The 60948-nt window shown below is 37.8% G+C and overlaps 1 protein-coding gene and 3 non-coding genes across 4 annotated transcripts; 2 read left to right on the plus strand and 2 right to left on the minus strand.

Annotated features, from left to right (window-relative positions):
* Nucleotides 1-8796: 8796 nt before the first annotated feature.
* On the plus strand, nucleotides 8797-8904 carry LOC148553830 (small nucleolar RNA R71). The gene has a single exon (XR_015893437.1). It is a non-coding gene; the product is annotated as a small nucleolar RNA R71 (small nucleolar RNA).
* Nucleotides 8905-13582: 4678 nt separating this feature from the next.
* Nucleotides 13583-18162, plus strand: LOC107609816 (uncharacterized). Its single transcript, XM_088494893.1, has 8 exons — nucleotides 13583-13872; nucleotides 16127-16298; nucleotides 16650-16735; nucleotides 17007-17090; nucleotides 17302-17434; nucleotides 17518-17612; nucleotides 17747-17824; nucleotides 17901-18162. Exons 1-8 carry the CDS (start codon nucleotides 13583-13585, stop codon nucleotides 18160-18162), a joined length of 1200 nt encoding a protein of 399 aa, XP_088351019.1.
* A 21719-nt stretch (nucleotides 18163-39881) lies between these two features.
* On the minus strand, nucleotides 39882-39989 carry LOC148553831 (small nucleolar RNA R71). The gene has a single exon (XR_015893650.1). It is a non-coding gene; the product is annotated as a small nucleolar RNA R71 (small nucleolar RNA).
* Nucleotides 39990-49198: 9209 nt separating this feature from the next.
* Nucleotides 49199-49306, minus strand: LOC148553832 (small nucleolar RNA R71). The gene has a single exon (XR_015893928.1). It is a non-coding gene; the product is annotated as a small nucleolar RNA R71 (small nucleolar RNA).
* Nucleotides 49307-60948: the final 11642 nt, after the last annotated feature.

Here is a 60948-nt window from a genome sequence, read left to right on the forward strand (position 1 = left end):
TAGGCAATACTTAAATACAGAACTAATGCTGTTATCTCTAATATTGGTGAACTATAATGGTTAATGATTTTGTTGGGAGGATCAAATAATCAACAATCCAATTTCATTGGAAGTCGTATTCATCTTTGATGAATATTAATCATGAAAGTAGCGGTTAATCCTAAAATAAATTAGCAGTTTTTTAATGAAGCATAGGCAACAGAACCAATTGCTTGCCAAATGATAAAACAAAATTGATCCATCTAGGTGCTAGGCGAGATGCTTAAGCAAATGACGAAAGTACTCAGCTTGCAAAGAGTTAGAATTGTAAAAAAAAAAAAAAAAAAAAAACTAAACTAACTAATGTACCCCAAAAGATATGCCACAACAAAGTATAGCAATGAAAGTCTAAACTAACTATAAAATAAAAATCAACTAATGTGAGAATGACTATGGTAATATTAACAGAACATGTTCTACCTACAAAAAAAATATAGAATAAAATACAATAAAAGCATGTAAAACACTATAAACAATAAAACTATTTAAAAATTTGACTAATATGTTATAATTTATAATTTTATTTATTATCTAGAATATTTATTTTATAATTAATTTTACATGAAAGTTGTAATTAAAAAATAATGAGAGAACTAAATAAACATGAAGATAAAATAATTTTGATAAAAAAAAAGAAATACATTATATCATTGTTTGGATATGAAAGTTAGTTAATGGTAAAATATAAAAGATTAAAAAATAAATGTTATAAAATAAAAAAAAGGATAATTAGTGAAAATTCTAATGTGAAAATAAAAACATGATGCGTTGTAGAAAATTAAAATGAATAATAAGAATATATTCTATTTTATGTTTAATGTTTTGGAATTTGGAAATGAATAAATTGATTTATTCTTATAAATGAGTCAACTATAACAATATTAAGAATTGAATCAGTGACTTGATTTAAAACTTATTTTGATGCATTGTAATATTGAATTTGTAAGCAATTGACTTTAAGCTTTAAATGTTCATACTTAAATATAGGTATGGTTTTAACTCGGAGCCTTGATTTTAACTTTGAATAAATCTAAAATTACATCATGGAAAAGTACTCAAAATGCATCACTAATCCTTAGTTTCTACAACAATAATTCAAAACTCACTAATAATATTTGGATTTAAATATAACATGAAAAATATTAAAATTCAATAAAATCTTTTTCCTATGAATCACACACAAATCAAGCCAGAAAACTATAATTCAAGTGCATTAGTTAAAAAGGTGTTCAACTGCCCATCTATTATCTAATTCATTCATAGGAAAATAAATTGATGCATCCAAATCTGCTTCTGCATGTTTAATGTAATCATGTTTGTTGCTAATTGGATTCAAATAATCTTAAAAACACTCTAGTCCAGGCAATAAAGACGACGAATTAAATGTCTGCAGTAACTTTGTCAAAGGAGAAAAAGGAAAAAAATGTTAGAACTATCAATGATAAACAAAGCTAAACAATAAAAAAAAAACTTCTTTAAGAATTCATATTTTAAGAAAATAAGAATAATAATTATAAACAATAAAAATAAATGTAGAGGTAATTACAGAACATATCTTTAAAACTGAAAAAAAAGTGCAGCATAAAGTTGAAAGAAAGTACCATAAAATAATCAATCAGAAAATTTGATATAATATCACTATAGAAGCATTCAAATTGCAATAAAACTGAAAAAGATAAGAAAGAAGAAAACAAAACAGATCAAATCTAGAAAGTAAATAGATGAAGGTATATATATATATATATATATATATATATAGCATAGCAGATTCAGAACAGATAAAAAAATAACAAAGCAAATTTAAGAATAACAAAATGTACATTTCTAACTATGACAATAAACTTAGAAACATTGAAACAAAAAAAAACATATTGTAACAAAAATAAACATTTAATTATTTTATTTTGAGTGAAAATTTTTTCACAATATAATCACTAATTAACACCAAATGCTAATCGAAAATAAAACTACAACTATCACACTTTCAATACAAGGCTAAATTGATCGAGAGTTTGAGTAGATAGCAGAAAAGATGAACAACTAATATATTATAGAAAAATTGAAAGACATGCATAGGAAGCTATGATTCTAAGATATTACTCATGTGCCACATAACATTCATTGTTAAAATATCTTGAAATGACTACTTTGATATTCAGGATATCTTTGAGAAGTTGTTATCCTTTATCCAACAAATAGGAATCATGATATTGAAAATAATAATAAGAATACAAATTTAATACACATGTTAGCCATTTTCTTTTTTAATGCAGTGACTGTTGGTGCACAAAATTGTGATCATCAATAATGGTGCCAAAGACTTGGAGCTCTCAAACGTGAATCACACTTTGTCACAATTTCGCACAACTAACCAGCAAGTGCACTGGGTCGTCCAAGTAATACCTTACGTGAGTAAGGGTCGATCCCATGGAGACTGTCGGCTTGAAGCAAGCTATGGTCATCTTGTAAATCTCAGTCAGGCGGATTCAAATGGTTATGGAGGATTGATAATTAAAAGATGAATAAAACATAAAATAAAGATAGAGATAGAGATACTTATGTAATTCATTAGTAGGAATTTCAGATAAGCGTATGAAGATGCTTTGTTCCTCCTGAACCTCTGCTTTCCTATTGCCTTCTTCCAATCATTCATACTCCTTTCCATGGCAAGCTTTATGTTTGGCATCACCGTTGTCTATGGCTACTTCCCGTCCTCTCAGTGAAAATGTTCTACGCACGCTGTCACCGCACGGCTAATCATCTGTCGGTTCTCGATCATGTTCGAATAGGATCCATTGATCCTTTTGCGTCTGTCACACGCCCAACACTCGCGAGTTTGAAGCTCGTCACAGTCATCCCTTCCCAGATCCTACTCAGAATACCACAGACAAGGTTTAGACGTTCCGGATCTCAGGAATGGCCGCCAATAATTCTAGCCTATACCACGAAGGTTCTAATCTTAGATTAGAAACCCAAGAGATACACATTCAAGCTTGTTTGCATGTAGAACGGAAGTGGTTGTCAGACACGCATTCATAGGTGAGAATGGTGATGAGTGTCACATAATCATCACATTCATCATGTTCTTGTATGCGAATGAATATCTTAGAGAAGAAGTAGGCGTGAATTGAATAGAAAAACAGTAGTACTTTGCATTAATTCATGAAGAACAGCAGAGCTCCACACCTTAATCTATGGTGTGTAGAAACTCCACCGTTGAAAATACAAAAGTGATAATGGTGGTCATTGGCTTCGGCCCCAGAGAGGGAACCCGAAGAACCAAGATGAAAATACAATAGTAAAAGGTCCTATTTATAGAGAACTAGTAGCCTAGGGTTTACAGAAATAAGTAATTAATGCAGAAATCTTCTTCCGGGCCCACTTGGTGTGTGCTTGGGCTGAGCATTGAAGCTTTTACATGTAGAGACTTTTCTTGGAGTTAAACGCCAGCTTTTGTGCCAGTTTGGGCGTTTAACTCCAGCTTTTGTGCCAGTTCTGGCGTTTTGACGCCATAATTCTTAAGCTGACTTGGAACGCCGGTTTGGGCCATCAAATCTTGGGCAAAGTATGAACTATTATATATTGCTGGAAAGTCCAGGATGTCTACTTTCCAACGCAATTGAGAGCACTCCAATTAGGTTTTTGTAACTCCAGAAAATCCACTTCAAGTGCAGGGAGGTCAGAATCCAACAGCATTTGCAGTCCGTTTTCAGCCTCTGAATAAGATTTTTGCTCAGGTCCCTCAATTTTAGCCAGAAAATACCTAAAATCAAAGAAAAACACACAAACTCATAGTAAAGTCCAGAAATATGATTTTTAAATAAAAACTAATAAAAACATAATAAAAACTAACTAAAACATACTAAAAACATACTAAAAACAATGCCAAAAAGCGTATAAATTATCCGCTCATCACAACACCAAACTTAAATTGTTGCTTGTCCCCAAGCAACTGAAAATCATATAGGATAAAAAGAATAGAATGTACAATGAATTCCAAAAATATCTATGAAGATCAGTATTAATTAGATGAGCGGGGCTTTTAGCTTTTTGCTTCTGAACAGTTTTGGCATCTTACTTTATCCCTTGAAGTTCAGAATGATTGGCATCTATAGGAACTCAGAATCTAGATAGTGTTATTGATTCTCCTAGTTAAGTATATTGATTCTTGAACACAGCTACTTTATGAGTCTTGGCCGTGACCTTAAGCATTTTGTTTTCCAGTATTACCACCGGATACATAAATACCACAGACACATGACTGGGTGAACCTTTTCAGATTGTGACTCAGCTTTGCTAGAGTCCCCAATTAGAGGTGTCTAGAGCTCTTAAGAACACTCTTTTTGCTTTGGACCATGACTTTAACCGCTCAGTCTCAAGTTTTCACTTGACACCTTCACGCCACAAGCACATGGTTAGAGACAGCTTGGTTTAGCCGCTTAGGCCAGGATTTTATTCTTGTGAGCCCTCCTATCCACTGATGCTCAAAGCTTTGGATCCCTTTTTTATTTTACCCTTGCCTTTTGGTTTAAAGGGCTATTGGCTTTTTCCACTTGCTTTTTTTTCTTTCTTTCTCTCTTTTTTTTCGCATATATATATTTTTTTCTGCAAGCTTTTCACTGCTTTTTCTTGCTTCAAGAATCAATTTTATGATTTTTCAGATTATCAAATAACATTTCTCCTTTTCCATCATTCTTTCAAGAGCCAACAATTTTAACATTCATGAACAATCAAATTCAAAAATATGCACTGTTCAAGCATTCATTCAGATAACAAAAAGTATTGCCACCACATCAAAATAATTAATCTGTTATAAAATTTGAAATTCATGCACTTCTTTTTCTTTTTCAATTAAAAACATTTTCCATTTAAGAAAGGTGATGGATTCATTTTCATTACTTTAAGGCATAGATACTTAGACACTAGTGATCATGTAATAAAGACACAATCATAAATACACATAAAGCATAAAAATTCGAAAAACAGAAAATAAAGAACAAGGAGATTAAAGAATGGGTCCACCTTAGTAATGGCGGCTTGTTCTTCCTCTTGAAGATCTAATGGAGTGCTTGAGCTCCTCAATGTCTCTTCCTTGACTTTGTTGCTCCTCTCTCATGACTCTTTGGTCTTCTCTAATTTCATGGAGGAGGATGGAATGCTCTTGGTGCTCCACCCTTAGTTGTCCTATGTTGGAACTTAATTCTCCTAGGGAGGTGTTGATTTGCTCCCAATAGTTTTGTGGAGGAAAATGCATCCCTTGAGGCATTTCAGGGATTTCATGATGAGGAATTTCCTCATGTCCATGAGTGGGATCTCTTGTTTGCTCCATCCTTTTCTTAGTGATGGGCTTATCCTCATCAATGAGGATGCCTTCCTCTATGTCAATTCCAGCTGAATTGCAGAGGTGACAAATGAGATGAGGGAAGGCTAACCTTGCCAAAGTAGATGACTTGTCCGCCACCTTGTAGAGTTCTTGGGATATAACTTCATGAACTTCTACTTCCTCCCTAATCATGATGCTATGGATCATGATAGCCCGATCTATAGTAACTTCAGACCGGTTGCTAGTAGGAATGATTGAGCGTTGGATAAACTCCAACCATCCCCTAGCCACGGGCTTGAGGTCATGCCTTCTTAGTTGAACCGGCTTCCCTCTTGAATCTCTCTTCCATTGAGCGTCCTCTTCACAAATGTCTATGAGGACTTGGTCCAACCTTTGATCAAAGTTGACCCTTCTAGTGTAGGGGCGTGCATCTCCTTGCATCATGGGCAAGTTGAATGCCAATCTTATATTCTCCAGACTAAAATCTAAGCATTTCCCCCGAACCATTGTAAGCCAATTCTTTGGGTCCGGGTTAACACTTTGATCATGGTTCTTGGTGATCCATGCATTGGCATAGAACTCTTGAACCATTAAGATTCCGACTTGTTGAATGGGGTTGGTGAGAACTTCCCAACTTCTTCTTCGAATCTCATGTCGGATCTCCGGATATTTATTCTTTTTGAGCTTAAAAGGGACCTCGGGGATCAACTTCTTCTTGGCCACAACTTCATAGAAGTGGTCTTGATGCACCCTTGAGATAAATCTCTCCATCTTCCATGACTCGGAGGTGGAAGCTTTTGCCTTCCCTTTCCTCTTTCTAGAAGTTTCTCCGGCCTTAGGTGCCATAAATGGTTATGGAAAAATAAAAAGCAACACTTTTACCACACCAAACTTAGAAGGTTTGCTCGTCCTCGAGCAAAAGAAGAAAGAAGAGAGTAGAAGAAGAAGAAATAGAGGAGATGGAGGGGGCTTAGTGTTTCGGCCAAGGGGGAGAAGTAGTGTGTATTTTGTATGAAAATGAAGGAGTGAAGATGGGTTTATATAGGAGTGGAGAGGAGGGTATGGTTCGGCCATTATGGGTGGGTTTGGGTGGGAAAGTGGTTTGAATTTGAATGGTGAGGTAGGTGGGGTTTTATGAAGGATGGATGTGAGTGGTGAAGAGAATGGTGGGATTTGATAGGTGAGGGGTTTTTGGGGAAGAGGTATTGAGGTGATTGGGGAATGGGTGAAGAAGAGAGAGAGAGGTGGGGTAGGTAGGGATCCTGTGGGGTCCATAGATCCTGAGGTGTCAAGGATATCTCATCCCTGCACCAAGTGGCGTGCAAAAATGCCTCTTTCTGCCAATCCTGGCGTTAAACGCCAGGCTGCTGCCCATTTTTGGCATTTAACGCCAGCTTCTTGCCCATTCCTGGCGTTAAACGCCAGTCTGGTGCCTATTTCTGACGTTAAACGCCCAGAATGGTGCCAGACTGGGGGTTTAACGCCTATTCTGCTACCCTTACTGGCGTTTAAATGCCAGTAAGTTTCTCCTCCAGGGTGTTCTATTTTTAATACTGTTTTCTTTTTGTTTTTGCTTTTTTCAATTGTTTTTTTTTACTTCACATGATCATCAACCTACAGAAAACATAAAATAACAAAAGAAAATAGAAATTTAACATAGATAATTAAAGATTGGGTTGCCTCCCAACAAGCACTTCTTTAATGTCAATAGCTTGACAGTGGGCTCTCATGGAGCCTCACAGATGTTTAGAGCAATGTTGGAACCTCCCAACACCAAACTTTAGAGTTTGAATATGGGGGTTCAACACCAAACTTAAAGTTTGGTTGTGGCCTCCCAACACCAAACTTAGAGTTTGACTGTGGGGGCTCTGTTTGACTCTGTATTGAGAGAAGCTCTTCATGCTTCCTCTCCATGGTTACAGAGGGATATCCTTGAGCTTTAAACACAAGGGAGTCTTCATTCACTTGAATGATCAATTCTCCTCTGTCAACATCAATTACAGCTTTTGCTGTGGCTAGGAAGGGTCTGCCAAGGATGATGGATTCATCCATACACTTTCCAGTCTCTAGGATCATGAAATCAGCAAGGATGTAGTGGCTTTCAACCTTTACCAAGACATCCTCTACAAGTCCATAAGCCTGTTTTCTTGAATTGTCTGCCATCTCTAGTGAGATTCTTGTAGCTTGTACCTCAATGATCCCTAGCTTCTCCATTGCAGAGAGAGGCATGAGGTTTATGCTTGACCCTAGGTCACACAGAGCCTTCTCAAAGGTCATGGTGCCTATGGTACAAGGTATTGAGAACTTTCCAGGATCTTGTCTCTTCAGAGGTAATTTTTGCCTAGTCAAGTCATCCAGTTCTTTGGTGAGCAAGAGGGGTTCATCCTCCCAAGTCTCATTACCAAATAACTTGGCATTTAGTTTCATGATTGCTCCAAGGTATTTAGCAACTTGCTCTTCAGTAACATCTTCATCCTCTTCAGAGGAAGAATACTCATCAGAGCTCATGAATGGCAGAAGTAAATTTAATGGAATCTCTATGGTCTTAGTGTGAGCCTCAGATTCCCATGGTTCCTCATGAGGGAACTCCTTGGAGGCCAGTGGACGTCCAGTGAGGTTTTCCTCAGTGGAGATCACTGCCTCTTCCTCCTCTCCAAGTTCGGCCATGTGGGTTATGTTGATGGCCTTGCACTCTCCTTTTGGATTCTCTTCTGTATTGCTTGGAAGAGTACTAGGAGGGAGTTCAGTAACTTTCTTGCTTAGCTGACCTACTTGTGCCTCCAAATTTCTAATGGAGGACCTTGTTTCAATCATGAAACTTTGAGTGGTTTTAATTAGATCAGAGACTACAGTTGCTAAGTCAGAGTGGCTCTGCTTAGAATTCTCTGTCTATTGCTGAGAAGATGATGGAAAAGGCTTGCTATTGCTAAACCTGTTTCTTCCACCATTACTGTTGTTGAAACCTTGTTGATGTCTCTGTTGATCCTTCCATGAGAGATTTGGATGATTTCTCCATGAAGGATTATAGGTGTTTCTATAGGGTTCTCCCATGTAATTCACCTCTTCCATTGCTGGATTCTCAGGATCATAAGCTTCTTCTTCAAATGAAGCTTCTTTGGTACTGCCTGTTGCTGCTTGCATTCCAGACAGACTCTGAGAAATCATATTACTTGTTGAGTCAATATTTTATTCTGAGCCAGTATGGCATTCAGAGTATCAATCTCAAGAACTCCTTTCTTCTGATTTGTCTCATTATTCACAGAATTCCTTTCAGAGGTGTACATGAATTGGTTATTTACAACCATTTTAATGAGTTCCTGAGCTTCTGTAGGCGTCTTCTTCAGATGAAGAGATCCTCCAGCAGAGCTGTCCAATGACATTTTGGATAGTTCAGACAGACCATCATAGAAGATACCTATGATGCTCCATTCTGAAAGCATGTCAGAAGGACACCTTCTGATCAATTGCTTGTATCTTTTCCAAGCTTCATAGAGGGATTCACCTTCCTTCTGTCTGAAGGTTTAGACTTCCACTCTAAGCTTGCTCAATTTTTGAGGTGGAAAGAACTTTGCCAAGAAGGCATTAACTAGCTTTTCCCAAGAGTTCAGACTTTCTTTAGGTTGTGAGTCCAACCATCTCCTAGCTCTGTCTCTTACAGCAAAGGAAAAAAGCATAAGCTTGTAGACCTCGGGATCAACCCCATTAGTCTTGATAGTGTCACAGATTTGCAAGAATTCAGCTAAGAACTGATGAGGATCTTCCAATGGAAGTCCATAAAACTTACAATTCTGTTGCATTAGAGAAACTAATTGAGGCTTAAGCTCAAAATTGTTTGCTCCAATGGCAGGGATAGAGATGCTTCTCCCATAGAAGTCAGGAGTAGGTGCAGTAAAGTCACCAAGCACCTTCCTTGCATTGTTGGTGTTTTTGGCTGCCATGGCTTCTTCTTGTTTGAAAAGCTCTGTTAGATCCTCTACAGAGAGTTGTACTTTAGCTTCTCTTAGCTTTCTCTTCAAGGTCCTTTCGGGTTCAGGATTAGCCTCAACCAGAATGTCTTTGTCCTTACTCCTGCTCATATGAAAGAGAGAAGAAGAAAGTATGGAATCCTCTATGTCACAGTATAGAGATTCCTTGAGGTGTCAGAGGAAAAGAAGAATAGAAGGAGAAGGTAGATAGAAGAGAATTTGAACTTATCAAGAAGGATAGAGTTTGAATTGCACATTGAGGAGGACTGTTAGTCCCTTAAATAGAAGGATGTGAGAAGAGGGGAAGAATTTTCGAAATTAAATTAAAAGATTTTTAGAATAATAAAAAGAAATTTGAAAATTTGATTGAGATTTTCAAAAATTAAGATTGGGAAAGAAATTAAGTGATTTTTGAAAAAGATTTTGAAATTAGAAATAAAAAAGATATGATTGAAACTTAATTTTGAAAAAGATGTGATTGAAAAGATATGATTGAGAAGATATGATTGAAAATCAAATTAAAAAGAGAAAGTTTTAAAATTAAAGTTGATTACTTGACTAACAAGAAATTAGAAGATATGATTCTAGAATTAAAACTTTTGATCCTTTCTTAATAGGCAAGTAACAACTAGAAAATTTTGAATTAAATTATTAATTGTAGTAAGGATTTTTGAAAATAGTAATAAATAAAAAAATTGAAAAGAAATTGATTTTGAAAAGATATGATTGAAAAGATATGATTTGAAAAAGATTTGATTTTGAAGAATTATAAAAACTTGAAAAAAAATTTGAATTAAAAACAAAATCTTCCCTCTTATGTCATCCTGGCGTTAAACATCCAGAATGGCATCCATTCTGGTGTTTAACGCCCAAAATGCTAACTTTTTGGGCGTTAAACGCCCAGCCAGGTACCCTGACTGGCGTTTAAACGCCAGTTTTCCTTCTTCACTGGGCGTTTTGAATGCCTAGCTTTTTTTGTGTAATTCCTCTGCTGAATGTTCTGAATCTTCAATTTTCTGTGTTATTGACTTGAAAAGACATTATTTTGAAAATTTTTTTTTGAATTTTTAATGATGAGAAACAATAGAAATACAACTAAGATCAAATAAACAATGCATGCAAGACACCAAACTTAGAAGTTTGTATACTAAGGACTATAACAATTTGAAAATGCATGTAAGAAACAACAAAAGACAGAATAAGAGAAATTAAAGATCAGAGCACTGAAATCATCAAGAACAACTTGAAGATCAATGAAGGACATAATGCATATATTCAAAAAATGCAAGAAGAATAAAGACATGCAATTGACACCAAACTTAAAAATTGATATTAGACTCAAACAAGAAACATAAAATATTTTTTATTTTTATGGTTTTATAAATTTTTTGTGTTTTTTCGAAAATTGAGTGGTAAAGAAAATAAAGGGGTTCAAAATTTTTAATAAGAGTTCCAGGAATCATTGCAATGCTAGTCTAAGACTCCGGTCCAGGAATTAGACATGGCTTACTAGCCAGCCAAACTTTCAATGAAAGCTCCGGTCTAAAACACTAGACATGGCCAATGGCCAGCCAAGCTTTAGCAGATCATTGCTAACAACAGCAAAATTGATAGAAATCAACAAGCTCTTGTGATGATAAGTTGAAACCTCGGTCCAATAAGATTAGATATGGCTTCACAGCCAGCCAGACTTCAACAGATCATCATGAAACTCTAGAATTTATTCTTAAAAACTCTGAAGAACAAAATAGAAATTTTTTTTTGTATTAAAAAAATTTTCGAAAATAAAAAGTAAAATTACCTAATCTAAGCAACAAGATGAACCGTCAGTTGTCCAAACTCAAACAATCCCCGGCAACGGCGCCAAAAACTTGGTGCACGAAATTGTGATCATCAACAATGGCGCCAAAGACTTGGAGCTCTCAAACGTGAATCACACTTTGTCACAATTCCGCACAACTAACCAGCAAGTGCACTGGGTCGTCCAAGTAATACCTTACGTGAGTAAGGGTCGATCCTACGGAGACTATCGGCTTGAAGCAAGCTATGGTCATCTTGTAAATCTCAGTCATGCGGATTCAAATGGTTATGGAGGATTGATAATTAAAAGATGAATAAAACATAAAATAAAGATAGAGATAGAGATACTTATGTAATTCATTAGTAGGAATTTCAGATAAGCGTATGAAGATGCTTTGTTCCTCCTGAACCTCTGCTTTCCTATTGCCTTCTTCCAATCATTCATACTCCTTTCCATGGCAAGCTTTATGTTGGGCATCACCGTTGTCAATGGTTACTTCCTGTCCTCTCAGTGAAAATGTTCTATGCACGCTGTCACCGCACGGCTAATCATCTGTCGGTTCTCGATCATGTTGGAATAGGATCCATTGATCCTTTTGCGTCTGTCACACGCCCAACACTCGCGAGTTTGAAGCTCGTCACAGTCATCCCTTCCCAGATCCTACTCAGAATACCACAGACAAGGTTTAGACGTTCCAGATCTCAGGAATGGCCGCCAATAATTCTAGCCTATACCATGAAGGTTCTAATCTTAGATTAGAAACCCAAGAGATACACATTCAAGCTTGTTTGCATGTAGAATGGAAGTGGTTGTCAGACACGCGTTCATAGGTGAGAATGGTGATGAGTGTCACATAATCATCACATTCATCATGTTCTTGTGTGCGAATGAATATCTTAGAGAAGAAGTAGGCGTGAATTGAATAGAAAAACAGTAGTACTTTGCATTAATTCATGAAGAACAGCAGAGCTCCACACCTTAATCTATGGTGTGTAGAAACTCCACCGTTGAAAATACAAAAGTGATAATGGTGGTCATTGGCTTCGGCCCCAGAGAGGGAACCCGAAGAACCAAGATGAAAATACAATAGTAAAAGGTCCTATTTATAGAGAACTAGTAGCCTAGGGTTTACAGAAATAAGTAATTAATGCAGAAATCTTCTTCCGGGTCCACTTGGTGTGTGCTTGGGCTGAACATTGAAGCTTTCACATGTAGAGACTTTTCTTGGAGTTAAACGCCAGCTTTTGTGCCAGTTCTGGCGTTTTGACGCCAGAATTCTTAAGCTGACTTGGAACACCGGTTTGGGCCATCAAATCTTGGGCAAAGTATGGACTATTAAATATTGCTGGAAAGCCCAGGATGTCTACTTTCCAACTCAATTGAGAGCGCGCCAATTGGGCTTCTGTAGCTCCAAAAAATCCACTTCGAGTACAGGGAGGTCAGAATCCAACAGCATCTGCAGTCCTTTTTCAGCCTCTGAATCAGATTTTTGCTCAGGTCCCTCAATTTCAGCCAGAAAATACCTGAAATCACAGAAAAATACACAAACTCATAGTAAAGTCCAGAAATGTGATTTTGAAATAAAAACTAATAAAAACATAATAAAAACTAACTAAAACATACTAAAAACAATGCTAAAAAGCGTATAAATTATCCGCTCATCAACTGTCAAACTATTATCTCCAGTTAAAATTGTCAATGCAAATGCATGAATAGTCATAACCTTAGTTTTTAGCAAATGAAGGATCTGAAGAAGAGTGCCAGGAGCAGAAGTAGTGGCTATATTAGAGGACTGAATAAGCAAATTCTGCTAAACACTATAATCTTCATTTGACGGTTTAAATTTCTTCTATTTATGTGTATTACGTAGTTGTTTAAACTAAAAACTAAAAGATTATTTAATGAGAACAATGATCAAAGTTATCTAATTTAATAATGGTGAGCTCTAAACAGAAAAAATCAAAGTATAAAACTACTATCCATATATAAATGAGAGGGAATTATTATGAAATTTCTGGTATAAGTAAGATTTAATATTATAGATAAACTACTACTAATATAAATAACTATTCAAGATAAAAGCCGCTAATCTACCTAAAAAACAAAATTGAATCATAGAGATTATGCAAGGTATAAAACCATACCATTGAGTAAAGGTGGTATAAGTCAACTCACTTTAAAAGTAGGATACATAATGAAGGCATACTCTAATTACAATCCCTTTTATTGGACATAACGACAAAGCATAACACCTACACATAAACTTTAACGAAAAAACAGAAATAACTACTACACTACAAAAAAAAGAGTTTAAAATGGCATTGATATTACGGCGGTTTTAAAGAACCGCCGTAATGTCCGGATATTATGGCATTTTTTGTTGCTGCCATAATTGATTTTGTATTTTGTGGCGGTTCTGATGATTAGGGCGGTTTTGAACCGCCGTTATCACAAATGTATAAAATCAAAACTTACCATCCCCTTCTTCACTCACTGCCGCTCTCTGATGCACGATACACGATTGATGAAGGCTCGTTCTCTGATCTCCCTCGCTCGTCTCGTCCTCCGCTAGCTACTGCTGCTTTCGACCTCCACCACCGCTTCCTCAGATCTCAGAACACCACAGCCAACTGCTCCTTCACGTTGCCGATCTCGATGTCACCGTCGACTGCTCCTTCTCGCCGCTGCTACGCAGATCCTCTCCTCCCACAGCATTACCATTGCCTCCACCTCCTCCATTCCATGTATTAGGTTTTTAAATTAGGGATTAATTTGTTCAATAATTAAGCACTTGAGGTTGAAATTTCATTAAATACTTAATTCTTTTTCAGATTGTTTGGCCTTGGCTGTTGGATGCGGCAATAATGCACGAGAAATTTCTAACGTTTTCTGCTACATGTTCACGATCTTTGCTGCAGTGTTGAATTTTGAGCCATCGTTTTATTCTCTGGGTAAATTTCCTTCTCTTTTTTTCCCTTGCAACTCTATAACTGACTCAGTCGGCTATTAGGAATTAATTAAAGTGGTTACAGTTAGCCCTAAACCCCTTTATATTGCAACCTTTATATATATTCGAGCGTGATATGAGTGTTTGGTCCATTGGATGGGACTTAAGGCTTCTTGCTTGTGTTTATTCTGTGAGTAATATATTAGACTTATTATCTTGGTTTAATTTAATTATTATTATTAGTATGGCGATTTAATTTATAAATAATTTAATGCTCTTCAACCAGGGAGTGGTGTGTTTTGGAATCGCATATTATGTACAAGGAGTTGTGACCAGGGAACGTGGACCAGTTTTTGTGACTTCTTTCAGTCCTCTAATTATGATTATCACTGCTGTATTGGGTACCATTGTCTTGGCTGAGCAAATTCATCTTGGAAGGTCAGTTCCATATGAAAGTCTATAGTAGGGTTTCATTAATTATGTTTAGTTCTTGCTGAGACACTAGTCAGTTAATAAATATACTAACTTGTTAATTTACAACGTAATTGGAGCTATTGTAATTGTTTGTGGGCTATACACTGTGGTATGGGGAAAAAGCAAAGACAATGTGAATAATACAGAAGCAGTGAAAGTTGAGGGCCAAGAATTGCCAATAAGAGATAGCATAAAATCAGGATCAAACATTTTTGAAAACATTGATGTTAATTTGTTAGGTGCTTGGTTGGTGATGTAAGGAGTTAAGAGTGTGCTGTTGCAAGTTAACTAGATGATGGTGTTGGCATAGCTTTTCCTCACTTAAATATGAACTTTTGGCATCCATTTTTACTTAAATGATCTTTCAGTTCTGATTTTCCTATACTATATTAAATTGAATTTTGTATAGTTAGTAGTTACTCTGAAATACAAGGATGTATATTTATCATATTCTGAAGTGACTATAGTATCTATCTTTGGGTTCTGTGTGTTTTCATAAACTATATATGAAATTAATTTCATTCTTTATGATATTTTTGGGTTCTATGTGTTTTCTTCTTCTGGCTTCTATATTCAACTGCTTCACAAACGCAGGTACTCTTAATTTTAGTTTCTCAAGAAAGCAGAAACCAGCTTCTCTATTTCCATGGCTCCACCCAGGTACTCTTCTCTCAACTCTTCTTTATCTTCTTTCTTAATTGATCCTTTCATATGCGCTTTCTTAACTCTGTTAAAATTCATGCTTTAAGAAAGGATTTCTCTAACTCTTAGTCAAGTCAACTCTTAACTGTGCACATTTCTTTTAGCTTTTTATGGAATTTATAGTTTTTCTGGTGCCAGATGACAACATATTTAGTCAAAGCAAACTCTGTCATTTTGTAGCATATTTTTCTTGTATCATCAGAAATTCTGAGTTATATATCCTTTACATATATATATTTGAGTACAAATTCAACACGGAATTACTAGTCTATTGAGTTGTTAAACGATTTAGAAGCTAAGCAATAAGCATGATGAGCTTTTTCCTTGGTCCGAATGCACCTACTATTTCATTCACATGTTATTAGTTATTACTGTATAATGCTTAGCTTAATTAATGGAAATTTGAACAAGTTTTTATATGAACATAGCTAGTGATATAGTTGTTAGTAATTGACCAAATTATAATTATATGCTACGTACACTACTTTGCCGCCAAGCATATATAGATCACTATAATGCTAGCTAGATAACCACGTTCACATTATAGATTAATTAGCTTATAAGAAAAAATTAAAGAACTAGTAGAATTTATTATTTTTTGTTAACATTTTAAGTCATTAATTCAATTATTTTAATTTAGTAATTTAATAATATTTATTCTATTTTTTCATTTATTCTGTTTTTCAAAAGAACTAGCAAGGCTTCTCTCAATGACTAATGGTGATCCTCATAATCAATCTAGCACAACTGTGTTAAAGGGAACTATTGGATATGCTCCTCCAGGTATAATCTGTTTCATCCAATCTTATAAGGACTTTTTAGTTTAAATTTTTATTCTTTCTTTCCATTTTCAACGATTTGGCTTCGATATGAAGATTTGTCGCCGCTCATCTCATCGCCATCATTCATCTCTGCACCATCGCAAGCAACACCGTTGTCGTTGCCTTCTATGATCTGATTTTCAATCTGGCTCACCTCCTCACCTCGGCAAGCAATGCCGTTGTTGCTGCCTTCAGCAAGCTTCTACAATTTGGTTTCACCATCTCAGTCACTTCTAATAGCTAATCTACTTAATCTTCTTCTTTGATTTTTTCCTTCCTCTTCATCCTTTTAGATCTAGTTCATGCTCTAGTAGGAAGAAACAAAGAATGCTGGTTCTTTTGTGTATTTTAATTTTCATTGATCTTTTGTGATGTTGCTGTTGTATTATATAGATGATGATTGAGCATATATGTGAATGCTTTTTTGGATCTATATAGTCTTTTTGTAATTATATACTACTTTGAGAAGGTTCTTTCTCTTTATTGCTTAGGTTTCTGGTGGTCTCATTCATAGTTGACCTTGAATTGTTCATTATGGTAAATTATTAGGTGCTTATGCATTGTCATTTGCTTGCAGGAAAAGGAAGCGTCCTTGATTTTGAGTATAGATGCCTTTTGTAAATTAGTAAAGCAGCATGCTAATGTAGCTCAGTTAGGTACCATGTAAAGACACTATTTCTCCTTATCTTCATTCCATACTTATTCATGGATGCCTTACCTTATATGCAACATTTTTGGTGTGATTAAGCATTAGGGCAAATGTTTTGTACTCCAGTAATCGCATTCCTTGTTTTGTAAATATAATTGTCTGTTGGAAATTGCAACATATTTCTTTATTTTATTTACTATCCGGTTTGTGTGGTGCAGTAAATGCTTTTCTTATATGCTTGACTGTTCTTTTCCAAGTGCTTTGTATTGATAAGGATTGCTAAAGGCTAAAATGCCAATACTTAAATTTGCAGGTAAATGACCCCAAGGTCCGCAACCTGTTGCTGGGGGGCCAGAGAATTATATGGAGGTTTGTCGATCTCATGAAGCTATTTCTTGATTGAATCTGTCAGTCAGAATTTTGGGGGTCCAATTCTGTTAGCGCTCAGATATTGTTAGCTTGATACATCAAAGTTACTTTGAATTCTTGTCTCAACCTTCTCTAGCCTCATTTTTAACATCTACAACACACTCTTTCTTAGCATTATATTCCTACTTAATAGCATCCTAAAATGTTGTAGGTTCCCATCATCCATAAAAGCATCAAAATTAGCGAAGTACGAGTTCACTCCAACTAAAGGATCTCTGACATCTGGAAAACAAAATAGTCATAAAATTGATACTCCTGCTCAGCCCCAAACTCAAGTTGACATGGTATATAATGGGTTTTCTTTACGGTCCTTTTTGTTCAATTTTCTAATCTGTCTTGAATTGTCTTTGATAGAATTTTATTTCAGAATCTTTCAGCAAAGTTATACTCAGTACTGCAGTTGCTGCGGGCAACTATTCTTGGTGAATCTGGAGACAATGTCTTGGCTCACCACGTATTCTGGTTAGTTACACAAGTTCTCTGTATAGAGCTCATTTAATCTTGTGCAGTAATGGATTATGAATAGTTTAATTCAATTGAAATTTTGTCTTTAAATGCTAAGCATCTGATGAGCTGCTGTTTCTGTTATAATATAGTAATTCTCTGTTGCAGCTGATGAGCAAGAAAGTACTAAGAACAAAGGAAGAACTCCTTGAACTCAATGGCATGAGCAAGTAAGTTCATTCTACGAATTAATCAAATGTACTGGTTAACTGAGTCGGCATTCACAGATGTTTCTATTTAACACAGGGCCAAGGTAAGCAATTATGGTGATCAGATACTGGAAACCATTGAAAATACTATTAATGAGTATTACAAGTTGGATAAAAGCAGCAATGGCAGTGCTGATTCTGCAAAAAGGAGACGAGATGCAAATGGAGGCCTAGATAGAAATCTTAAGGATGATGATGAGTTGACTAAAAAAATCAAATTTGTTGAGCTTACAGTGATGATGAGTATGAACAATGAAAATGTTGGAATGATCTGTAGCAAATTTGTTGAGCATCTCTAGGAAAACTCCCAATGTAATAGAACTAACAATATTTCTTAGTTTGATACTTTGTATAGGAGTTATTACTTTTTATTTGTAATACTAAAAAATCATATATTATGTTTAATACTTTTGAGTTATATAATATTTTGTCTATAGATTATGATTTTGTTATTGTGGAATTTTAATAAAAAAATTATTTATTTAACAAGATAAAAATAATAGTAAAAACGGCAGTTAAAAAATGCCATTTTAAACGAAAAGAATGCCATTAAACCATGGTAAAAACGGCGTTTAGAAATTCCATTTTAAACGAAAAGAATGTCATTAAATGCAGGTAAAAATGGCGGTTACAAACCGCCATTTTAAACGAGGAGGATGCCATTAAACCTGGGTAAAAACGGCGGTTATAAATGCCATTTTAAACGAGGAGGATGCCATTAAACCCAGGTAAAAACGGCGGTTACAAACTGCCATTTTAAACGAGGAGGATGCCATTAAACCCAGGTAAAAACGGCGGTTACAAACCGCCATTTTAAACAACAATAAAACTGCCGTTTTATTTGGTTAAAATGGCGGTTAAAAACCGCCATTTTAACCGCCAAAAAACCGCCATATTATCCACTGGTTATTACGGCGGTTTTCAGAAAACCGCCGTAATAACCAGAATGGCGCCCAGAATTCCGGTGTTTCTTGGAGGCGCCATTTTCGGCAATAATGGCGGTTGTAACCGCCGTAATTACCTTAAAAAACTGCCATTTTAACCTTTTTTTTTGTAGTGCTAAGGCACATGACACACAAACTCAGTTGATTATCAGTTCCAATTAGACTAATTGGAAACATGAGCTATCCATGGACTTTAACTTAAATAAAAACACACAATAAAATCATTAGATTAACCCAAAATACATAGCAACAACAATAATTTAGTTGGAACCCTCATGATTAATCAACATGCTCTTTGACAAAGCTGCAATCAGACTCTTTGGAGAGCTTCCAGCATTTGGATGATGAAGTAGTGGCAGTATTCGGGAAAACGTCCAGCAAATTTTTTGCCGTTACACCAGCTTTCATACCTCTCTAAGGAGTTACAAAGTCATCATTCTCATCAAGAGAAATAATTTTTTGCAAGACTGAGAACTAATCTCCTGAAATTATAATTGTACTAAAATATGAAACTGGTTTATATAGTTATTATAAAGAGGAGACCATTACTATTAGATAATACCTTAGAATTATCAGTAGAATCAATTTGCAAACTCTGCAACTCAGTATTTTTGACTGGGGTGTTCTGTATTTTAAGTAGTAATTTAAAATAAAGATTATAATATAAAAAATAATTACTGATTGCATAAATAAGTTATATTATTTTGGATACATCAAATGTCTTGTACTTGGAAGAAAAAGAAGTGAGCAGATTTGGATCTTCAGTCAACTTCAAAACAGTGATCTTGTATGGCTGGAAAGCATTGATACATCAAGCTTCACAGAAATCTTGAATAGAAACTTCTTACCCCTAAATGAATTAATCTCAGCAGGAAATTGATCCTTACCGTAACCCTATAATTTAGAATGGAATACATAGTGATAACAAACTAAATATATAAAGAGAATAATGATACCATGAGAATTTATTATACCTTTGATATCTATTTCAAACGAAGCTCAGAAGCAGATATTTCAAGAAACTTGGAGGCTTCCTTGTCATAAACAATAAATGAAGCAGAGTCTGTCTCATTTGATATTCTCATTTAAATGCAGAAACTAATGTGTAAAAATGGTAACATGTTAGCATGGTATCTTGTTGATAAAATTAATCCAAAACAATAGAATTGAATTAAAACAAAAATATTATCGAGGAACATGAGTATTAGGATAAATATCACATGCATGGCAATAATATGAATTCTCATTCTCTTTAAGTGAATGAAAACACATCTTGCACCCCTTTGTACCACCAGCCTAGTCTAGTTTCAATAGACATCACAATTCTAATGGTAACAAATATTCCACCCTAATAATAAAAAATAGACCACAATAAATTATTAGAGAATATTAAAGACTTAAAGTTCATAAAGATGCATGACAATACTTATTACAATCTCAGTGCTCTCCTTAAGTTCGCTTATAGACTTGTAAGGAGTATGGTTAATAAGATCTTGCTCAAGGGAAATCAATGAATCAGATGCAATTTGAGAAATCTGGTTAGATGGCTTGTCACTACCGATGATAAACCTAATGAAGAAAAAACGGTATGTGAAATTGGGAAAAATGAGCATATCCATTACCATTTGCAACAAAAGTAACAAAAAAGTAAAAAGTAAAATCGAAACCTTTGTCTAAATTCCTTAACTTCTTTAAGATCAGCGTTAATGTATAAAGTAGAGTTGTAGTTTGTATTGGATATGCCCATGGTTCCTGAAAATTACAAATAAGCACAACATGACACGATTAGAAAATAAATAAAATAGAGTATGAACAAAGTAATAAAAACACATTCATAAATAAAGATAACACTTAATAAAAAAGACAATGATGTAATATGTATACCCTTGAACAGGTTAAATTTGGCAAATTGCACAATAATAATGAACTCAGTATTAGGGTACTGCTCCATGTGCTTCACCAGTTGAGTAGCAAACTCCTCCCACAACGTGCACCTTATCTTACCCTTAGATCTATAAATCCAATCATGTAATGATAAAAAAAAATATATATGAAAATTTTCAAATAAAAAACAGAAAGCATGAAAATAGATGTAGAAAGAAAGAAAAGGGATAAATATAAGATACATACTGCATGTCATCAAACTCAATAATCATGTATATGGACTTCTTTCCATTCTTAATGAACTCTATTATATCACCCTTTCCCGTCAACAACCCAATAACATCTACATTAAAAAAAAAATGAAAAACTCATATTCCCACTAATTGATTTTATATGAACATTAGTAGAAAAATACAAACAATTATTACATTTTATATGTACCTATCAAGTGAGACTGAGGATTATCGTGATTAAGTATCATTTCATTAGGCACAAAGTGAAAAATATTGTTTGAAAAATTAATATCGACTAACACATGAATATGAGTTTCCCTTTTAAAGAACACACGCAGAGTATGATTGGTTGGCTTGTACTTTTGATCATTAAGTTCAAGAGAGAAGTTAGCAATAAAGTACACATTTCCCTCAACTAACTCCTACTCAAAGAATCTCCTCAAAGGATTCCTTACAAAACATTGTATCCGATCACCCTAAAAAATAAACAAAATAGACAGCAACAAATAAGCATGTAGCAAAAATTGGTCTATTATATACATATTTGAATGTAAAAAAAAAAATCTGACAAATAAAACTTACTAATTCATCCATAACAACCATCTCTAAGTTAAGCCTCCTAAACTTCTCTTCGCCTAGATTAATAGACCATATTTTGATGACACGCACTTTGATACGCCAAACTTGATTAGCAACAGCAATATCAAGATCCTTAATCATGTTGAATGAAGTAGCCATTTGTGTATGGTGGGAACAAAAGCTACCAACTATAAAAGTATATAATCAATTTGGATATTAGGCAAGGTAATAGAAAGACTAATAAATATATAAGGATTGAGAGGTGATAGAGACTTTATATAGTGTGAGGAGGTATATGAAGACATTAATAAGAAGGTATTTCTGGTAACATAAAAATGGTAGATGGTGAACAATACTTTAATACACTTAATAATGAATAACACAAACTTGGTATTAGAATATTAATTACAACATTAATTCTAGCTTTCTAAAATGGTAACATAAAGTTCAATTTGACCAATGCATGTTGGCCATGAAGCTTATGAGGAGCACATCACCTAGGAACTCATCAAACACATTAAATTTTTAAACCAAAATGAGAACCATATCAATTTATTATTTAATATCTTTAAGCTGAAATGGTGAGCAATAAGAGAAACCATGCAATAAATTTCATGTAAAAATTACCGAAAGTAAGAATGACTTGTCTGATCATGCATCTTAAATGAGATTTTTCCATACTTGCTACATATATGATATAATTTGAGTCTTAAATTCATTAGACCTGGAGAAAGTTACTTCTAATATAGTTTTAGGAGGGTGTTACATGTTACCTTAACCATACTTATTGCATTTATATCAATTAATATGTTTCATACATAATATTAGTGGGTCTTTGAAGACAAAATCTAATTTTGCATATGTTATTTATATTACAATTATAAATCAATACTACTGGTTAATTTAGTCATATATATTGAATGCATTTATGACACCCTGGATATTCTGAATGTCTTCTAAATATGAGAGCTTTTTTCAAAAATAGAAACCAATATTACAGATCTAACATGATATAAACAAATAGATTTTGCAGATCATAGTAAGATTAAATTTATAATTGGATATTACTTATTCAATTAGTCATATTAGGTGAATAGAATTATGACTTGATGTAAACATATTACTCTTGGTTCTTTGGGAAAGTTCAAAATTAGATATTGCTATCAAACTTATGATGGTCATGTTAGATTAAATGTCCCTATAAATACTTTTAACATAAATGAAAATCATTCATCTAACACATATTCGCAATATAAACTGAATATGTTTTAAACATGAAAGCTTTTTAGACACTAATAACATATATTAGTCTGCACTAAAGGTTCCAAATTTAATGAATTAAAATTCAACCAAAAGAGAATGCCTACACCATACTAATTACAAATATTAACAATGAAAAAACTTAGTAACTTTGTTTAAATTTAGAAAGATAAACTGGGACAAAAGACATGCACGAAAATAACATAAATAATTTAATAAATAACAAATATTATTAGACAAAGGCACCTAGAAAGCATTGTAAAATAAAATAGGAGTTATGATCTCTTATCTTTGTGGATTAATTTCATGGTGAAATGATAATAATCTCATACAAAATTTGATTTTGAGAGAATAACTATATGGTTTTGCAATAGAGATGTAGAAAAAGGTATAACATTTGTGACAAAAAGCAATATATGATAATATAAACATGATATTCAAATTATACTGGAACGAACATTTAACTTGATGAGCTGAGATAAAAGCCAAAATTTACATAAGACTTATATATTGCAAATTCATAATAGCCCAGATAGAAAGATATTTAAACTAACGATGGAGTATAGCAATACTCATTACAGTCTCATCCTTAGAAGACACACTAAACCTAAGAACACTGCCACCCTTCAATTTACTTCTCTTGCAATATCTGGACTAACCCTTAGTGATAAATACCCCATTATGCCTCTCAGAATGACATCTAAGTTTCATAATGCAAAATAAATCACAACGTTGTTTAACCTTGACCTTATCAAGCTTAGATGGAAAAGCCTTCATTGCAAACTTCGCTGGCAGCAGCTGAGAAATTAGATATAAAGGAAAAGGTAAGACTTAAGGCATTCATAGGGAACAAAAGAAATTGTATTGGACAAAATTTTAAGCTTGTTACTTTGGTCAGAATACATACCATTGCATAATGATTAGCCTGGTAGCGTGTTACAACCTTAACAATAGAATAAACAAAGTAGTTGGATTTGATGGAGTCGAAGAAAGAGGTTACCTGAGTGAAGATTCGAATTATTGTCTGCAACTGTTACTTCCAACAAATCCAATGTAACAGGCATGCCTTCTAAAGATATATCATTATTCTCGTTTACTACTTCTACAAATGGAGTAAATTGAGGAATGTTTACATTATCTTGAGTTTTGGCTACATCCTGCTTGTGGAAAATGCCTAATAAACAATTCATATCACCTATGGAAAATCCTAAAGACTGCATGACTGACATATCACTCTGAACAATGATAGAAAGTTCCTTGCACACTGTTGATGACATGAATAATCTATTTCCATTATCAGGATATAGAAAGAGTTTCATAAAGATGTCAGGAGAGGGGTTTGGAAAAAAAAGGGTTGATTATATGAAGGAACGTATGGGCCAGCATTACATAATGGAGAAACATGTCCACTTGCATGAAGATTAAGATCATTAAAGTTATAGTTATTTTTGTCCAATAAAGACTTCAAAGGAACTATGTAGTTGGAAACTATGTAAGAACCGCAACTAATCAACCGATTAATTAAGTAATTAATTGCCCAAATTACGTTCTGAAAAGTTAGAGTGAGAATTTGAGGATTTAAAGGTGATTTTTGGACTCAGTGGGTTTTTCTGAGTCAGAAAATGTGCTTTCTACGAAAAACCGTAAAAAACTGCAAACCGGCAGTTGAACTGGTTCAAGTCTGCCCAGTACCGCACAAGAAAAAGTGAAAACCGTCAAAAACCTTAGAAAAATATTAGAAATGGAAAACCGGGCATTAATATTAAAGGTTTAGCCCAAAGTTGGGCCAAACGGGCAAAAATGCTAACGGGTTGGACCAGACCCAAGTTGGGCCCAAGCCCAACATATAAAAGGGTTCATTAAGTGAATCCATCAGCCACAACACACTCACTAACACACACCACCAGCTGAGAAGAGAGGGAGAAGAGAGACTCCATTAACACTATTCATCATCATCTTCTGAAGCTCATATCTTGAGCTATAGAGCTCCAATCGCCGGACCGTTTGTGGCTACGTGTTCCTTGTGAAGAGCTCTAAAAAACCCATACAAGAAATTGGAGAGGTAACCACGAAATCCTTTCTATTCTTCTCTTCAAAATTTCGGTTCTTAGGGTTTGTGATTAAGTGATTTTTGTGATTTTTGATGTTTAGGTTTGCTCTAATCCTTGCTTAGCCTTGGATTTTTGCTATCAAATCTGTTGGAAAAGGTAAGAGCCATTAAACTCTTGTGAAATTTCAAGTTTGATAAACCCTAGGTTGATTTATGATGAATTATGTATATATAGCTTGATTATGGTGAGTTTGGAGTTTGTTGGAGCTTATTGATGATTGTTGGTGGCTTGGATTGTGTTGGAAAAGCCTAGCTTGTGCTCAACTTTGGTTTAAGGGCATATTGGAAATCGGCCAAGGTATAGTTTCGGTTTTCTCTATGTAGTATATAATATTCATGGACACTTAGGCTAGTGACCTATAGGATAGGTTGGATTTATATGGTTGTTGATGATAGTTAGTTGATGTTGTATGTTGGAATGATGTTGCTATGTTGAGATATGATGATTTATGATTTTGATTGATTGCATATTGATGGATATTAATGTAATGTATGAATGATGATGAAAATGAGAATTTATAGAGATAAAGTGATGATTGGTGAATGTGTTGATGGAGGATTGATTTTAGAGTTATATACTTGGGGTTTGGTGATTGAAAATGGTGAATGGTAACCCAATAGGGTAAATTGTGTTGTAAATGGACTTTAGGTATTGATCTAGTTGGATGTGGCTTGTGGATTTGGTAGATTTGGGTTAATGTGAAAGTTGGGTAAAAAGGGATTTTTGGTGAACTTTGTCTGATCATAACTTTTGCCTCGGTTTTCAAAATTTGATGAAATTTATTTAGAATTAAAGATTTTTAAAAACCCTTTAAATCAATATAAAGTTTGTAAAATTTGGAATTTTGTAGAGGAAGTTATTATCATTCAAAGTTGGTGTTAAAAATCTGAAATTCTGCTAAGTTGCAGAATTTTATGATTTCTGATGTGTGCGCACGCATAGCCTTATGCGCGCGCACAACCCTACAAAAACCTTATTCTGTGCGGACGCACACACCTGTGCGCACACACAGGCAAGGAAGTGCCTACTGGTTGCAGCGCTAGCACAGCTGGTGTGCGTACACATCAATGGAGAATTACGACCTGTGTGGACGCACACACCTCTGTGCGTACGCACAAGTCGGGAAGGGGAGTCTGTTGGGGGCACTAGCACACCCTGTGCGAGTGAACAGACCTTATGGATTTCAGTATCTATGCGTACGCACACACTCCTGTGCGCATGTACACTTTTAAAATCTCATGGGCGTGCGCACGCACACACTACTGTGCGGTCGCACACGCCCTGTTTCTCAAAATTTACTTTGTTTTCAATTATTCCACCTTCCTAACAAGGTTGTAAGCTTCTATAACACCATTTTGAGACTCTTGGGCCTAGTTTTAGGTATTTAAAAACATGGTAAAGACTTTAAGGGCTTTAGATGATATTAATTGTGAAAGTAGAAAACGGAGGGCCTAGGTTTCTAGCGTACTGAAGGTGGTTCAACGTATGTGATGAATGGATGATGAAGGAGATGAGAATTAAGGAACTTTTGAGTTCGGAAATTGATCTGTGAATGAACAGTGGCTAAAAAGAGTCGAGGGCTCTGGATGAAGTGATGGATCCATCTTATACTGAAAATGTTTTCTGAAAACTACTGATGTATCATTTTGATATTGAGACTATGAGATGCTATGCGCCCGGCAGGGGCTGTGATTGGATCCCGCCTGTCGAGGTAGCGGCGGCGGCGTAAGGGCGGTGGTTCGTCCCGCTTGCGCTTAGATGCGAGGTCGGTGGCAAGAGTATCCCCTCACATCCCTTCGGATCATTAGAGCGTGCAGGCGCCAGTACCTGGATAGTGATCCGAGCACTATATCTCGGGGGGTTCCCATATGAGGATTCCAAAGGGCGACGTCTCCATGGAGATGTGTCGGGTTGGCAGTTGAACCGACAATGTGATATCACAACCAGTAGGACAGGCATTCATCATATGCATTTTCTATCTGTTTGTATGCTTTGACTACTTGAAATGGCTTGCCTATTTGTATAACATGCTTATTTTCTATTTGAATTATTTGCCATATATATTTCTACTTGTGATTTACTTGCATTGTAAGTGATTGTGTTTTCTACTGGGATTGAGGAGGTTCAGAAGGCGGTGGCGATGGGATCGCATGGAGGATAGGTTGGTGAAGGCTGTGGGACAGCGGTGTTTGGTTAGAATAGAAATCTCCTAACATAGAACTACCCGGTTTAGTTATGTTAAGGTTTATATTTTATGCTTATTTGTTTTAGTATGCTTTAAATTTGAACTCTTGTGATGGATATGGAGCTTAGAATTGCCTTTGGCGTCCCGGGGTCTTATATCCTACATCACTGGGCATTGCTACCATACTGAGAACCTCTGGTTCTCATACCATATTTCTGTTGTGTTTTTCAGATGCAGGTCACAACCCACCTCGGTGACTTACTTTGGATGGTGACAGAAGCGGAGGATCTTGGATTCTTTTGGAGTCTTTTTGGTTTAATTTGTTTAAACATCTCTCCTTTTGTGTTTTTGTTTTGCCTAGAGGGTTACATTTGAGAGAACAAAACTTGTATAAGTTGTTTTCACTGTATGGTTCTATATACCTGTATATGTCTAGCCGGCTTAAACTCCGCGAGTCGTGGCTAGTTTTCTATGATATTATATACTTATCTTTTGTTTTATCTTATCTATTTCTTGTGCCTTAAGCTAGTAGCTTCGCTAGTACGTTTTGCGCTTTTCAAATCCAAAAATTTGAGCTACATCTTTCATCGGGCTTCTAGATTATACTAATCTTTCTATATATATTATGCATGAGTTTAGAACTGTCGTAATCTCTTATTAACCTTTGCTTTACGACGCGAGGTAAAGCTTAGGCTAATTAGGGTGTTACATTTAGTGGTATCAGAGCGGTTCATCCTCGTGAGCCTAAGGGATGGACCGATTGTGCTTCATTGCATATTCTGGGTCATTTTTCTTTCATGCTATTTAGATTATCTACTTGATATTTCATAGCATGCTTGTTTGTGAGTGCCTGTTTGGGGATAATTGAAACAATAGGCTTTTGATATTGATACTGATCACCTTGATATCGACTATTTGGTGTAGATAGGAAACCCAATGGCCACTCACGGACGAGGTCGAGCATGTACACGAGAAAGTAGGAATGAGCAACCAGCTGACAATCATGCCGAATTCATGGCGGCGATGATGAATATGGCGAACACCATGGAAGCAAATGCTGCTGCGACTCTGCAAGTGGTGCAGAGGTTAGCCCAACCGGCCAGAAGCGGAAACGAAAATGGAGAGGGTGCTAACGGCAACTTGAGAGGTGTTCCGAGAACACTAGCTGCTTTTTGGAAAGTTGACCCGCCAGTTTTTACTGGTTCAACAAACCATACTGAAGCAAACAACTGGTTCCAAGATGTGGAGCGTGCATTGCTAACTCAACATGTACCATATGACCAGTTTGTAGAGCATGCAGCTTATCAACTAGTGGGAGAAGCTCAGCAATGGTGGCAAGGAGAGCGTTGACTACTACACCAACGGAACGTGAGCATTACCTGGGCGTTATTCGAGGAAGCTTTCTACAAGAAGTACTTTTTTGAGTCGATAAAGGAGGCCAGAGAGTTGGAGTTCTTACAGCTGAAGCAAGAGTCCATGACTATAGCTGAATACACCAGCAAGTTTAAGGAAGTTTGTAAGTTCTTGAGGATAAATAAGGGTGCCCCTGAGTCCTATGAAGGCTGGGAATGCGTTAAATATGAAGTAGGGCTGAGGAAAGATATCAGTCGTGCTGTGGCTCCATTGGATACTAGGAGATTCTATGAATTGGTGGACAATGCGAGGGTTGTTGAAGAATATGCAAAGACGGTAGCCTCATCAAGGGACACTCATGGAGGAAACTGATAAGCGAGCGGCCAATATGAATATAGGTTAGGAACTCGATTATCCGAAAATTGGAGTTAGCGTTGTAAGTATAGTCCTAACCCAACAAGTTGGCCACCGATCAAATTGGAAATTCACAAGATGTGCCACAATTCAAAACTAATTCGAAACCGAGAGTATTTGACTCCCGAGTCATCTCCCAAGGAGTACTTTAGAACAATGAGTGTGCAAATTCGGTTGTAGTGATCAAGGAGTTGTCAATAAAGAAATGAACATATCAAGCAATAAAAGAACATGCAAATTTGTAATGATTGAACTAATGAAGAAATTAAAGAACCGACTATGTAATATAAACAAGTAAAGTATAAAAGAGATTAACATGGAAATGTATGAAAGATTGAAAGCATAAAAAAGAGTCTTGGCTTGGAGTGAGCTACGGGTCCTTTCCTTGTTGGAACCACAACTATGACAATTATGATGGATTAATCTCACTTGATCAACCCTCACATCAGAAGGTAAGTTAAATGAGCATAAGTGTTCCCAACCCACAAATCCTAAATTGCTTGCTAATTGGCTTAGCAACAACTTAGCATTAGTGGGAACAAGAACAATTAACAATCTAAGAATTGAAACTAAATGTTGGACATTCCGACTCTAGAAACCCAATTGCTCACTTTACCCTAGCCAAGAACCAAAAATTTAGCCTAAAACCATGTTTGACATTTTGTCAAACACTTGGTGGGCAAAAACCTTAAACATGGAGAAAATGAGAAAAGGCTTGAAACTAAAAGCAACAATTGATCTCAATCAACAAGAATAACACAAGAAAGCATGAAACAAACATCAAACATCAAATTCATCAACAAGAAGTTAAAATTGCAAGAGAGAAGCAAAATTGAACTATAACTTGAATTAGAAGAAAGAGTAATGACAATGTAACTATAAAGAGTAATAACAAGAGAATACTTACAATGAAAGCTAGCAAAATCCAAGATCAAAAATGGAAATGGCACTTGAATGTAAAACCATAATATAAACCCTAATAGAGATGATGAAAAACTTAGAGAAAAACTAACTAAAGCTTCCTACTACTACTCCTAAAACTATACTAATGATATGCTATGTTATGTCACTCATTTTCCCTCCAATATGAGCTAGAAGACTTCAGAAATGGGCCTCCAAAGCCCCCAAATCGCGAGTCACGTGCCATTTTAATGAATTCATGTGCAGACACTTATGCAGACGCACAGATGCGTGCGTCCGCACACCTTGCGAAAAATCCAGTCATGTGCGTACGCACAAGTAGCCGTGCGCACGCATACTAGGCGATGCTTGAATGGACGCGCGACGCGCTCGACGCAATCTACGCGCTCTGATTGGGCGGCTGTGCGTACGCACAAGTAGCCGTGCGCACACACACATCTCCAAACTCATGTCCTTTGATTCTTCATGTTTCCTCCACTTTGCATGCTCTTCTTCCATTTTCTCCGACCCATTCCTACCTTATACACCTGGAATCACTCACAAATAACATCAAGGCTCGAATGGAAGGCAATTGGAATAAAATAGATTAAATTAGGCACAAAAGAGCACATTTTCATAATCAAGCACAAATTGGGAGGAAAGTTCAAAAGCATGCTATTCAAGGGAATAAGTGCAAGTTTATATGATGAAAATCCATCCAATTATAACAAAAATCATCATCAAATATGGATTCATCAATTCCCCCACACTTAAATACTAGCATGTCCTCATGCTAAATACACGCGAAGGAGATATATGAAAGGGAAAATGACTTATGCTATATACTACTTAAATGCATGCAACTATCCTAAGACTAATCACCAATATGTAATATTATGAGAGTTGGTAGAAACAAACCATGAAATTCCAGTCCATCACAAAAAACTAAAGGGCCAATGAAAAAGGTTCATGCATTAAGATCAATGTCCAAAGAATTGAATTGAAGTTATCAAAACTATCCAATCAAACAACTTACAAGAAGATGCAATATGAGGTGTAAGAACATGGAATTGAGCGATCGAACCCCTCACCGGATGTGTATCCACTCAATTCACTCAGTGTTTAGGGTTTAACCACTCAATTTCCCTTTTATCATGCTTTTCAAAGATTTGCAAGTCATCTAACAATCAACTAGTATTTAATGCATGAATAACAAGTATCATGAGGTCTTTAGAGGGATGTTATGGGGCTAGGGTTAGGTAGGATGAAATATGGTTAAGTGGACTTAAAGAATTAGTTCTTTGATTAATTTGAGTGTCCACCTAATCCTACATCACCTATGTACACGTAACAATACAGCCTTTCTACCCATTTTCATTTTTTTCTATCTCACTTTACTTATGCATTTTCTTTTTAAACATAGCATATGCATCCTTTATTTACTCTTTTTATTCATACTTTGTTATGTGCAAGTTTTTTTTTACTATGAATGCATATGTTTTAATTAGTGAAATGCATGAGCATTACCTAATTGCCCAAAAGATTTTTCACAAAGAGTTCATACCTTTGTCACCAATGCTTCCCGAAATTCCCCCACACTTAGAACTTACACACTAATCCACCCAAGCTAATCAAAGAGTAATTCAGGGACATCAATAGTTTTTTGCTTAAGGGGAGTAATGTGCTATCATCAGAACAAAAGGGGATTCATAGGCTCAAAGGGGTTCAAAAAGGCGAATGCAAGGGTCGGTTATATAGGTTAGTGAGTTTATGATCAAAGATGGCCTCAATCATGCTAAATGCATTCAAACACAAATACAAGACATAAAGAATCATGCAAATCAATTATCACAATAAAAAAAAGAGTATAATCACACACAAGAACAACATTCTAGCTGAAAAGTGCAACCATCTATTAAAGCTCAAATCTCACAAGGTATGTTGTTCTAGCTCGTTTCCATGTTCTACAAACAAAATACTCCAAGCAAGTTGGTAAACACAATTTTTCTTCAATTCAATCAATGGTATGCCCTTAGAAAAAGGTTTCATGAAAATTCCTTGGTGTTTTGCCAACTTATTCGTTCTATCATGCAACATGCAAATATTAACTACTACATATCCATAAACGATAAAGAAATATTTACAGCAAACCAAACAAGATGCAATAGAAATAAAGCTACTCAAAATGAAGAAAAGTACTACAAGAAACATTGCAAAGTGTTTTTAAGAGAGAAATTTTTACCCCCTTGAAGTCATCGATCCTCCCCCACACTCAATTTGTGCACGGTCCTCCGTGCATGTTCACGATCCGGGAGGAAGAATAGGGGCCACCTTCAGCTGGTGGACTCAGGAATGGGGTAGTAAACTGCATCATGCTCTTCCCCAGCAAGCTCGGATGACGCTCTAGGAACCGGGCCGGGGTCTCTTTCTTCTAGCTTCGCCGCTATCCACTCAAAACGTTTGTGCTCCAAATGCTCCATATGGTGGATATCATTCAAGATGTCTTGGAATAGATCCAGAAGAGGTCGGAGAAAGGGTAAAGCAGTTGATGAAGTTGGTAGAGTTGATGGTAGTACTGTGGGTGTCTTTCTCTTGGAGGGTGTAGTGGTTGTTGATATTTCCAAATCACCCCTCAGAATAAACTTGTTGCCTCTAAGAATCTGGAATATAATGTCCATTGGTCGCCTCTCTACCCCCGCTGCGTTTGCTAAGTGCATCACCATCGACGGAAATGGAATGCTGATATTCTTCTTCTCAACCAATTTCCAAATAGATTTGCGTAATAAAGGCAAGATGGCTATATGCTTCCCTTGCATAATAGCCCAAAGTAGCAAAGCAGTTCTAAATCTCACATGGGTAGTGTGGGTGGTCGAGATGATGTAGTCTGCCACAATCTGATGCCATATACGCGCTTCAGCATTCAAATCAGAGTATGTAATACTAGTGGGAACAGAATTCCTCCCTTTGCTATACTCCCAAGATGCACCAGAACGGCCTATTCTCTCAAGAATGGGAGTCAGAGATACTCTTCTTTCGAAGACATCCACTTTTATCTTGGAGTATCCATCTTTCTCAAGTGGAATGTGGGGAATGTTCAGGATAAGTTCTAGAGCTTGATTGGATGTATCCAACATCTTTCCCCGGAGGAAGACAGACTTCGCTTCCCAAGCTTGGTATAAAATTCCCGCACCATAGTCTCATTGACTTCAATGGGTTCTCGCTCGAGAAACTCCCAATGAAGTGAGGCAATCCTTTGGTGAATAGTCGCTTTGTATTGGCTTGGAACCTTCAGCGGCTGCTCCCAATGGATTGTAAGCTTCTTAATAGCCTTGTATTGAGAGTCGGCTCTCCGGTTAACCAAGGTATCCGGTCTATGACCTTGGCGATGCCACCAAATATCAGGAGGACGAGCAGAAGTTTGCTCAACCGGCGAAGTAACCGGTGTCTTACCCTTCTTCCTCATCCTGAAAATACAAAGAAAAGAACTTCGAGATCATAGGACAATAATAAATTAAAATCATTGAGGAAGCACTAACAATGTTAAAAGAGCTTATAGAAGTGGTGTGATTTACAAGAAATACGGTGTGTATATTCTAATATTGCGCGCGGTTGGAACACACACACCGGCCGGATATTACGGCAATCACACCCTTAAGGCATTTCACAGCTCAAAGCGTCATGATTTGGTGCTCACGTTGAAAATATAAAACAGAGAAATGCAAACAACTTCAGGCAAGCACCAAAAGGGAATTGTCCATTGTTCATCCTCAAAAAAGTGGTAACCACATATACATTGTTCTTAATTGGAAGCCCAAAAGATGTTTGATGAAGACATCATCAAAATTTGAACATTCGTATAGTGGCTACTCAATTTAAATTCTAAGATAAACAATGAAACTTAGATTACACCAACACAATGCATTTACAACCAAAGTTTCACATCAACAAACAAGGAAATACATTCGTGATTTCAATTTTCTACCATCAAAAGTCATAATAGAAGTTGCACCATTCATACAATATGCCTACAAGAGATAAATTGAACACATACGATGACCAAGTCATATGAATCAAACAAAGTGTTTATTGAGGCATTTTATCGAACATGTGGTATGTAATGTGCAAGTTTATCTCAATTAAGCTCAAATTTGATCATTACCAACCCAACAATCAAGCAACAACACTTTGCAAAACAAAGAAACAATAAAGAAAGCAACTAATGAAATCTAAGCAACATAAAAGAATTGAAAGCAATTGCAAAAATATTAACATGAAAATGAAGGAAAAGCAAGAACCTAAGATATAAAGGTTGAATAGGACAAGAACGAGGGAGGAACAATGGCACTCCTTATAGCCACTGCGAAATCACGGTGTTTGGGTTCGCCGGAAAAAGAAGCACCGGTAGAGAGAACTCACCAGTGGTGGATAGAGAAAAGAGAAGGGAAAGAAAGAAAGAAAAGAGAAGAGGAGTAAGAGAAAGAGAGAGAGAAGAGTCGCCGGTGGTGGGCTGACGGCAGCGGTGGCTGGCGGCAAGGACCGACAGAGTTGGGCAGAGAAGAGAGGAAGAGAACAGCTATGGAGAAAAGAAGAGAAGAGATGGGCTGCCTCTCAATAGGGCAGGTTGACCTGTTAACGCCCAGAACGCATCGTGTGCAGGCGCACAGGGACCTGTGCGGACGCACAGAGATGAAAACTTAGAAACGGTGCAAACGCATACAGATGAGCGGATAATTTATACGCTTTTTGGCATTGTTTTTAGTATGTTTTTAGTAGGATCTAGTTACTTTTAGGGATGTTTTCATTAGTTTTTATGTTAAATTCACATTTCTGGACTTTACTATGAGTTTGTATATTTTTTTGTGATTTCAGGTATTTTCTGGCTGAAATTGAGGAACTTGAGCAAAAATCAGATTCAGAGGTTGAAGAAGGACTGCTGATGCTGTTGGATTCTGACCTCCCTGTACTCAAAATGGATTTTCTGGAGCTACAGAACTCAAAATGGCGCGCTTCCAATTGTGTTGGAAAGTAGACATCCAGGGCTTTCCAGAAATATATAATAGTTCATACTTTGCTTGAGGATAGATGACGTAAACCGGCGTTCAACGCCAGCTCTCTGCCCAATTCTGGAGTTCAGCGCCAAAAATGGATCAAGAACCAGAGTTGAACGCCAGAAATGGATCAAAACCTGGCGTTCAACTCCACAAATGACCTCTGCACGTGGAGAGTTAAAGCTCAGCCCAAGCACACACCAAGTGGGCCCCGAAAGTGGATTTATGCATCAATTACTTACTTATGTAAACCCTAGTAGCTAGTCTATTATAAATAGGACCTTTTACTATTGTATTAGATATCTTTTGATCCTGGATTGTATCTTTGAACATCTTTGGATGCCTGGTTCTTAGATCAGAGGGGCTGGCCATTCGGCCATGCCTGGACCTTTCACTTATGTATTTTTAACGGTAGAGTTTCTACACTCCATAGATTAAGGTGTGGAGCTCTGCTGTTCCTCAAAGATTAATGCAAAGTACTACTGTTTTCTATTCAATTCATCTTATTTCGCTTCCAAGATATTCATTCGCACTTCAACCTGAATGTGATGAACGTGACAATCATCATCATTCCCTATGAACGCGTGCCTAACAACCACCTCCGTTCTACATTAGATTGAATGAGTATCTCTTAAATCTCTTAATCGGAATCTTCGTGGTGTAAGTTAGAATGATGGCGGCATTCAAGAGAATCCGGAAAGTCTAAACCTTGTCTGTGGTATTCCGAGTAGGATTCAATGATTGAATGACTGTGACGAGCTTCAAACTCGCGATTGCTGGGCGTAGTGACAGACGCAAAAGGATAGTAAATCCTATTCCAGCATGATCGAGAACCGACAGATGAATAGCCGTGTCGTGACAGGGTGCGTTGACCATTTTCACTGAGAGGATAAGATGAAACCATTGACAAGGGTGATGCCTCCAGACGATTAGCCGTGCCGTTGATGAGCGGATAATTTATACGCTTTTTGGCATTATTTTTAGTATGTTTTTAGTAGGATCTAGCTACTTTTAGGGATGTTTTCATTAGTTTTTATGTTAAATTCACATTTCTGGACTTTACTATGAGTTTGTGTGTTTTTCTGTGATTTCAGGTATTTTCTGGCTGAAATTGAGGGACTTGAGCAAAAATCAGATTCAGAGGTTGAAAAAGGACTGCTGATGCTGTTGGATTCTGACCTCCCTGCACTCAAAGTGGATTTTCTGGAGCTACAGAACTCGAAATGGCGCTCTTCCAATTGCGTTGGAAAGTAGACATCCAGGGCTTTCCAGCAATATATAATAGTCCATACTTTGGCCAAGAATAGACGACGTAAACTGGCGTTCAACGCCAGCCTTCTGCCCAAATCTGGCGTCCAGCGCCAGAAAAGGATCCAAAACCAGAGTTGAACGCCCAAACTGGCACAGAAACTGGCGTTCAACTCCACAAATGGCCTCTGCACGTGCTACACTTAAGCTCAGCCCAAACACACACCAAGTGGGCCCCGGAAGTGGATTTATGCATCAATTACTTACTCATGTAAACCCTAGTGACTAGTTTATTATAAATAGGACCTTTTACTATTGTATTAGGAATCTTTGGACGCCTGGTTCTTAGATCAGAGGGGCTGGCCATCTCGGCCATGCCTGGACCTTCACTTATGTATTTTCATACGGTAGAGTTTCTACACTCCATAGATTAAGGTGTGGAGCTCTGCTGTTCCTCAAAGATTAATGCAAGTACTACTGTTTTCTATTCAATTCTTCTTATTTCTCTTCTAAGATATCCATTCGCACTCAAGAACGTGATGAAGGTGATGATTACGTGTGAAGCTCATCACCATTCTCCCCTATGAACGCGTGCCTGACAAACACTTCTGTTCTACATGAATTAAGCTAGAATGAGTATCTCTTAGATCTCCTAACCAGAATCTTCGTGGCGTAAGCTAGAATGATGGCGACATTCAAGAGAATCCGGAAGGTCTAAACCTTGTCTGTGGTATTCTGAGTAGGATTCAATGATTGAATGACTGTGACGAGCTTCAAACTCGCGAGTGCTAGGCGTTAGTGACAGACGCAAAAGGAGGGTGAATCCTATTCCAGCATGATCGAGAACCGACAGATGAATAGCCGTGCCGTGACAGGGTGCGTGAGCATATTATTCACTGAGAGGAGGGGGTGTAGCCACTGAAAACGGTGATGCCCTTGCATAAAGCCAGCCATGGAAAGGAGTAAGACCGATTGGATGAAGATAGCAGGAAAGCAGAGGTTCAGAGGAACGAAAAGCATCTCCATTCGCTTATCTGAAATTCCTACCAATGAGTTACATAAGTACCTCTATCCCTATTTTATTATATTAAATTCGAAAACACCATTATCACTTTATATCTGCCTGACTGAGATTTACAAGGTGACCATAGCTTGCTTCATACCAACAATCTCCGTGGGATTCGACCCTTACTCACGTAAGGTATTACTTGGACGACCCAGTACACTTGCTGGTTAGTTGTATCGAAGTTGTGACAATTATGAATTAAGATCAAAGCACCAAGCTTTGGAGCCATTACCAGGGATTGTTCGAGCCTGGACATCACAATTTCGTGCACCAAGTTTTTGGCGCCGTTGCCGGGGATTGTTTGAGTCTTCGGCAAGCTTTTGGTCCGGTAACATCAGTGCCAGATTCCCTTTTGATCCGGCAACAGCACCAAGTTTTTGGCGCCGTTGCCGGGGATTGTTTGAGTTTGGACAACTGACGGTTCATCTTGTTGCTCAGATTAGGTAATTTTCTTTTTATCTTCTTTTCAAAAATTTTTCAAAAAAAAAATATTTCAAAACTTTCTCATCTGTTTTCGAAAAAAAAATATTAAAATGTTTTTAAAAAAATTTTTATTCAAAATTTTTAAGAATGAATTCTAGTGTTTCATGAAGCATGTGAAGCCTGGCTAGCTGTAAAGCCATGTCTAAATTTATTTGGATTGAGGCTTGCAATTTGTTATCAAAGAGCAATATACTCTCGTGTTAAAGACTGAAGCTTGGCTGGCCATTGGCCATGTCTAGTGTTTTGGACTGGAGCTTTCTTTGAAAGCTTGGCTGGCTAGTGAGCCATGTCTAATTCCTGGACTGAAGCTTTAGACTAACATGGCAAGATTCCTGGAATTCATATTAAAAATTTTGGAATCCTTATTTTTTCTTTTTCATATTATTTTCGAAAAAACCCAAAAAAATTAGAAAATCATAAAAATCAAAAATATTTTTCTGTTTCTTGTTTGAGTCTTGAGTCATATCATAAGTTTGGTGTCACTTGCATATGCATCTTGCATTTTTCGAAAATATCATGCATTCATAGTGTTCTTCATGATCTTCAAGTTGTTCTTGGTAAGTCTTCTTGTTTGATCTTGATGAATTTTTGTTTTGTGTCTTTTCATGTTTATCATATGCATTCTTGAATTCTTAGTGTCTAAGCATTAAAGAATTCTAAGTTTGGTGTCTTGCATGTTTTCTTTGCATTAAAAATTTTTCAAAAATATGTTCTTGATGTTCATCATGATCTTCATAGTGTTCTTGGTGTTCATCTTGACATTCATAGCATTCTTTCATGCATCACATGTTTTGATCTAAAAATTTCATGCATTGCATAATTTTCATGTTTTTCATAAAAATTTCAAAAATAAAAAAAATATCTTTCCCTTTTTCTCTCCTCAAATTCGAAAATTTGGATTGACTTTTTCAAAAATTTTTAAAATCAAGTTGTTTCTTATGAGTCAAATCAAATTTTCAATTTGAAAATCTTATCTTTTTCAAAATCTTTTTCAAAAATCAAATCTTTTTCAAAAATTCTTAGTTATTTTCGAAAATTCCAAAAATATTTTTCAAAAATCTTTTTCTTATTTTTACATCAAATTTTCGAAAATAACATCACTAATTAATGTTTTGATTCAAAAATTTCAAGTTTGTTACTTGCTTGTTAAGAAAGATTCAAACTTTAAATTCTAGAATCATATCTTGTGATTTCTTGTGAATCAAGTCATTAATTGTGATTTTAAAAATCAAATCTTTTTCAAAACTACTTTCTAGAATATCTTCTTATCTTATCTTTTTCAAAAATATCTTTTCAAAATATCTTCTCTAACTTCCTAACTTCTTATCTTTTCAAAATTTGTTTCAACTAACTAACTAACTTTTTGTTTGTTTCTTAACTTTTTCAAAACCACCTAACTAACTCTCTCTCTCTCATTTTTCGAAAATATCTTCCCCCTTTTTTCAAAATTTCTTTTTAATTTATTAATTAATTTAATTTTTAAAATTGAATTTTCGAAAATTACTAATAATTTTTCAAAAACCATTTTCAAAAATCACTAACTCCTTTTCAAAAATAATTTTCGAAAATTCCCTCCTTCTCTCTCATCCTATTCTATTTATTCATTCATTAACTAACATCTCTTCCTCACATCATCACCAAATTCGAACCCCCTCCTCTATCTGTGTTCGAATTTCTTCTTCTTCTTTTCTACTAACAATAAGGAACCTCTTTACTGTGACATAGAGGATTCCTCTTCTTTTCTTTTTCTCTTCTCTTTCTTATGAGCAGGGATAGAGAAAAAGGCATTCTTGTTGAAGCTGATCCAGAACCTGAAAGGACTCTGAAGAGAAAATTAAGAGAAGCTAAATTACAACAATCCAGAGACAACTTGATTGAAAATTTCGAACAAGTAAAGGAGATAGCAGCCGAACCCAACAACAATGCAAGGAGAATGCTTGGTGACTTTACTGCACCTAATTCCAATTTACATGGAAGAAGCATCTCCATTCCTGCCATTGGAGCAAACAATTTTGAGCTGAAACCTCAATTAGTTTCTCTGATGCAGCAGAACTGCAAGTTTCATGGACTTCCATCTGAGGATCCTTTTCAGTTCTTAACTGAATTCTTGTAGATATGTGATACTGTTAAGACTAATGGAGTAGATCCTGAAGTCTACTTGCAGATATGTGATACTTGGTGCTTTTTCCTTTTGCTGTAAGAGACAGAGCTAGATTATGGTTGGATTCTCAACCTAAAGACAGCCTGAACTCTTGGGATAAGCTGGTCACGGCTTTCTTAGCCAAGTACTTTCCTCCTCAAAAGCTGAGCAAGCTTAGAGCTGATGTTCAAACCTTCAGACAGAAAGAAGGTGAATCCCTCTATGAAGCTTAGGAAAGATACAAACAGTTGACCAAAAAGTGTCCTTCTGACATGCTTTCAGAATGGACCATCCTAGATATATTCTATGATGGTCTGTCTGAGTTATCTAAGATGTCATTGGATACCTCTGCAGGTGGATCCATTCACCTAAAGAAAACGCCTGCAGAAGCTCAAGAACTCATTGACATGGTTGCTAATAACCAGTTCATGTACACTTCTGAAAGGAATCCTGTGAGTAGTGGGACGCCTATGAAGAAGGGAGTTCTTGAAGTTGATACTCTGAATGCCATATTGGCTCAGAATAAAATATTGACTCAGCAAGTCAATATGATTTCTCAGAGTCTACATGGAATGCAAGCGGCATCCAACAGTACTCAAGAGGCATCTTCTGAAGAAGAAGCCTATGATCCTGAGAACCCTGCAATAGCAGAGGTGAACTACTTAGGTGAACCTTATGGAAACACCTATAACTCAACATGGAGAAATCATCCAAATTTCTCATGGAAGGATCAAAAGCCCCAACAAGGCTTTAATAATGGTGGAAGAAACAGGTTTAGCAACAGCAAGCCTTTTCCATCATCAACTCAGCAACAGACAGAGAACTCTGAACAAAATGCTTCTAATTTAGCAAATCTAGTCTCTGATCTATCTAAGGCCACTGTAAGTTTCATGAATGAAACAAGGTCTTCCATTAGAAATCTGGAAGCACAAGTGGGCCAGCTGAGTAAAAGGATCACTGAAATCCCTCCTAGTACTCTCCCAAGCAATACAGAAGAGAATCCAAAAGGAGAGTGCAAGGCCATTGACATAAGCGCCATGGCCGAACCTGTGAGGAGAGGAGAGGACGTGAATCCCAAGGAGGAAGACCTCCTGGGACGTCCAGTGGTCAATAAGGAGCTTCCCTCTGAGGAACCAAAGGAATCTGAGACTCATCTAGAGACCATAGAGATTCCATTGAACCTCCTTATGCCCTTCATGAGCTCTGATGAGTATTCCTCTTCTGAAGAGAATGAGGATGTTACTGAAGAGCAAACTGCCAAGTTTCTTGGTGCAATCATGAAGCTGAATGCCAAATTGTTTGGCATTGATACTTGGGAAGTTGAACCTCCCTTGTTCATCAATGAACTAAGTGATCTGGATCAACTGACATTGCCTCAGAAGAGACAGGATCCTGGAAAGTTCATAATCCCTTGTACCATAGGCACCATGATCTTTAAGGCTCTGTGTGACCTTGGTTCAGGGATAAACCTCATGCCCCTCTCTATAATAGAGAAACTGGGAATCTATGTGGTGCAAGCTGCTAAAATCTCATTAGAGATGGCAGACAGCTCAAGAAAACAGGCATATGGACAAGTAGAGGATGTTTTAGTAAAGGTTGAGGGCCTTTACATCCCTGCTGATTTCATAGTCCTGGATACTGGAAAGGAAGAGGATGAATCCATCATCCTAGGAAGACCTTTCCTGGCCACAGCAAGAGCTGTGATTGATGTTGACAGAGGTGAAATAGTCCTTCAATGGAATGAGAACTCCCTTGTATTCAAAACTCAAGGATCTCCCTCTGCAACCATGGAGAGGAAGCTTGAAAAGCTTCTCTCAAAGCAGAGTCAACCAGAGCCCCCACAGTCAAACTCTAAGTTTGGTGTTGGGAGGCCACAACCAAACTCTAAGTTTGGTGTTGAACTCCCATATCCAAACTCTAAGTTTGGTGTTGGAGAGTCTCAACAAAGCTCTGCACATCTGTGAGGCTCCATGAGAGCCCACTGTCAAGCTATTGACATTAAAGAAGCGCTTGTTGGGAGGCAACCCAATGTTTATCTAATTCTTATTTTTATTGTTTTTCATGTTTTCTTAGGTTCATGATCATGTGGAGTCACAAAATAAATAGAAAAATTGAAAACAGAATCAAAAACAGCAGAAGAAAAATCACACCCTGGAGGAGCATCTGTCTGGCGTTCAGCGCCAGAACAGAGCATGGTTCTGGCGCTGAACGCCCAAAATGGGCAGCTTCTGGGCGCTGAACGCCAGAACAGGCATGGTTCTGGCGTTCAACGCCAGAAATGGCACACAAATGGGCGTTGAACGCCCAAAATGGCCACCAACCTGGCGCTGAACGCCCAGAGTTGGGTACAAAGGCATTTTTACATGCCTAATAGGTGCAGGGATGTAAATGCCTTGACACCTCAGGATCTGGATCCCCACCTACCTCCACTCACTTCTTCTCACCACTCTCTTTCACACAACCCCACAAACACTCTTCCCTAAAAAACCCCTCACCAATCACCTCAATCTCTCTTCCCCATCACCTCTTCACTACTCACATCTATCCACTCTTCCCCATAAACCTACCTCATAAACTCCACCTACCTTCAAAATTCAAAACCAATTTCCCACCCAAACCCACCCATATGGCCGAACCTTAACCCCCCCTCCCTTCCCTATATAAAGACCTCCATTCTTCATCAAATTCACACAACACACCCCTCTACACTCTCCTTAGCCGAAACCATATCTCCCTCTCCCTCTCCATATTTCTTCTTCTTCTTCTTCTATTCTTTTGTTTATTGCTCGAGGGCGAGCAATATTCTAAGTTTGGTGTGGTAAAAGCATAAGCGTTTTGTTTTTCCATTACCATTGATGGCATCTAAGACCGGAGAATCCTCTAGAAGAGGGAAAGGGAAGATAAAAGCTTCCACATCCGAGTCATGGGAGATGGAAAGGTTCATCTCCAAAGCCCATCAAGACCACTTCTATGATGTTGTGGCCAAAAAGAAGGTGATCCCTGAGGTCCCTTTTAAACTCAAAAGAAATGAGTATCCGGAGATCCAACATGAAATTCAAAGAAGAGGTTGGGAAGTTCTAACAAATCCCATCCAACAAGTCGGCATCCTAATGGTTCAAGAGTTCTATGCCAATGCATGGATCACCAAGAACCATGATCAAAGTAAGAACCCGGATCCAAAGAACTATGTTACAATGGTTTGGGGGAAATACTTAGATTTTAGTCCGGAGAATGTGAGGTTGGCGTTCAACTTTCCATACATGGAAGAGAACGCACGCCCCTACACAAGGAGAGTCAACTTTGATCAAAGGTTGGACCAAGTCCTTATGGACATATGTGTAGAAGGAGCTCAATGGAAGATTGACTCCAAAGGCAAGCCGGTTCAACTAAGAAGATTGGACCTCAAGCCTATAGCTAGAGGATGGTTGGAGTTTATTCAATGCTCAATCATTCCCACTAGCAACCGGTCTGAAGTTACTATAGACCGGGCCATCATGATCCATAGCATCATGATTGGAGAAGAGGTGGAAGTTCATGAGATTATACCTCAAGAACTCTACAAGGTAGCTGACAAGTCCTCCACCATGGCAAGGTTAGCCTTCCCTCACCTCATTTGCCACCTATGCAATTCAGCTAGGACTGACATAGAGGGAGATATCCTCATCAAAGAGGACAAGCCCATCACTAAGAAAAAGATGGAACAAGCAAGAGAGCCCACTCATGGAGCTCAAGAGGCGTATGAAGCTCATCACCATGAGATTCCGGAAATGCCTCAAATGCACTTTCCTCCACAAAACTATTGGGAGCAAATTAACACCTCCCTAGGAGAATTGAGTTCCAATATGGGACAACTAAGGGTGGAACATCAAGAGCACTCCATCATGCTGCATGAAATAAGAGAAGATCAAAAGGCAATGAGGGAGGAGCAACAAAGACAAGGAAGAGACATAGAAGAGCTCAAGGACATCATTGGTTCCTCAAGAAGGAAACGCCACCATCACTAAGGTGGATTCATTCCTTGTTCTTGTTTTCTCTGTTTTTCGTTTTCTATATTATGTGCTTATCAATGTTTGTGCCTTTATTACATGATCATTAGTAGTTAGTAACTTTGTCTTAAAGATATGAATGTCCTATGAATCCATCACCTCTCTTAAAAGAAAAATGTTTTAATTCAAAAGAACAAGAAGTACATGAGTTTCGAATTTATCCTTGAACTTAGTTTAATTATATTGATGTGGTGACAATGCTTCTTGTTTTCTGAATGTATGCTTGAACAGTGCATATGTCTTTTGAAGTTGTTGTTTAAGAATGTTAAATATGTTGGCTCTTGAAAGAATGATGACTAGGAGACATGTTATTCGATAATCTGAAAAATCATAAAAATGATTCTTGAAGCAAGAAAAAGCAGCAAAGAACAAAGCTTGCAGAAAAAAAAAAAGGGCGAAAAAAAGAAAAAATAGAAAAAAAAGAAAAAGAAAGAGCAAGCAGAAAAAGCCAATAACCCTTAAAACCAAAAGGCAAGGGCAAATAAAAAAGGATCCCAAGGCTTTGAGCATCAGTGGATAGGAGGGCCTAAAGGAATAAAATCCTTGTCTAAGCGGCTAAACCAAGCTGTCCCTAACCATGTGCTTGTGGCGTGTAGGTGTCAAGTGAAAACTTGAGACTGAGCGGTTAAAGTCAAGGTCCAAAGCAAAAACAAAGAGTGTGCTTAAGAACCCTGGACACCTCTAATTGGGGACTTTAGCAAAGCTGAGTCACAATCTGGAAAGGTTCACCCAATTATGTGTCTGTGGCATTTATGTATCCGGTGGTATTACTGGAAAACAAAGTGCTTAGGGCCACGGCCAAGACTCATAAAGAAGCTGTGTTCAAGAATCATCATACTGAACTAGGAGAGTCAATAACACTATCTGAACTCTGAGTTCCTATAGATGCCAATCATTCTGAACCTCAATGGATAAAGTGAGATGCCAAAACTATTCAAGAGGCAAAAAGCTATAAGTCCCGCTCATTTGATTGAAGCTATGTTTCATTGATAGTTTGGAATTTATAGTATATTCTCTTCTTTTTATCCTATTTGATTTTCAGTTGCTTGGGGACAAGCAACAATTTAAGTTTGATGTTGTGATGAGCGGATAATTTATACGCTTTTTGGCATTGTTTTTAGTATGTTTTTAGTAGGATCTAGCTACTTTTAGGGATGTTTTCATTAGTTTTTATGTTAAATTCACATTTCTGGACTTTACTATGAGTTTGTGTGTTTTTCTGTGATTTCAGGTATTTTCTGGCTGAAATTGAGGGACTTGAGCAGAAATCAGATTCAGAGGTTGAAAAAGGACTGCTGATGCTGTTGGATTCTGACCTCCCTGCACTCAAAGTGGATTTTCTGGAGCTACAGAACTCGAAATGGCGCGCTTCCAATTGCGTTGGAAAGTAGACATCCAGGGCTTTCCAGCAATATATAATAGTCCATACTTTGGCCAAGAATAGACGACGTAAACTGGCGTTCAACGCCAGCCTTCTGCCCAAATCTGGCGTCCAGCGCCAGAAAAGGATCCAAAACCAGAGTTGAACGCCCAAACTGGCACAGAAACTGGCGTTCAACTCCACAAATGGCCTCTGCACGTGCTACACTTAAGCTCAGCCCAAACACACACCAAGTGGGCCCCGGAAGTGGATTTATGCATCAATTACTTACTCATGTAAACCCTAGTGACTAGTTTATTATAAATAGGACCTTTTACTATTGTATTAGGAATCTTTGGACGCCTGGTTCTTAGATCAGAGGGGCTGGCCATCTCGGCCATGCCTGGACCTTCACTTATGTATTTTCATACGGTAGAGTTTCTACACTCCATAGATTAAGGTGTGGAGCTCTGCTGTTCCTCAAAGATTAATGCAAGTACTACTGTTTTCTATTCAATTCTTCTTATTTCTCTTCTAAGATATCCATTCGCACTCAAGAACGTGATGAAGGTGATGATTATGTGTGACGCTCATCACCATTCTCCCCTATGAACGCGTGCCTGACAAACACTTCTGTTCTACATGAATTAAGCTAGAATGAATATCTCTTAGATCTCCTAACCAGAATCTTCGTGGCGTAAGCTAGAATGATGGCGGCATTCAAGAGAATCCGGAAGGTCTAAACCTTGTCTATGGTATTCTGAGTAGGATTCAATGATTGAATGACTGTGACGAGCTTCAAACTCGCGAGTGCTGGGCGTTAGTGACAGACGCAAAAGGAGGGTGAATCCTATTCCAGCATGATCGAGAACCGACAGATGAATAGTCGTGCCGTGACAGGGTGCGTGAGCATATTATTCACTGAGAGGAGGGGATGTAGCCACTGACAACGGTGATGCCTTTGCATAAAGCCAGCCATGGAAAGGAGTAAGACCGATTGGATGAAGATAGCAGGAAAGCAGAGGTTCAGAGGAACGAAAAGCATCTCCATTCGCTTATCTGAAATTCCTACCAATGAATTACATAAGTATCTCTATCCCTATTTTATTATATTAAATTCGAAAACACCATTATCACTTTATATCTGCCTGACTGAGATTTACAAGGTGACCATAGCTTGCTTCATACCAACAATCTCCGTGGGATTCGACCCTTACTCACGTAAGGTATTACTTGGACGACCCAGTGCACTTGCTGGTTAGTTGTATCGAAGTTGTGACAATTATGAATTAAGATAAAAGCACCAAGCTTTGGAGCCATTACCAAGGATTGTTCGAGCCTGGACATCACAATTTCGTGCACCAGCCGTGACAGGGCATTTGGATCATTTTCCCGAGAGAAGACCGAAAGTAGCCATTGACAATGGTGATGTATCACATAAAGCAGAGGTTCAGAGGAACGAAAGCATCTCTATTCGCTTATCTGAAATTCTCACCAATGATTTACATAAGTATTTCTATCCCTGTTTTATTAATTATTTTCAAAAACTCCATTACTATTTTATATCCGCCTGACTGAGATTTACAAGGTGACCATAGCTTGCTTCATACCAACAATCTCCGTGGGATTCGACCCTTACTCACGTAAGGTATTACTTGGACGACCCAGTGAACTTGCTGGTTAGTTGTGCGAAGTTGTGAACCATGGTATTGGTATCATGTTTTTGGCGCCATTACCAGGGAAAGAAAGAGCGATGAATTTTACATAATCAAAGTGTAATTACAATTTCTGCGCACCAAGTTTTTGGCGCCGTTGTCGGGGATTGTTCGGGTTTGGACAACTGACAGTTCATCTTGTTGCTCAGATTGGGTAACTTTCTTTTCGTTTTCTTTTCAAAAAGTTTTCAAAAATTTTTCAAAAATCTTTCAAAAATTTTTCTTTTGTTTTCGAAAAAAAAATTTTTTTTAAATAAAAATGTTTTCAAAAATAAATTATTCTATGGCTTTAAAACTTTCAAGAATGAATTCTAGAGTTTCATGGTAACATGTTGAATCCTATCTGGCTGAAAAGCCATACCCAAACTCCCTTGGGATTGGTCTTCAACTAATCACCTCAATGGATGTAAATCCATTCTAAAGCTTGAATGGCTATTAAGCCATGTCTGACCCTTTGATTGGAGCTTTAGACTAAAGAGCACAAGATTCCTGGAATTCATATTAAAGATTTTGAAATCCTTATTTTTGTTTTTCAAATAATTTTTGAAAAAAATACAAAAAAATTAGAAAATCATAAAAATCAAAAATATTTTTTGTGTTCTTGCTTGAGTCTTGAGTCATGTTATAAGTTTGGTGTCAATTGCATGTGCATCTTGCATTTTTTCGAAAAAATTCATGCATTCATAGTGTTCTTCATGATCTTCAAGTTGTTCTTGGTAAGTCTTCTTGTTTGATCTTTGCATTTGCATGTTGTGTCTTTTCTTGTTTTTCATATACATTCTTGAATTCTTAGTGTCTAAGCATTAAATAATTCTAAGTTTGGTGTCTTGCATATTTTCTTTGCATTAAAAATTTTTCAAAATTGTGTTCTTGATGTTCATCATGATCTTCATAGTGTTCTTGGTGTTCATCTTGACATTCATAGCATTCTTGCATGCATCACATGTTTTGATCTAAAATTCTCATGCATTGCATAATTTTCATGTTTTTCTCTCTCATCAATAAAAATTCAAAAAAAATGAAAAAAAAATCTTTCCCTCTTTTCTCTCTTAAAATTTCGAAAATTAGATTTGACTTGTTCAAAAATTTTTAAAATCTAGTTGTTTTTATGAGTCAAATCAAATTTTCAATTTAAAAATCTTATCTTTTTCAAAATCTTTTTCAAAAATTAAATCTTTTTCAGTTTTCTTAGTTATTTTCGAAAATTCTAAAAATATTTTTCAAAAATCTTTTTCTTATTTTTGTATCAAAATTTTCGAAAATACAATAACAATTAATGTTTTGATTCAAAAATTTCAAGTTTGTTACTTACTTGTTAAGAAAGATTCAAACTTTAAGTTCTAGAATCATATCTTGTGATTTCTTGTGAATCAAGTCATTAATTGTGATTTTAAAAATTCAAATCTTTTTCAAAAACTAATTTCTATCATATCTTTTCAAAAATATCTTCTTATCTCACCTTTTTCAAAAAAATTGGTTTCAAAATATCTCTTCTAACTTCCTAACTTCTTATCTTTTCAAAATTGATTTTCAAAATTTGTTTCAACTAACTTTTTGTTTGTTTCTTATCTTTTTCAAAACCAACTAACTAACTCTCTCTCTCTCCAATTTTCGAAAATCTCTTCCCTCTTTTTCAAAATTTCTTTTTAATTAACTAATTAGTTCTTTTTATTTTAATTTTCGAAAAAAAAATTACTAACCCTTTTCAAAAGCCATTTTCGAAAAATCACTAACTCTTTTTCAAAAATTATTTTCGAAATTCTCCCTCTCTCATCTCCTTCTATTTATTTATTCTTCTACTTACACAGGGACCTCTATACTGTGGTAAAAAGGATCCCTATTATTATTATTTTTCTGTCCCTCTTTTTCATATGAGCAGGAGCAAGGACAAGAACATTCTTGTTGAAGCAGACCCTGAATTACAACTATCCAGCAAGCACCTATCAGAAACTTTCGAACAAGAAGAGGAGATGGCAGCCGAAAATAATAATAATGCAAGGAGGATGCTTGGTGACTTTACTGCACCAAATTCCAATTTACATGGAAGAAGCATCTCCATTCCTGCCATTGGAGCAAACAACTTTGAGCTGAAACCTCAGCTAGTTTCTCTGATGCAACAGAACTGCAAGTTTCATGGACTTCCATCTGAAGATCCTTTTCAGTTCTTAACTGAATTCTTGCAGATCTGTGATACTGTTAAGACTAATGGAGTAGATCCTAAAGTCTACAGGCTCATACTTTTCCCTTTTGCTGTAAGAGACAGAGCTAGAGTATGGTTGGACTCTCAACCCAAAGACAACTTGAACTCTTGGGATAAGCTAGTCATGGCTTTCTTAGCCAAGTTCTTTCCTCCTCAAAAGCTGAGTAAGCTTAGAGTGGATGTTCAAACCTTCAGACAGAAAGAAGGTGAAGCCCTCTATGAAGCTTGGGAAAGATACAAGCAGCTGACCAAAAAGTGTCCTTCTGACATGCTTTCAGAATGGACCATCCTGGATATATTCTATGATGGTTTATCTGAGCTATCAAAGATGTCACTGGACACTTCTGCAGGTGGATCCATTCACTTAAAGAAAACACCTGCAGAAGCTCAAGAACTCATTGACATGGTTGCTAATAACCAGTTCATGTACACTTCTGAGAGGAATCCTGTGAGTAATGGGATACCTATGAAGAAGGGAGTTCTTGAAATTGATACTCTGAATGCCATATTAGCTCAGAATAAAATATTGACTCAGCAAGTCAATATGATTTCTCAGAGTCTGAATGGAATGCAAGCTGCATCCAACAGTACTCAAGAGGCTTCTCCTGAAGAAGAAGCTTATGATCCTGAGAACCCTGCAATAGCAGAGGTAAATTACATGGGTGAACCTTATGGAAACACCTATAATCCATCATGGAGAAATCATCCAAATTTCTCATGGAAGGATCAAAAGCCTCAACAAGGCTTTAATAATGGTGGAAGAAACAGGTTTAGCAATAGCAAGCCTTTTCCATCATCCACTCAGCAACAGACAGAGAATTCTGAGCAGAATCCATCTAGCTTAGCAAATCTAGTCTCTGATCTATCTAAGGCCACTGTGAGTTTCATGAATGAAACAAGATCCTCCATTAGAAATTTGGAAGCACAAGTGGGCCAGCTGAGTGAAAGGATCACTGAAATCCCTCCTAGTACTCTCCCAAGCAATACAGAAGAAAATCCAAAAGGAGAGTGCAAGGCCATTGACATAACCAAAATGGCCGAACCCAAAGAGGGAGAGGAGGACGTGAATCCCAAGGAGGAAGACCTCCTGGGACGTCCAGTGATCAATAAGGAGCTTCCCTCTGAGGAACCAAAGGACTCTGAGGCTCATCTAGAGACCATAGAGATTCCATTGAACCTCCTTATGCCCTTCATGAGCTCTGATGAGTATTCCTCTTCTGAAGAGAATGAGGATGTTACTGAAGAGAAAACTGCCAAGTTTCTTGGTGCAATCATGAAGCTGAATGCCAAATTATTTGGTATTGAGACTTGGGAAGATGAACCTCCCTTGTTCACCAATGAACTAAGTGATCTGGATCAACTGACATTGCCTCAGAAGAAACAGGATCCTGGAAAGTTCATAATACCTTGTACCATAGGCACCATGATCTTTAAGGCTCTGTGTGACCTTGGTTCAGGAATAAACCTCATGCCACTCTCTGTAATAGAGAAACTGGAATCTATGGGGTGCAAGCTGCTAAAATCTCCTTAGAGATGGCAGACAATTCAAGAAAACAGGCTTATGGACAAGTAGAGGACGTGTTAGTAAAGGTTGAAGGCCTTTACATCCCTGCTGATTTCATAGTCCTGGATACTGGAAAGGAAGAGGATGAATCCATCATCCTAGGAAGACCTTTCCTAGCCACAGCAAGAGCTGTGATTAATGTGGACAGAGGAGAATTAATCCTTCAATTGAATGAGGACAACCTTGTGTTTACAACTCAAGGATCTCTCTCTGCATCCTTGGAGAGGAAGCATAAAAAGCTTCTCTCAAAGCAGAGTCAAACAAAGCCCCCGCAGTCAAACTCTAAGTTTGGTGTTGGGAAGCCACAACCAAACTCTAGGTTTGGTGTTGAACTCCCATATCCAAACTCTAAGTTTGGTGTTGGAGAGTTTCAACAATGCTCTGAACATCTGTGAGGCTCCATGAGAGCCCACTGTCAAGCTATTGCCATTAAAGAAGCGCTTGTTGGGAGGCAACCCAATTTTTATTTATCTAACTATATTTTTCTTAGTTATATGTCTTTATAGGTTCATGATCATGTGGAGTCACAAAATAAACAAAAAAATTAAAAACGGAATCAAAAACAGCAGAAGAAAAATCACACCCTGGAGGAAGCATCTGTCTGGCGTTCAACGCCAGAACAGAGCATGGTTCTGGCGCTGAACGCCTAAAATGGGCAGTATCTGGGCGCTAAACCCCCAGAACAAGCATGGTTCTGGCGTTCAACGCCAGAAATGGCCAGTAAATGGGCGTTGAACGCCCAAAATGGGCACCAACCTGGCGCTGAACGCCCAGAGTTGCGTGCAAGGGCATTTTGCATGCCTAATTTGGTGCAAGGGTGTAAATCCTTGAACACCTCAGGATCTGTGAACCCCACAGGATCATCTCAGGATCTGTGGACCCCACAGAATCATCTGAGGATCTGTGGACCCCACAGGATCATCTCAGGATCTGTGGACCCTACAGGATCCCCACCTACCTCCACTCACTTCTTCTCACCTCTCTTTCACACAATCCCATAAACACCCTTCCCCAAAAACCCTTCACCAATCACCTCAATCTCTCTTCCCCATCACCTCTTCACCACTCACATCCATCCACTCTTCCCCATAAACCTACCTCATAAACTCCACCTACCTTCAAAATTCAAAACCAATTTCCCACCCAAACCCACCCTAAATGGCTGAACCTTAACTCCCCTCCCTCCCCTATATATAGCCCTCCATTCTTCCTCATTTTCACACACCACAAGCCTCTCCTCTCTACTTGGTCGAAACACACTTCACCCCTCTTCTCCATATTTTCTTCTTCTTCTTCCTCTATTCTTTCTTTTATTGCTCGAGGGCGAGCAATATTCTAAGTTTGGTGTGGTAAAAGTATAGGCTTTTTTATTTTTCCATTACCATTGATGGCACCTAAGACCGGAGAATCCTCTAGAAAGGGGAAAGGGAAGACAAAAGCTTCCACCTCCGAGTCATGGGAGATGGAAAGGTTCATCTCCAAAGCCCATCAAGACCACTTCTATGATGTTGTGGCCAAGAAGAAGGTGATCCCCGAGGTCCCTTTCAAACTCAAAAGAAATGAGTATCCGGAGATCCGACATGAAATTTAAAGAAGAGGTTGGGAAGTTCTAACAAATCCCATCCAACAAGTCGGCATCCTAATGGTTCAAGAGTTCTATGCCAATGCATGGATCACCAAGAACCATGATCAAAGTAAGAACCCGGATCCAAAGAACTACGTTACAATGGTTCGGGGGAAATACTTAGATTTTAGTCCGGAAAATGTGAGGTTGGCGTTCAACTTGCCCATGATGCAAGGAGATGAATGCCCCTACACTAGAAGGGTCAACTTTAATCAAAGGTTGGACCAAGTCCTTATGGACATATGTGTGGAAGGAGCTCAATGGAAGATTGACTCCAAAGGCAAGCCAGTTCAACTAAGAAGATTGGACCTCAAGCCTGTGGCTAGAGGATGGTTGGAGTTCATTCAATGCTCAATCATTCCCACTAGCAACCGATCTGAAGTTACTGTGGATCGGGCCATCATGATTCATAGCATCATGATTGGAGAGGAAATAGAAGTTCATGAGGTCATCTCTAATGAACTCTACAAAATAGCCGAAAAGTCATCCCCCATTGCAAGGCTAGCTTTTCCTCATCTTATCTGCCATCTATGTTACTCAGCTGGAGCTTTCATAGAAGGAGACATTCCTATTAAGGAAGAGAAGCCCATCACTAAGAAAAAGATGGAGCAAGCAAGAGAGCCCATTCATGGAGCTCAAGAGGCGTAGAAAGTTCATCACCATGAGATCCCGGAGATGCCTCAAATGCATTTTCCTCCACAAAACTATTGGGAGCAAATCAACACCTCCCTAGGAGAATTAAGTGCCAACATGGGACAATTAAGGGTGGAACATCAAGAGCACTCCATCATGCTCCATGAAATAAGAGAAGATCAAAAAGCAATGAGGGAGGAGCAACAAAGACAAGGAAGAGACATAGAAGAGCTCAAGGACATCATTGGTTCCTCAAGAAGGAAACGCCACCATCACTAAGGTGGAATCATTCCTTGTTCTTATTTTTTCTATTTTTCGTTTTCTATGTTATGTGCTTATCTGTGTTTGTGTCTTCATTACATGATCATTAGTAGTTAGTGACTTTGTCTTAAAAGTTATAAATGTCCTATGAATCCATCACCTCTCTTAAATGAAAAATATTTTAATTCAAAAGAACAAGAAGTACATGAGTTTCTAACTTATCCTTGAACTTAGTTTAATTATATTGATGTGGTGACAATGCTTCTTGTTTTCTGAATGAATGCTTGAACAGTGCATATGTCTTTTGAAGTTGTTGTTTAAGAATGTTAAATATGTTGTCTCTTGAAAGAATGATGACAAGGAGACATGTTATTTGATAATCTAAAAAATCATAAAAATGATTCTCGAAGCAAGAAAAAGCAGCAAAGAACAAAGCTTGCAGAAAAAAAATATAGGCGAAAAAAAATAGAAAGAAAAAGAAAAAGCAAGCAGAAAAAGCCAAAGCTCTTAAAACCAAGAGGCAAGAGCAAAAAGCCAATTATCCTTAAAACCAAAAGGCAAGGGCAAATAAAAAGGATCCCAAGGCTTTGAGCATCAGTGGATAGGAGGGCCCAAAGGAATAAAATCCTGGTCTAAGCGGCTAAACCAAGCTGTCTCTAACCATGTGCTTGTGGCGTGTAGGTGTCAAGTGAAAACTTGAGACTGAGCGGTTAAAGTCAAGGTCCAAAGCAAAAAAAGATTGTGCTTAAGAACCCTGGACACCTCTAATTGGGGACTTTAGCAAAGCTGAGTCACAATCTGAAAAGGTTCACCCAATTATGTGTCTGTGGCATTTATGTATCCGGTGGTAATACTGGAAAACAAAGTGCTTAGGGCCACGGCCAAGACTCATAAAGAAGCTGTGTTCAAGAATCATCATACTGAACTAGGAGAGTCAATAACACTATCTGAACTCTGAGTTCCTATAGAAGCCAATCATTCTGAACTTCAATGAATAAAGTGAGATGCCAAAACTATTCAAGAGGCAAAAAGATATAAGTCCCGCTCATATGATTGAAGCTATGTTTCATTGATAGTTTGGAATTTATAGTATATTCTCTTCTTTTTATCCTATTTGATTTTCAGTTGCTTAGGGACAAGCAACAATTTAAGTTTGGTGTTGTGATGAGCGGATAATTTATACGCTTTTTGGCATTATTTTTAGTATGTTTTTAGTAGGATCTAGTTACTTTTAGGGATGTTTTCATTAGTTTTTATGTTAAATTCACATTTCTGGACTTTACTATGAGTTTGTGTGTTTTTCTGTGATTTCAGGTATTTTCTGGCTGAAATTGAGGGACTTGAGCAAAAATCAGATTCAGAGGTTGAAGAAGGACTGCTGATGCTGTTGGATTCTGACCTCCCTGAACTCAAAATGGATTTTCTGGAGCTACAGAACTCATAATGGCGCGCTTCCAATTGTGTTGGAAACTAGACATCCAGGGCTTTCCAACATTATATAATAGTCCATACTTTGCTCGAGGATAGATGATGTAAACTGGCGTTCAACGCCAGCTCTCTGCCCAATTCTGGAGTTCAGTGCCAGAAATGGATCAAGAACCAGAGTTGAACGCCAGAAATGGATCAAAACCTGGCGTTCAACTCCACAAATGGCCTCTGCACGTGGAGAGTTAAAGCTCAGCCCAAGCACACACCAAGTGGACTCCGGAAGTTGATTTATGCATCAATTACTTACTTATGTAAACCCTAGTAGCTAGTCTATTATAAATAGGACCTTTTACTATTGTATTAGATATCTTTTGATCTTGGATTGTATCTTTGAACATCTTTGGACGCCTGGTTCTTAGATTAGAGGGGCTGGCCATTCGGCCATGCCTGGACCTTTCACTTATGTATTTTTAACGGTAGAGTTTCTACACTCCATAGATTAAGGTGTGGAGCTCTGCTGTTCCTCAAAGATTAATGCAAAGTACTACTATTTTTTATTCAATTCATCTTATTTTGCTTCCAAGATATTCATTCGCATTTCAACCTGAATGTGATGAACGTGACAATCATCATCATTCCCTATGAACGCGTGCCTGACAACCACCTCCGTTCTACATTAGATTGAATGAGTATCTCTTAGATCTCTTAATCGGAATCTTCGTGGTGTAAGCTAGAATGATGGCGGCATTCAAGAGAATCCGGAAAGTCTAAACCTTGTCTGTGATATTCCGAGTAGGAATCAATGATTGAATGACTGTGACGAGCTTCAAACTCGCGATTGCTGGGCGTAGTGATAGATGTAAAAGGATAGTAAATCCTATTCCAGCATGATCGAGAACCGAAAAATGAATAGCCGTGCCGTGACAGGGTGCGTTGACCATTTTTACTGAGAGGATAAGATGAAACCATTGACAAGGGTGATGCCTCCAGACGATTAGCCGTGCCGTGATAGGGCATTTGGATCATTTTCCCGAGAGAAGACCGAAAGTAGCCATTGACAATGGTGATGTATCACATAAAGCCAGCCATGGAAAGGAGTAAGACTGATTGGATGAAGATAGCAGGAAAGCAGAGGTTCAAAGGAACGAAAGCATCTCTATTCGCTTATCTGAAATTCTCACCAATGATTTACATAAGTATTTCTATCCCTGTTTTATTAATTATTTTCGAAAACCCCATTACTATTTTATATCCGCCTGACTGAGATTTACAAGGTGACCATAGCTTGCTTCATACCAACAATCTCCGTGGGATTCGACCCTTACTCACGTAAGGTATTACTTGGACGACCCAGTGCACTTGCTGGTTAGTTGTGCGAAGTTGTGAACCATGGTATTGGCATCATGTTTTTGGCGCCATTTTCAGGGAAAGAAAGAGCGATGAATTTTACATAATCAAAGTGTAATTACAATTTCTGCGCACCACATACAGTGTGCGATCGCTGCGACCAGAGAGGTTGAGTAAAGACGTGCGGACGCACAAAAACGTGCGGCCCACAGAGGGTTTTTTTTTAACTTGAGGACAAAAGCATGTGTGCGTGCGAACACATGTCCGTGCGCACGCACAGGGGAAAAAATGGGGGAGGTTGAGCACACGAACAAGCTGTTCCCTCGCTCCCACCAGAGGGGCTATCAATGTGTGTGTGGGCGCACACGTCTGTACAGCCGCACAAATGAAGTATGAGAGGGGATGTGTGCGTACGCACGCATCTGTGCACACGCACAGATCAGAGAAAACAGGGCAGCGCGCACGCACAAACTGTGCTGGCGCTGCGACCAGAGGGTATATTAAGTCGTGTGCGGATGCACAGATGGCACAAAACACAGTTTTGTGTGCACGAACAGGTTGGTGCGTACGCACAGGTACCCTGTTTCAGAAAATTCTTTTCTCTTCAAAACTAAGTTTCCTACCCTTAGCATATCAACATACCAGCCCCAAATCATTCAAACACGCGCAATTTCATGGTCCACAAGTAATTTAACTTATTCAACTCAAAATTATCAAACCAAACCTAAACTACTCATTATATCACAAGAAAGCAAATAATTCAAAAAGACTATAAACAAGAGATAAAATTGGAACAAAGTTACCATGGTGGGGTGTCTCCCACCGAGCACTTTGGTTTAGAGTCCTAAGTTGGACTTGCATGGCTTCATTTGTCACTTGGAAACTTCACCAAGGAGGAAAATCTCCAACTCCTTGGCATTTTTGGGTTGAGTGTGATAAAGCCTCACCCTATGACCATTAACTCTGAACTTAACTCCATTGGTAGGGTGAATCACCTCCACCACCCCATAAGGCTTGACATCTACCACCTTAAACGGCCCGTCCCATATTGATCTCAATTTTCCGGGCATCAACCGTAATCTTGAATTATACACAAGCACTTCATCACCTATCTTGAAGTTCTTCCTCCTGATATTCTGGTCATGGAATGCCTTAGCTTTTTTCTTGTAGAACTAAGCATTCTCATATGCTTCTAACCTAAGGCATTCTAATTCCTCCAATTGAAGCTTACGTTCCATTCCCGCCCCCTTTAAGTTCGGATTGCAATTCTTCACCGCCCAATAGGCTCTATGGTGGATTTTAACCAGAAGATGACAAGGCTTCCCAAAAATAATACGGAAGGGGCTCATGCCGATTGGGGTCTTGTAAGTGGTTCTATAGGCCCATAATGCATCTCCCAATCTAGAGCTCCAATCCTTCCTCTGGGGATTAACCACTTTCTCTAAGATTTTTTTTGATCTCCCTGTTGAATACTTTCGCTTGCCCATTGGTTTGGGGGTGATAGGCTGTAGAAACTTTGTGAATGACCCCATACTTTTTCATCAACGCCTCAATTTTTCTGTTACAAAAATGGGTTCCTTGGTCGCTCATGATTGCTCGTGATGACCCAAATCTACAAATAATGTTATTCTTCAAGAATGAAGCAACGGTGTTAGCGTCATCGCAATGGGTAGGAATTGCTTCCACCCATTTAGAGACGTAATCCACTACTAACAATATGTACACAAACCCATTGGAATTTGGAAATGGCCCCATGAAGTCCATGCCCCAAACATCAAAAATCTTGCAAAAAATCATCGGTTTTTGGGGCATCTCACCCCTTTGTGAGGTATTTCTAGACTTCTGGCATTGATGACAAGATTTGCAAAATTGGTTGGCATCCCTAAATAAAGTAGGCCACCAGAATCCACAGTCTAAAACCTTCCTCGCTGTTTGTTGCGGGCCAAAATGACCCCCACTCTCAGATGAGTGGCAAAATTGAAGGATAGACTGGAACTCAGATTTCGGCACATATTTTCTAATTACTTGATCCGCTCCATGCCTCCACAGATGTGGATCATCCCAAAAATAAAACTTAGCATCACTTCTCAATTTATCTTTTTGATGCTTTAAAAATTGTGGGGGAAAGACGCGAGCAACCAAGTAATTAGCTATCGGGGCAAACCAAAGGGTGCTTTGGGATATTGCTTGCAAGGTATCTAAGAGAAATGAGTCATTGATAGGAGTGGGATCTGGAGTTAAATGTTCTAGCTGACTCAAATGGTCCGCCACTAGATTTTGGGATCCACTTCTATCTTTGATCTCCAAGTCAAATTCTTGCAAAAGTAATATCCACCTAATGAGCCTAGGCTTTGACTCCTTCTTCTTTAGCAAATATTTCAATGCGGCATGGTCCGAATACACCACCACTTTAGAGCCTAGCAAATAAGGGAGAAACTTGTCTAGAGAAAAAACAATGGCTAAAAGCTCTTTTTCGGTGGTGGTGTAATTCAACTGAGCTGAATCCAAAGTTTTTGATGCATATGCTATAATGTAGGGAGCGTTACCATCGCGTTGTGCTAGCGCAGCACCTACGGTGTGATTCGAGGCATCACACATGATCTCAAAGGGTTTATTCTAATTTGGGCCTTGCACAATAGGAGCTGTGATTAACGCTTCCTTCAACTTGTCAAAAGCCTCTTTGCAATCTTCACTGAAATGAAATTCCACATCCTTTTGTAGCAGGCGGGAGAGAGGTAAGGCGACTTTGCTAAAGTCCTTGATGAACCGACGATAGAAGCCTGCATGACCAAGGAAGGAACGGATCTCCCTCATTGAGGAGGGGTAAGGTAAACTCAAAATGACATCGATCTTAGCTGGGTCGACAGAGATTCCGTCTTTAGAGACAATATGACCCAATACTATACCTTGCTTCACCATGAAGTGGCACTTTTCAAAATTCAAAACAAGGTTAGTATTGGTGCATCGCTCTAGTACTCTAGCTAAGTTCCCTAAACAAGCATCAAAGGAGCTACCATACACACTAAAATCGTCCATGAAGACTTCCATACAATCTTCCAAAAGATCCAAGAAAACACTTGTCATGCATCTTTGAAACGTTGCCGGTGCATTGCATAAGCCAAATGGCATTCTCTTATACGCAAACGTTTCAAAGGGGTAAGTAAAAGTAGTTTTCTCCTGATCTTCAGGAGCTATGTGAATTTGAAAGTACCCTGTGTATCCATCTAAAAAGCAGTAATGGGATTTACCTGCCAAGCGATCCAACATTTGGTCAACAAACGGCAACGGATAGTGGTCCTTCCTCGTTGCTTGATTCAGCTGGCAGTAATAAATGCACACTCGCCAAGTGTTCTGGACTTGGGTGGCCACAAGCTCTCTACTCTCAGTCTTCACCATTGTTACCCCGGACTTCTTTGGCACTGCTTGGACCGGACTAATTACCCATTCACTGTCAGAAAGGGGATAAATGATGTCTGCTTCTAAGAGGCGAGTTACTTCCTTCTTGACCACATCAAGGATTGTAGGATTTAGCCGTCTTTGCAGTTGTCGGACTGGCTTAGTGCCTTCTTCTAAGAAAATCCTATGGAGGCACACTTGAGGACTTATTCCCACAATGTCACTTAGGCTCCATCCAATCGCCTTCTTATACTTCCGGATAACTTCAAGGAGTTGTTGCTCTTCTTGATTGGAGAGATCGGTTGCCACTATCACCGGAAATTTATGTTCCTCATCAAGGAACGCATATTTAACATGAGGTGGTAGTGGTTTCAAATCTTCCCTTGCTTCTCGGTGGGGTAACTTATCCTCTTGGTTGTGGAGACTTCGTGGGTCACTTTCATTTTCTTCTTCCTCAAGGTCTCCCGCTTGTGAGCTCTCTTCATCACTTAAACCTTTTTGAAGCTCATGGTGGCTATCTACCTCAAGTTCGTCCTCTCTCCCATCTTCAATGAGATTCTTGCCCCCATCAATAGATTCCTCCTTCGGAAGAGCGGGTTGAGGTTTTATCTTAATAAGCGACTCACTTCCTTCCGGAGTTATAGCATCAATGCTAGATTTCGGGGTTGATGGGTGTAGCAAGGGTGGAGGGGCAAGGTTACTAGGGGTGGAGTGAAAGGGTGCTAGACGTGACAAAGCCTCGGCAAGAGTTGCCATGCAATTCTCTTGCTTCCTTTGAAATTCCCTTTGTTCTTGGATGAGGGCTTGAAAGCTAGGCTCTCTATAAGGGAAGTTAGTGGGGATAGGATGGTGGTGGAAGCTAGGTTATCCCAAGTGAGACGGTAGGTAGATAGGTGGGGAGGGAATTGGTGGTGGAAAAGGTAAAGGAGCTTGAGGGCATGATGGTTGCATCTCATGTCGAGGGTATGGAGCATGAGCATAAGGATGGGCAAAATTGTAGTAAGGACGTGTTCCACTAGGTGTGAGAGGTTGATAGACATTAGGATCGTAGGGCCCTCGCAACGGTCCTTGTTGCCAAGAGTTGATTGCTTGTGACCCTTCCTCGAATTGACATCCCATACCTTGAGGTGAACCAACGTTGGAATTGCTACCTCCTACAACATGATAACAACTAGACTCCAAGCCAAAAGGGTGATAGTTCATGATGAATAGGAAAAATAGAAGGCAATAATATCAACAAAAGCAATGAACAAATGGGCATATATGTTCTAATTATATCCACTCGTCTAGGGCTAAACAAACAAAAAGTGTTAGTTGCTATCAATACTAAGATGGAGGCGCCTCCTACCAATTAGTGCTAAGTAGCAAATCAAAAATCAAATATTTATACTATTCACATATTTACAACAACTAAAATTGTAGCACTCATTGCACTTAAATTGAACTCCCCGGCAACGGCGCTATAATTTGATATGCGAGCGGCCAATATGCATATAGGTTAGGAACTCGATTATCCAAAAATTGGAGTTAGCATTGTAAGTATAGTCTTAACCCAACAAGTTTGCCACCGATCAAGTTGGAAATTCACAAGATGTGTCACAATTCAAAACTAATTCAAAACCGAGAGTATTTGACTCCCGAGTCGTCTCCCAAGGAGTACTTT

The sequence above is a fragment of the Arachis ipaensis genome, chromosome B7 (genome assembly GCF_059453495.1).
Source record: "Arachis ipaensis isolate K30076 ecotype BB chromosome B7, ASM5945349v1, whole genome shotgun sequence".
NCBI lineage: Eukaryota > Viridiplantae > Streptophyta > Magnoliopsida > Fabales > Fabaceae > Arachis > Arachis ipaensis.

Bases quoted from the DNA above. Each gene is read 5' to 3' on its own strand.
- LOC107609816 (XM_088494893.1), top strand. From the start codon at position 13,583: ATGTATAAAATCAAAACTTACCATCCCCTTCTTCACTCACTGCCGCTC. The intron at 17,435-17,517 runs GTATATAATGGG...ATTTTATTTCAG, and splicing joins CCCAAACTCAAGTTGACATG to AATCTTTCAGCAAAGTTATA. The intron at 17,825-17,900 runs GTAAGTTCATTC...TATTTAACACAG, and splicing joins GAACTCAATGGCATGAGCAA to GGCCAAGGTAAGCAATTATG.